The following is a 72089-nucleotide window of genomic DNA, read 5'->3' on the forward strand; positions in this document are numbered from 1 at the left end:
CAATCCAGTCCAGAGTGCTGACAGATGCGCAGTCATGCAGATCTCATTTGCACTACTGATGACAATCCAAATTAAATTTCTGAGTGTCTTCCTTGGGAAGTAAACTGTTGTCCACTGCTAGCAACCACTGGCAGTCCCTGACATGCAATGTCAACTGCTGTGCAAAGGATGAAGCAAAAAAAAAAAAAATGAAAAATGTCTCTGTGTGATGACTTCTCAACATTGTGGTTTTATACCATGAGCATATTGGACATTAAGGATCCCTGCTTTCACATTGACATTACCCTCCCTAGATTTAGACCTTAAAACCATGGCATTGACATGAAACACTGAAAATATTAACAGTATTTAGCACATGCACATGAATGTTACGAGGCAGAGAAAGTAGAAGACGTATATTCAATGCTTGAAATTCTAACTCTTTACATTTAGGGAGAGATATGCACATTTTCTCATACTTGTCCTATGTCATTTGACTGTGGATGTCTGAGTGAACTGGATATTTGCACCAATTAAGCTAGTGCATCATGTCACAACACAACCATATATATGCAATACAAGAGATTGTTTTCATTATCTTTCTGAGCAGTACTCACAGCTGATGCATGTGTAACATGATTGCATTATAATTTACAGTTATTTAGAACTTTTCTGTTTGTACATTAAAGTTTTATGTACATAATATAACTTACAGACACTTTTTACTTAGTGGCAAACATTAGCGGATCGGAGTTCCGCTGTGGCGACCCCTAACCGGGATAAGCCGAAAGACACAACAACAACACTTTTTACTTAGTGACACAGTTACCAACTAAGTATATATTTAAATGTGGTATAAAGGTATCTATTTAGTCAATGTGATCACAAACTTTGTTGTAAGTCTATTATCTTTAACATACCCTCAGTAAGTATACATCAAGGTGGCAGGAGTGTTAAACACATAATTAGTTGCACACTACTGCTATGAGTCACATTTGAAAGCCATTAGCTAGTCCCACTTCTCAGTACTCGCTCTTGCACAGCTAGGGCATGTGCACAACATCATGTAGGTCTCTACATCATATTTACCTGCCCAGCAGTTCAAGCAGATTGAGTGATCTATAAATGATAGTGAGCTGATACCTGATTTACATACCCTGTGTGTCCAGATGTATTCATCAAGACTAGATATAAGCACAACATGGGGTTAAGGAACTTGTAAATTTATCATAGTAGCGAGGACTGCATAGATTCACCAACTTCAGCTATTGCTGTTTTATTGCTGCATTTGCATTACTTTTGGCAAACTTTATTACAAATCCTGTATTATGCTATGTTCATTACAAGTAATTCTTTCACAGTTATGATATTATCATTGCTCTCTCAGAAAACTGAATAATGTCTGCACTTTGCTCATTTGCGTTGGTATAGAAGGTATAACAATTGCTATTGCAATGAACCTCATCTAATGTTATATGACTTTATAGCGACATTTCTTGGAAGATTTGAAAACATTAAAAAATATATAGTAAAATAGCAATATGAAAGTAACATTTCAGAAAATATTCTATATTAAGGCTGTTGTATATGGCTGACATAAACAACTGTCCTCTCATTAGAAGAGCTGTGTCTTTAGCCTTTGTGTTTGCTGGTGCAGGGTGGAAGAATGGTTATTTTACAGGAGCCTTTGATTTTCATTACATAACTAAATGCTGTCAACAATTTGCAAATTCATTTTTGTAAGGAAGATGTAATGGCTGCTATTAAAATGGATTGTTGACTTGAATTACATAAAAAAAAAATTTGTTCTGCCCACATCTCTTCAGCATTGTTAACAGATGTCTGAATATAGAAAGCAGATTTTTTTTTTGAAAGTGTCATTTCATGCACTTGATTCATTAATAATGCTGTTATTCATTCTGGACTAACACATTTATTTGTCCTTATTCAGTTCTGTTACTGCTAGAGTGGCATAGGGGAATTTCCAGTTATATCTTAGAAGTGTATATTCCCTTAGATCACTTATGTACATGTTTTTAATGATGTCTGCATAAATGCATATTTGTTTTCTGTCCAGACCCTGTAAATTTTTCTGATACATATATATTTATTTTACTCCCATGTGTCACCTAAAAATGTGTTCCATGTAAATCTACATCCTCAGATGCTTAGAATGAGGTTATAGTTCAGGTACTCAGCCATCATGCTTTATGCCTCTTATTGAAAGTTGTAGCTTACAAGCCCTTCTGTTATCATATCTGGCAGCAAGTGGTCAAATATATAAATGCTGTGTGTGGCACAATCATGACTACATGCCATCAGACATTAGGGCAGTGCCATGATCATTGACACCAAAAACAAAAACAGTGTTATAGCATGGGAACAGAGAGCTACTAGGTGTGGTCCTGCTACTGAGCCACCACTCACTGAGACAGAGTAATTCCTGTCAACTTTAAGGGATCCAGGCAGCTTAGTGGGTTTTCTAAGATTTGTTTTGGAAATTGGTGCAGAGATAAGAATACAAACAAAGCATATCTACTGCTGATGCTCCAAGTATGCCATACATATTTATAAACAGAGAGAGAGAGAGAACAGAGATACATTTTATATTTCTTTTTAGAGTTATAGGTCCATAGTTTCATAGGTAAGTACTAGGCTATCTGCCTGAGGGCATCTATAAGCCTAGCCAGAATGTGTTGGCTTTCACCACCCCCTTAGATTAGTTCCCTGTGCCTCTGTCCAGCAGAGCTATTAGTTCCCAGTGCCTCTGTCCAGCAGAGCCACTGCAGTGATCCCCAGGGTAATTTTTCTGTTTCCCATCCACTCATCAAGGTTTCTCTTGAAGAGTGTTAGTGAGGGGCTAAGCCTAATGTAGATTGGAATCCTGTTCCACAGTATGGGGAGTCTCTGGAACAGGAATCTATTCCTCCAGCACATCCTATTTATAGTTGTGGTGAGGTTTAGATCCCTAGAGCATGTTGCTCTCGGGGATTTGTTTTTATTAGGTGGAGCATGTCCTTCAGTTCTGGGTTGGACATGGCCTTGTTTGTCAGGCAGAGATCACCTCTGAGTAAGCGGTATGCAACCGAGTACAGCTGGAGTTTCTTCAGTTGGGCTGCATCACTCTGAGACCAGTAATCCTCTTGGTGAGGTACTTCTGTGGTCTTTCCAGCTGTTGCAGGTGTCTTGTAAGGTACATTCCAAATGGGGCATTGTATTCTATGATGAGTCTGATGAGTGATGAGTAGAGGGGCACAATAACCTCTTTTGTTCTAGATGCGAAACCTTTTTTGATTAGTTGGGCCACATAGAAGGATTTTCTAACCACCTTGGCAATATGATTATCAAAGGAGAGATTACTGTCTACTTGGGTCCCCAGATCCCTTATTACATTTTCTGTATTTATGGGACTACCACATATGTGGTAGTTTGCTGGTACTTTGTTTTTTCCAAAAGGGATGACTATGCACTTTTTGTCATTTTGCTTGAGGCCATGATTTTGACACCAGGTATCCGCCTCAGTGAGACCCTTCTGGGGGATGTCTGTATCAGCCAGAGAGTCAATTATGGCCCCCAGTTTGCAGTCATCTGCAAACTTCGTCAGCCATAGTCCTCCTGTGCTTGCCTGTACCTCTGAGAAGTACATACCGAACAGGAGGTGTCCCAGGACTGAGCCCTGGGGGATGCCACTTGTAACCGGTTTAGAGTCAGACCTAGAGCCTGCAACTCTCACTGTGTGGGTTCTATCCATGAGCCAATTGGCAACCCATCTCGTGACATAGGGGTTTATGTTCAGGCTGGTGAGCTTGTCTATAATACCAGAATAGGCAATGATGTCAAAAGCCTTTGCAAGGTCTAGGTAGGCTATGTGGACCTCCTTTCCCTCATCTAAAGTCTTGGTAACTGTCTCAAAGAAGTCCACCAGGTTTAGGAGGCATGATCTGCCCTTAACAAAGCCAAACTGGGTAGGGTCCAATGTTTGGAGGTTCCCAATGTCTCTGTTAATGAGTTCCATGATGATGCTCTCCATGGACTTGCAAACTAGGCTAGTCAGGCTTATAGGGTGATAGTTCCCGGGGTCCGTTGTGGCTCCACCTTTGTGGAGCAGGATAACTGTTGCTGTGCACCACTTTATGTGTACATAGCCTTTAGAGAGGCTGAGTTTGAACAGTGTGTTTAGGTGAGGGGTTAGTTCATTTTGGAGCTTGTGTAAGACACAGCCTGGGACACGGTGCGGTCCCATTGAAGCTGTGTTTTTGACTTTGGATAGGGCTGTTTTAACCTGTGTGTCAGTGATTGTCAGAGCTCTACATTCTTCTGGTATGGTTATGGGCCCTTTAGGGGGTGAGAGAGGGGTGAAGTTTGTACTAAACCTGTCTGCCAGAATGTTGGCAATATCAGTTGGTTTAGTGTATTTTATGTCATTCTGTACTAACTCAGAGCAGATCTGAGAGTTTCCACTTAGGTTCTTGACATAGCTAAAGAATGCTTTGTGGTTATCATTGGAGTCCTTGGCAATTTTTCTTTTGAAGCTAGCCTTGGATGATTTTATGAGGGATCATAGTTTCTTGCTGATACTGATCAGGGATGTCTTTCCTTCTTGGGATTTTACTATTTTCTGTACTAGTTTCCTCCTTCTATTGTATAGCTTGTTTATGGCAGGGGTCCAGCAGACTGGTTTCTTTTTCTTGGAGGAGTGAGTCTTGGTTTTGCTTGGGATAGCACAATCCATGCATTCTTGAAGGTGCTCATAGAGTGCCTTTGTAAGGGATTCAGCAGCTTGGACAGCATTGTCCTTTAGCTTGGGGGCTGTGAACCTTTCCACTTCGGTCTTAAGTAACGTGAAGTTTGCTTTGGAAAAGTTTTTCACAGTGGTTTCCTTGATTAGGGGTGGGGGTGGAATGTTTATATCCAGAGTGATTAGTCTATGGTCTGATCTAACCAGTGAGGGGTTGACCTCCGGTGTGGAACACTGGTCACCCATGTTGGTGATGACCAGATCCAATATGTTGTCATCTCTGGTGGGGGTGTTTACCAGTTGATCCAGGGTGTTCGAGTTTATAAATTCTAGGAAGCATTGGGCAAGGGAGTTAGTACTTGAGTGGTTCTCCCAGTTAATGTTTGGGCAATTGAAATCATCAAATATTAGGGCATTTGGTAGGACCTTCATATTTTCCAGTGTTTCCAGAACCATGGAATGGGAGTCCTGGGACACGGTGGGTGATCTATAGCAAGCTACAATTTGAATTGTAGTTTTGCTCATTGTTAGTTGCACATGGATGATCTCTGAGGCATCGTGCCGCACCACTAACCTGGAGCTGTGGGTATCCTTGATGAATATGGATACACCCCCGCCTTTTGTGTTTTGGTCCGGGTTCTGTGGCCGAAAAGTATGGAATGAGTTATAGCCTGGTAGTGCTGGGGTGCTCTCTGGAGCCTTAAACCAGGTTTCTGTTACTGCACAGATATCAATGTTCTCCATACTGAGGAGTGCCTCGAGTGTATGCATTTTGAGGTTAGAATTCTGGCAGTGAGTAGCATTACCCTCAGTTTTTGGTTACTTGTGCTATTTATGGTGGTGGGTTTGTCTTTTGAGCCTTTCCTAAAAAGGGCACTATGGGGGCGGCAAAAGCCTTGGCCAGTATTTGAAAGCCTAAGGTTGACAGGTGCAAGCCATCTCTTGTGAAGCAACGTGGCTTGTCGAGCATGTCATCCCAGGTGGACAGATACTGGATCCCCTATGAATGATACCAGAAACTTAGCCAATTGTTGAAATTGATCATTTTTTCTTAATACTGTGGCATCATTCTTGGTGAGGGCAGGATGCTACTCAAGGTCAGGGTCATACCGGCCTGGGCTATGTGATCAGAGAGCTCTTCCATGTTCTTTTCATGTAGTCCAGGGAGGTACGTCTCAGGTCATTCACACCAACATGGACAATGACAGTATCATATTTGTTCTTGTTCTGGAGTGACCTGTGTGCTTGTGTTATGTGCCAGATCCTGGTACCTGACAGGCAGCTAACTGTAATCGTTTCCTTGTCCAGTCTAGTTAGTGGGACATCAGTGTGCCTGACTACAGAGGTGCCTATTACTAGTGTGTTGGGTGTGTTATTTTGCCTTAAGGGCTGTGATTGCGTGGCACACTGATTATGTGAAGTATGTGTTTCAAGGTTTGTGATGTGGTGTGGAGGTTGCTTGGGTGTCTGCTTTGGAGGTCTCTGTTGCTTTTGCAAATTTTTATTTAGAGCCTCCGAGTATTTTTTCATGTATTTATGTGTGTTATTTGCCGGTGTTAGTTTAGTAGGTCTATGTGAGACTGGTGGTGTGTTGCAAGTATTTCCCTTCTCCTCTTGACTGCCAGTTTCAGTCTTGGGTTGAGAGAGCTTTGCCTCCAGTTTGGCTGTATAATTGCATCTGTCGCATATTTAGTGTTTGGTGGTAGGAGGAGAGAGTTGTCTGTGTACATGAGGCAGTTGTAACATTGCCTCAAAATGCACAGATTCACCAGTTGGACTGGAGAGTACACCTGAAACTGCCCTTTGGACATGCCTGAATAGGTAAAGGGAGCTGTTTTACTGATTGACTGGTAGGGACGAATAGAGAGCCTTGTCCTTCTGGACAGTATAGGGGGGTCTAGTGCTAGGGTTAATTAGTGCTTGCTATGAGTTTTGAGCAAGTGCTGGACTGTGAAATGAATGGTTTGAGTGCTTAAGTTGAAAGATTGTCTAGTTCCAAGGGAAAAATTGAAAAGTAGACTTCATGGAGCCGGGAATAATTTAACCTTAGCTAACTGGTGCTGCCCGGCATGCAGAACCACACAAATGTGGGTTTTAATAGCAGGGAAATGAAAGGGATAGAAATTATCTCAAAATGGCCAATAAACTACTAACTTCTGGGCTGAAACTGCTCCTCCAGGGACAGGTAGGTTCTCAAAGCTCCCCTCTCTCACAGGTGAACAGAGAAACTTCCTTCTATCCAAGTAAGGCATGGGTAACTCATAAACTTGTAACACAGCCCTGAATTCAGCAATAACCTGAAAACTGGACTATACTAGTTCAGAAAGGTGGGAAACAAGTATATTTTTGTGGGGGTTGTTTTGTTTCAGAAAATAAAGCAGGTACAATAAAAAAAACACTTTAAATGCACATAAATGGCTATCGCACTTTAGTGTGTAGCCTACAACAGTTAAACAGATTATTTACACACAAAAATGACTTAGTTCAAGTGCAGGCTGCAAATAAGTACAATATGTAGCAGAAACATGCTTTTTAAATCACAGAAATGCTAAAAAATTGGAGTGTTAGGCGGAATTAGTTAAAGACAGCAAGAAAATGCAGAAAAATTATACTTAATCACTCCAAAGTCTCTCTTTTGTCTCTCTGCTGCTGTAGAACTCTGTAGGACACCTGGCAGGCACTTGCTGAGCTGAATACAAGCGCAAAAAAAATATGCAAATGCAGTTTTTATTGCAGGGAAATAAAAGAGAGAGAAATTAGCCCAAAATGGCCAATAAACTACTAACTTCTGGGCTACAGCAAACAAGGCGCACAAATTTCAGAAAGAAACAATTCAAATAAGCACGCACAATAAGCCTTTAACCAGAAATTCCCAACTCAGAAGGGCAGAATCTAGTCTCTCCCCTACACAAGAGTGCATACCACAAACCTTAATTTAAAATAGCTGGCCTGAAGCCCAAGTGCTTAAACCAAAACTAATGAGCTTTTCGAATAACAGACACTGAGCCTTCAATCAGCAATTCCCAACTTAGAAGGATGTAAGCTAACTGTCCTGCCAAAACAATGCAGTCCACAAACTTTCCTAATGTAAAACAACTGGTCTGAAGCCCAAGTGCTTAAACCAAATGGCTTAGAATAACAGTTACAATTTAATTAGGCTACTACCAAGCAGTAATAACTGCAGCAGAATAATACAACTGAGTACTTTTAAGAAGAAACACAAACAAAATAAGGTAATAAAGTGGGAAGAAACACAATTACAGTAAAAGCAGATGAATAAAGTGCAATTTTTATATATAACAATAGAAAGCGAGCAAACTGATTTAAACAAATTACCCAATTAACCAGTAAAAAAACTCAAACCTGAGCCCTGCTCCAGCAGTCTTCAATCAGACAAGGTCTAACTGCACACTCCTGCCACTAGGGTGGAGGGGAACCTTCTCCAAAAAAGATGGCCTGGATTAGTGCTCAAGTTATACAAACAAAGCTAGATTCAGCAGGCCTGAATCTAGTGTATACTACAGCAGACAAGGCGCACCAATATCAGAAAAACAGTTCAAATAAGCAGGCACAATAAGCCTTTAACCAGAAATTCCTAGCTCCGAAGTGCAGAATATAGCCTCTCCTCCCACAAGAGTGCAGACCACAAACCTTCTTAATGTAAAATAACTGGCCTGGAGCCCAAGTGCTTAAACCAGAACTAATACAGTTTTAGAATAACAGACACTGAGCCTTCAATTAGCAATTCCCAACTTAGAAGGATGTAAGCTACCTGTCCTGCCACAACAGTGCAGACCACAAACCTTCTTAATGTAAAACAACTGGTCTGAAGCCCAAGTGCTTTAACCAAAAAACTTAGAATAACAGTTACAATTTAATAAGGCTACTACCAAGCAGTAATAAATGCAGCAGAATAAACACAATTGAGTACTTTTAAGAAGAGGCAAAAGCAAAATAAGGTAATAAAGTAGGAAGAAACACAAATACAGTAAAAGCAGATAAAGTGCATTTTTATATATATATATATATATATATATATATATATATATATATATATATATATATATATATAAAAACAATAGAAAACGAGCAGACTGATTTAAACAGATTGCCCAATTAACCAGTAAAAAAAACTCAGAACTGAGCCCTGTTCCAGTAGTCTTCAATCAGACAAGTTCAGGGCCTAAGTGGGTATGCCTACTCAAATGTTCTCTCTGTATTATGCAGGATGAGATAATGAGACTAGACTAGGATAGAGCTGGGACAGGGCTGAACAGATGGGAATGGTAGGAGTGTCTGAAATCAAAATATGATCTCACTGTACTCGGTTGAGTGAGAAAATGAGATGGGCCCAGGAGGAGTGTTCAAACACAAATTTACAGGATTAATTTACTGTTGTCTTTCATGTGTCATCTTCTCTTTAATATTTATCATACCTCTGTCCATTTCCATTTTGTCTGTGTAGGCACATCTAGTATTGATGTTCCATGACCACCTACAAATGGTATGGGCTTAAGGTTTTAGTTTTGTATTCATTTATATAATTGATCTTTAAGTCTACCTTAGTGTTTCACTTGCATCTAATATTATTTAATAAAAAATTATGCAGCATAAGTTTAATCATTTATACTTGTATTTCTCTTTCTGTTGTGTTTTATTATTAAAATAACAGGTAAGCCTGCCACTGGCACTGTGGAGCTCCAACCACCTGATGTCCAAGTATTAGTAGCCTCTGATGATGATGATGATGATGATGATGATGATGATGATGGCAGTGATGAAGACGCACAGTCTGGGGTTGCAGATGGTCAATCTGACACTGATGTTGGGGCTCCCTCATCATCTCCCTAAATACACTGTCAATAAGCCTAATCATAACAATGACACAGAGACATCTGAGATAGGACATCTCAATGGTCACAAGGTTGATCACAGTAGTCTGGTTACACCAGCTGCAAAGCTCACAGAGTTTCTGGCTAGTCATTGTGAGGATGAAGTACCACACTAGGGTGTTAGTAGAGGTGCTCAAAGAAGGCATGCTTTCCTCCCTCCCTCCCCCTAATGTTGATGTGTCAATAGGTGTTACCCACTGCATGAACAAGGCCACCTTAGTGATAAAGGCAAGTTCCAACAGTTTCTTGGAAGAGATAGTCAGAGTACTGCATGTCTTGCATTCTGATGTGTGTGACTGCCTGAACTGTGTGGATGAGTCCTTGAACTGGATGAATGACACACTGGATCATACAGTCTCTTTAATAAATGTCTGCTGGGGGAGGATCAGCATCCACATGGCTGAAGAGCTGCTACATTGTCAGGTGTTATCTGACATAGCCATGACTGATATCACTTCGGCAGTGGCACTACTTCCACTGCTCAGTCTGTAATTCTGCTGTCCACAACCAGACATAGTAGACTGCATAACTATGATTAGACATAATTCACATTCAGGTAGCACTCCGACTTCCTATCAGGGTCATGGAACTAGCAGTGCAACTCCTGACAGAGGTAGTTCTCAAGTTTGGGGATAGTGGCAGTGAACTGAATCTCCTACCATGCATGGATCTCATCTATCCATGATTCCATGGCATAGTGCTAGCACAAGTGCTTTGATTTAGCTCCTACAGACCCACACACTGTACACCTTACCTTGGCTATACCACCTCAGAGACACAGACATGTATATAACTTATTAATACTGACTTCTTTAAATCTGTTAGTTCTGGCCTTGACGATACATACTTGCTGTTAAGCTAATTTCTCACTCACTCAAATGCACTTCTTTGGTCTCAGGCTTACAGTCCTTTGACCCCCACCACCCACACCCCACCCTGTACGAGCGATGACTGTGCCCTGCACTTTGCACATTCCTTTTTAACTTAGGGTTGCCTATGTCCGATGAACAGAGGGGGATAGTTAATGCTTGCTTTGCCAGATGCTTGCTTTCATCAAAAGTATTGTACTAAATGTACTTTTCTGTTATTCTGCTCAAGTTCAAGAGATTGTTATTCGGGTTGTCATCATCAATGTATTTGCAGTAATTCTAATAGTAATATAATCCTTATTACTTATTAATTACTGCTTGTTTGGCACCTTGTGCGGTGCAGATGATGCTGAAATTGCCCTAGTCACTGTTGGAGTGTCTAAGTTGGGCAAATTTTATGCATGATGCACAGTACTGGGCAGGCAAAGCATATGTTTGATAATGCGTATTTGTTTTATTACTCTTTTAGATGGCATAGTCTTAATTTGTTCCTTGCATATTAATGCTATATTTTCTACTTCTTAGGATTGTGCAAGTATGCTTGCTCATTTACCTGTGTGGATGATTGTGAAATTTGAGTTAACATTGTGGGTCTTGTTTTGACATGGGCCTGCTTTTGTTTAATATACAGACTGTATGCCACATGTGGTAAAAGGCCACTTTTATTTACCCTTAAATTGAATAGTATTTATGTTGCATGTATCAGTCATGAGTTATTACTGACATTCCTCTAAAGTTGAGAAATGTGTAATTGCAATGAAGTCTAATACTTGAAAATGAGGGTAATCATTTTTATTTCTTCTTTATAGGTTCATCACTTACCTTGATTAATTCTGCTGATACCAGTTGTCTCTTCTGGGGTGACTGGTGCTCACAGAACACAGCCATTACACTGGTAAGTAAAGGCTGATAATTTTGCATGCATCACTGTTACTATTTGCATGTTATTAAATTCTTAAGCCATACTTAGTGAATGTTTTTGATATTCTCTGGATCTTGGTCAGGGTCATAGCATGTTGTGCATGCCTCCATCTGCAAGGATCATTTCCAGCTGCTGGTTCTTTATCAGACTCCTCAGCTGTGTCTCCTGGCCTTACCTGTGGTACTGGGAACTGCAGTTCTTGCCGTTTTTGCCCTATTTCCTAACTATAATATTATATAACATGGCACAGACTGTCAGAATTTTGGCTGAGGTGGCTAGGTCATACTGCAGGGCACCTCCAAAAGTATCTAGAGATAAGAAACATGATTTATGCAAGCCAAAAACATGCTCTATAATATTTCTAGTTTGAGTGTATGCATCATTGTAAACTTGTTCAGTGGAGCTGTGTGGGTTTATCATGGGTGTCATGCATAATCAGCTTCTCCCACTAGATGCCCTTGTGGAATGTCATCTCTGCTAAAACCATAGACACACGTCACAGATGTGCCATATGAGGAAGTCATAAAAATTGCCAGGGCTGCCTGCACACATTATAGATGATCCCTCGGGGCATTAATCCACCTGACAGTTGAAAGAGTGATATCCTTTTCTGTTGATGTACCTCCTTCCATGTTCACCAGGTGGGACTTTTATTTCAACATTTGTGTGCAGTGTGTTCCTCCAAGATCCTCAGTGGAATGTGTTATGGTATAGAAATGTTGCATGGTACTCGGTCTCTCCTCTGGGAAATACAGAAACCAAATATGCTGCTTTACATGTTGCAGTACTGCATTGAAAAATTTGGAGTAATATTCTTGAGGCAGAGCCCTGTGACACCCCAAATATTTCCTCTGTAAGTCTTTGAAAAGTATGTCTGCATCTGATATACATGATGCTACACATACCTTGGTTTCCACTGAGATGGGATCTCCAAGATTTCTCTGGGCTTCAGCTGAGTGCAGCAAATGTGATTATTTACTGTAAAGTATCCCTGCCCATCCTGTGGTGGTCCAATATTTCAGTGTTATGAAGTCCATGTCAACCGTGGTCTGAACACTGTTCTCCTTCTAGGCCAAGGTCTGGCAGCAGCAGCAGCTGCACCTTGTATCAAAGCCTGTTGCACATGCAGATTAATGGCACCAGCAGCAACCCCTAACATTTTTTTCGAAGTGTGTTTTTGGCTGTTTTCCAAAGAGCATTGGAAATGAGGCCAAAAGGGAGTGAGGTGTGTATGCATGGGTTTTATACATCCTGGAATTATTCCACCATGTTGAATTGCTTCATTAGTTTGTAATTCACTATATTCTCCTTCATTAGCATATTCTTCCACTTACCTTTGCTCTGCAGATAGGTACAATGAGCAGACTGTTTAATGAATAGCAAAGCACACATTAAAGTATAAACATTATATGGTGGTATTCTATTTTAATGTCCTATAAGGAAGTGAAAAGGTGGATATGGTGCTAAATATCTTGTATTTATTGGCCTTATATACTATACTCTGTGTCCATCCTGTATTGCAAATAGAATTGATTGTACATATTGGACAGCTCTGAAGATATGAAGATGTGGACATTACAGCCCTTGAAGAACTGATGTAGAAAGTTGGGAGGGGGGCTGTTGGTAATGGCTTTTTTCAGTCACCGCTAAGGTAGAGTGATCTTCAAAATAAAGACAGCTAGTGGTATTTGGAGTTGCTGTGCATGGTCTGTCAGACTTGATTAGTCTTACTTTACATGAAACATCATTCATAGATAATCTGATAAATGGGGCACTCAAAAAAGGGGGGCAGTTAAAGGCATTTTATCCCTTCCTTCTATAATTTGTGGAAAAGTGATATGGGTTGGACAGAAAACCTAGAGAGGATGTGGTCCAAAACATTAACAGGTAGTTCTAGGGCTGAACTCTTAAGAGCCACTGTTTCAAACTATTTTACCTGATTAAGCCTTGTACTTATTATTAGGAAAATATGTCCTTCTTTATCAAGGTTATTGAAGATCTAAAATAATTCCCAAGAAGGAGGACTATGCTCAAGATGATCTTAGTAGCAAAACCATGGATAGCATGAGGCAAAGGGGCACCCAGGCATAGGTTGTCACAGGACATGTTTGGAACCCCAGAATAAATGCTGTTTGGTTGCGATTACAATACTGGAATTCTTTATTAAGCATGCCTGTGTACATACTATTTGATATTGCAAATTTATAAACATGTATGGATGTGCGTCCTTGTTTGCAGTGAGAGTAAATGTCCTTAACTACAGAAGTCTTTTTTGGTATTCAACCTTAATTTAAGTGTGCCACCACTCTGAGGTTTGCCTAGGGCATCAAGTGTCCTAGCTATAACTCTGAAGAGAAGGGGCTTTGGTTCAATATATAGTAATGTCATGTATGTTAGAAAGTGGCGCTAAATCTACTGTATAAGATCAGGAAATGGTGAACGTGTACTCATTATTCGAGTGGGCTATTAAGCCAACTGGGTTCTCCGTCTGCCTCTGTAGTTACCAATAGCTGTATGTCTTATACAAACCAATATACTTATGTTGACATTGCTTCTGGGTAAGACAGTATGCCTCATACAAATAGCAGTCATTGTTAGACAATAATTTCTAATAAGAGGAAAGACCTTACTTTCTGCGGTTATCCAATCTTCAAAGGCATTTATACATTTTTTATTAAAGCAGTAGAATTGCATAGGTCTTTGAGTGGGGCTTGATAAATTTGTAGAACTGCTTCATTAGCCTAGCTATGGGAAAAATATTTCGTGGTTGTGGAGATCTTCTCAAACCATTTCTTTTCAATTTTTATTTACAGAGCTACTGACAAAGCAAATAAATAAGAATAATTAGGAAAATGGCCCCAAATTAACGAGACATTTTAGATGCCGGTACTATTACTTTATAACTTTTCAAAACAATTTTCAATTTTAGAAGAAATGTAGCAAAAGTCTGATGACAAACTAGGAGAATACAACCAAAATCTAGACAGATGAGTGTACTATCTTCATATATCTTTCCTTGTAGCCTTTTATACTGCTTTGTCTATAGTGGCTGCTCAGAACAACTTTGTATGTATCCCAAACTGGTAAGACTTGGAAAAGGATATTTTTTTACTACATTTCAGTCTTCTACACTTTCCAGACTTTAAGAAATAATGGTAATCCTCCTACATTTTAGTAACATCTGTTTCACTTGCTTTTCTAATTGAGAAAATAAGCTGAACTGTATGCTATTAGCACAATTAAATCTGTCAGTAAAGGCTGCTATCTCCATATCTATCTTTCCACATTGTGGTGGGAAAATAAAGAGAGAATGCTGTATTAACACAAAGACTTGCCTTATTTGTGAAAATATGTGTTAAGAATAAGCATACAAACTTTCAAAAATGTTCTACTATGCCAAGCTTTTTTTGTTAAGTGTTTATTTGATAGGTGAAATGGAGAGAAAATATATCTCATTCTCTCAATAAAATGAACTTTCCTTCATAAAATGTATTTAATATCACTGTTCAGTTTAGTGTCTGCCACTAACCTTTTTTGGTAAGTGTGTTGACAGTAATTAATATTTTAAACTTGAAATGAAAAACTTTTATAGCTATTATTTTTGTAAAATTAATTTAGAAAATGATTCCTATAATAGTGTTTCAATTTCAATAGAAACAGGCATACCTTCTCAGTTATGTTGTTGTTAAGAAGAAGTCCTAGAAGAGGTAGCTCTGCAATGTGTTGCATTCAGATAAACAAAGATTACTTACTCATGCAGATTATTGACTGGATTGCAAGACAATTTCATCTCCAGTGCATGTGCTGCTGTCAGCTTGTGATAGAAATAGACATATTAGAGGTTTGGGATGTGCTTGCTGCATGTCGTATGCAAATAAAGCCAGATGCAGGCATTCATGCAATGGCAGTGTACCTACAGGTGACCACATAAAACTTAATTTGGCTATGGCCAGATATCAGCAAAGTAAAAGCTGGCATAGTACACAACAAGTAATGTATGTTGTAGTATATGTGCTTGTGTTGTTGTTTATCTTGAGAAAAAGAAATGACAACAAGCCTCAGTTTTATTGGTATGGGATTCTGAAGTCTTAGAGTGCAAATATATGAAATGCATGCTGAGTGTGGCACTATGCATACTGCATGGTGTCCTTTTGTATGCAGGGCATGTAGTGCCTAAATAACTTATATAAGTTACTGCCCCCCCCCCCCACACACTAGATAGTGTCATTTTCTCATCTGTGATTGTTCAGTTCATACATAAGAAGTGCAGTACTGACCACATCAGTACAGAGGCTGTGCTTTAAAAGACGTCACTATATTGTTCTGCCACAGCAGTGCTGTATTTCAGACCATACTTACTAGCCAGCATCTCTGTAAAACTTTTCCCTAACAGAGTGTCTGCTTCTAGATCATCCCCCAGTCATTGCCTTGCTTTGCTTCCACCCCACCATCTTTATTAAATTTTACTTATCTGACCATGTTAACATGTTTTACCATTGTGGCGCATTGGTACGGATCATGCACCATCAAACAATATTTCTTTAAAGAGAAGAAATGGGAAAGACAGGAAGGTGATGAAATGGGGAGGAAGCAGGAGGAAGAGCAAAGTGAAAACAAGGCAGGAATGATCAGGGAGGATTTAGGAAAGAACCATAACTATCCATTTGTTCCAGAATAAAACATACAAATTTGGTTGCATTTGGACTGTCACCACCAGAGATAGGGGTGACCACAACACAATCTGTTGTATAGAGAATTAAAAAAAAGTCATATGTGTCATGAACACACATGTGCTTAATGGAGAGCTATGTATGGGGCAAGTTTTTTTAGGTACTTAAGTATTATTGCAACCACATTTCAAACCCCTCAATAATAAGGAAGCAGTGATAGTTTTTCACAATTGTCCAGTTTCTGAGAAAGTTTTCTAATTAATTTTGACTGAAACATTAACTACTGACTGTTTTGGGTGATTTCAATAATAAAGGATGTGACTTTGAGTATGACCAAGACCAAGCAGCCCCAACTGTCAGAATTTCAGTACAAATGACTCAACCCATGTTGTGTTGACGTGCAGTGTGTGTGCGGTTGTAAGTGTTGAGATCCATCTTCCTTTAAATATTGTCAAAAGAAATATACATTTGCAGGCTGAATCTGCTTTGGGTGTTATATGGACTAATTACTGCTGTGCTGTACCTAGGTAAAGAAGTAAAATGAAAGACACACAAGACAAATACCACCGTCAGCAAGCAAGGCACCATAACAACTGCAGTCACTGATGTAACAGCACTGCAGCTGGTTTTTGCTATTCTTCTCATACCTCTCCGTTTGTTACTAGATGAAATCAATGGAAATTGTACAATAATTGTGGGTCAAAGTCCCCAGAAATAGGGACAGATGTTAATACAGTGCCGTTACAAACTGTCTTACAAATTGGACGACTGTCCAGAGCTACCAGTAATTACTTATTATCAAGTGGGTTGAAAGCGGTAAAATATGTGGTCTTTCATTTCCCCATACAGCTAAATGTGTTGAAATAAAAGTCACTGTAATAACAGACACTTCAGTAACACACTTGCCAAGTAATTTGCCAACATATGTCGGCAGAAGAAGGGCTTGGAAATGAGCCGCTTCTCATGCAACAAATGTGGTTGTGATAACACGTAAGTGCCTTGTTTTTTTTTTGTGGGACAGGTGCCCATTTTATTTATTTATTTAATTTATTTATTTACTTATTTATTTAGAGAAAGAGAGGAATGTTGGGGAAGGAATGTAGGAATGTCTGGGTGAGGTAAGTTGGCAGGTGAGGAAGCAATTGCAGACAGACAAACAAGACAAGAGACAGGGAGGGTGAATGGTACATGAGGTTAGTAAATACCATGGATGGGTTGAGGGTGGGGATATCACAAAACCACAAATGACAAGTTGTTTGAGAGTGAGAATCAAATCCTCACCCACTGGACTGTCATCACTGTAACCTCACTGCACCGATGGCTGCAGTGTCTGATGTCTGTCTTCTTGTGTTATTTAATACAAAGATGGAGAGCAGTGTCTCCAGCTAGCAAAGGTGTGCACCAACAGTGTTTTGCACAATCCTACACACCATCCCTAGAAGTGCATCACGGATGATAAACTCACCCCATCTACTACTGTTCCTGCAGGCAGCCACAGGTCTGTCCACTGGGGCAACTCTACCTGAGGGGCTGGGTAGTGCAGGGGCAGCAGAAGGGGTGCTACCAAGTACTGCACCAGATGTGCTGGGCAGCAGTGCTGTAGCCAATGGAGTGGGGACAGGTGGATTCCATGGAACAGTTTTACCACTGCGCTGTGAGAAAAACAAAAAAATAAAAAAAGTAAACACAAAAAAAAGAGCATAATAAACCCCAAAAAAGATAGAAAGGGGTTGGGGTGAGAGATAAAAGAGAGAATATTAGTAACTTCATATGTGACATAAAAAGCATTGATACAATTATTTTACTCTATTCTGTCGGGTCTATATAACGAGATCAAAGCACACAACATCCTGTGCAAGTGATGTGAACTATGCTATGATAAAAATTGAACACTAAATATCAAAATTTTAAAATTGTAAATGTCTGTTTCCACACAGGGAAACAATGCCATCGGCCAAACTAAAAAAAAAGCTTTAAACAGAAATCAGTTGGGGAGCTTCACCCCACACACCCCCTATAGTGGGAGGCTGTACCCCCCAGAATCTCCTAACTAAATATACCAACTCTGAGATTGCTCTACATTGTAAAAAGGGCAAAATTCGCATAACAATGAAATTACTTGTTTCCCTGTGTGGAAATGGCCGTTCGCGATTTTTACATTTCGATATTTAGAGAGCGACCTTTAGGTATTCAACTACTTAAGGTTTCAGTCTCATGATATAGACCCTATTCTGTCACCTTTACTTTTAACACTACAAACACCTAACAAATACCTCTGTTTATTGTTCAACCTACCCAGCTTCTAACAGATGCAGAATATACTACAGATTATTGTCAGCAATTTTTGATGTTTAGCTAGACACACAACCCACCGGGCAAAGACTTGGAAGTAAAACAATAAATCCCAACAGCTGGTCAAGTCACTACAACTTTATTGGAACAAAAAATCCAATCCAGTGACTAAGTGCTTTCGCCATCAATATGGCTTCTTCAGAGTCTCAAAAGTGCTTAGTCATTGAATTGGATCTCTTTGTTCCAATAAAGTTGTAGTGACCTGACCGGCTGTTGGGATTTATTGTTTTACTTCCAATTTTTGATGCTTGCATACATTGCACATATGCATGGTCCAAATGTACTGATTACGGTTTACAGCAAGCCAGTGGTGACACTGCTTTACATCTCTGATATTACATTGCAATATTGATGAAACCTTAACATATTTAATATATTATATATATTTATCATATTTGGGAAGTGTGGATTTTGAAAGCACAACCTATGACTACTTTGTAATAATGAATTGTTGTTTGGCCCTCCAGAGTAATGCATGCATACTTCCCTATTACAGTTATGAAATTAATGCTCAATTTGATACAACTGGATAAATAACAAATGAATGCGTTGTAACTTTTTAACGCTAAAATAACCCCACTGTTGGGATGGATACGTACCACATCCATGCCAATCTAGCGTCATGGGTTTGCACATTCAGTACCCGATCTGTGATGGCTGCAGAAAAAAACAGAACACAACAGAATACCATTAAGCATATCAATCCTGACTATATCCAGCTTTTAACTCTAATAAGTAGTCTCTGTAAGTGACACTCACATATCTGTGGGGTGCTCCTAGTCCCACATTCCTTGATCCAATGGTTGGGGGTATCCCACTTCCTCATCCTGAGGTCTGTGTAATGGTTCCTACATTATTCACCAGTATGGGGGATACCAGTAGCACTGGTCAGAGCCTGGGCCAGACTATCCCATGCCTTTGCCTTATATTTTGAGCTATGATAGTCCCTCTGCAACTGCCAGGGCCCATGTTCATTGACTAGGAATCTAACAAATACTTTGGATTCCTGGACACCCCATCTTTGAGCATGGACTGTCAAAAACTCTCCAGAAATGACAGTAATGCCTATCACAGTTTGAGACTGATGTCAAATAATGTTTTCCCACAAATTGCAAGTACCTGTCTTACTGGGATTGCTCACGTTCTGGATCTGCAACATTTGAAAAAGTTGCACATCTGTTTTCATCAAGTTAACACATTGCATGAGAGTGCATGATAATGGGAAATGTGTTTACATGATAGCCAATACTATTAATTTAATACATCTGGTGTATGTGCGTAACTATCTGGGTACTACCTGCTACATGGATGACCCATTTGTCCTGGTTTTGTGCTGCCACTTTACATGCAAATGAAATGCGCATAGCTTTCCACATTCAGCAAATATGAAATAAATCATAAAATAAAAATGCACAATATTAAACTGCAAACAAGGGAAAATACACAAACCTTACATCAGATTATTAAGGCATGGCCTTTGAGGTGCATTATAGTTGTTGGCTTGAAAATCCTGTGAGACCTATGTTATAAAGTAGAGGATATTGCACAGTTCACATCACTTGCACAGGATGTTGTGTGTTGGTCATTACAGAGAGGAGTCACAAACTAACAATATACCCCTCAGTTTCTCAATTCCTAAGCCTTACAACATCAGCCAGTAGTAGTGACCATTTATGTATCCAATCACAATATATGTCACAGGTAAAATAAACATTTCTGGAACAGAAATGCAGATATAGTAAGCAATAACCTAGTTGTGTACCCTCAGCATCAGACACAGATTTTGTAACCCTGAATCTCAAAGGTGGACCATAGGATCTGGCACAGTTATCACCACTTGGACAGGGTGATGTGGGTGGGGCAGGAAGCCTTGGCTGACCCAAAAGGTTAGTGAGTGTGTGTATGTGTGTGTATGTGTGTGCATGTGTGTGTGTGTGTGTGTGTGTGTGTGTGTGTGTGTGTGTGTAAGTAATAAAGCACACATTTCGGCCAAAATAAAAAGGGAAGAAAGAGAAAGTGCATACCTGCTGTGTGTGTGTGTGTGTGTGTGGGTGTCCTCCATGTGAAAGGGGTGTGTGAATCTATGCAGGGACACAGCCAAGTAGACAGCTAGCTCTCTAAGCCTTGTTCTGTTGGACTGCTGCAGTACATGGTAGAGGTTGCAGTTCATCGTTGTCATCCTCAACTGCAAGACCTGGCTCAGCCAGGAGCGGCACTGGCATGTTGCCATCCAGAACCATGCTCAGATGCACTGCTGCTATTTGATCACTACCTGCTGACTGAGCTTCGCTCCTGGGAATGCCCAACTCCATGAACCCATGGCCTTCCATGACTGCATGTGAACAGTACACTCACTGAGAAGCCAGGGGGAAGTACAGCCACTATGGGAGCATGTTCTGGAAGTGTCACATTAGATGACAGTTGGTGATGTTGCTGTCCTATGCCCATGGTGATGCTGTTCCCCTCTCTGCTGATGTTCCATCACAGACATTGCTCATTCCAACTTGTCATGTATGCGCTCCATGGCATCAGCAACACGGTGTAGGCATTCATGCATATCAAGCTGTGCCATATCCATCCTCCTGAACATTTGTCTGGACAAACAATGAGAACATGCCCGTGCCTCCATAACAGCCCTAAACATTTGCTGAGTGTTACAGGATATGACACCTGCACCAGATGGTGGAAGTACAGCAGCCCTCCTCTGAGCACCACTATCACTCCCCCTGTGTACACCTCACCCACACTTTGGCTACAGTCAAATTCAACAGGCACTGAAGCTACAGTAGCCACACTCCCTTGATCAATGTCCTCTCCCTGAACCTGTCCAAAATCTGTGGGACCAGTAGACTGCATAGGCAGAGGCCTACTGGTTGTATCAAATGTCAATGTAGGGGATGGCTGAATAAGAACCTCTGTGTCAGATTCAACTTCTGCCCACCCAGATTGTGCCTCACTTTGGTCACCATCATTGTCAGACTCCAGTGACGTGATGACATCAGGTGGCACAGTGTCCGCAGTTCCATTATCAGAAATGTCTCCAAGAAAAATACAGAAACACAGGAAAAGCTTAGTAATGGAAATAAGTAAACATTAAACTTGGTGCCTGTGTATTGTTTTTCTCTGAAGAAGTCCAGTGATCCGCCGGACGTAAAGCACTTTACATTTATTGTTTCAAGTACATTAAATTCTGTTGTGGATTTTGAACCTCTTGGCATCTTTGTTTGTAGTTTAGTAATGGAAATACTGCACTGCAATATATACTAATAAAGTAACAATGCTGCCAGTATTACTGAAAGCTGAGTAATATGTAAAACATGACTTAAATGCAAATTACATTTTACAATATTGCTTTATATTGATCAGCACTACTGAAGTTACAGTATTTCACTAACCAACTGCAGACGTCAAGCATGCCTGTAGGCTGGATGGACCTGGAAGAAGTGAAGCAAGAGGTAAGACCAACAACACCACAATCAACAGTAACACAGGGTCTACTACACTGTCCCCTGAATAGCAGAAATCAACAGTTACCCAAGAACATGGTTTACTATCACAAACTAAGCTTACATCTGTACCAATCTTCTAACCACCAAAACAAAAAACATATGCGTCACAAATAACTGCTTCATTTAAATGCCTTGACCTGTACAACACTATTCCACTGTTCAGATAATTAGGTTTACCTGGAAGATCCTCCTGTGATGTGGTTGGTAGAGACAGGTCCTGCTGCATTAATGGTCGACCTGGAAGAAGTCAAGAAAGAGGTAAGGCCAATAAAAACACATTCAGCACTAACAGAGGTAGTAATATATTTGCACATTTTAAGCTGCAAACAACACAGATGTACACAATAATGTAGCTGCCAACTACAGGCTTAGCTTATAATAGTAACAATCTGAAATCCCACAGACAAACAACTACATGTGACACACACTTAACATTCATTTCTCTTCTAGCAACATACAACACTATTCAACAGTACACATGGCAAGGCCTTCCTGTAAGCTCCTCCTGGGATGCTGACACACTGGCACCCACATCAAGGAAATGCTGCACATCAAAGTCTTGGAAACTCTGACTGCTCATTTGGGTCAGTAGTTGTTGCATAGGGTACGTGTCAAATCTTCGAACGCTCAAAATTTTGAACGTTACATGGTCGAGACCAAACGTTTGAAATTTTGAGTGCTTGAAGATAGAATTTCAATGGCACTGTATGGTGCAGATAGGGAGAATTTCCTTTTTCTGCAATGAAGTGTGATCTTGTAGTTGGTATATTTAAGTAGGTTGGTGTGGACAGTGAGCCCCCCTGCCTACACTGTTAAAGTGTTTTTTTCTGTCTTTTCTTGTTTTTTTTTTTTTTTCACTATTAAAGTGTTTTTTGCTATGTTCGAACATCCAAATGTCGAACATTTGGTCTCGACCATGTAATATTTGACATTTTGGATGTTCGAACATTTAACATAGCTGCATAGTAGAGCCTCCACTTGTACTCATGAAGTCATGGCATACTGCAGCAGCTCTTCATCTGGCAGCTATTATCATGTCACTAGCCCTGTGGCACACCTGGTCATATGTTTGTCTGTGGCTACCTACAGCATTGACATTGACAACCACTTCTTGTCATAATGTCATTCGATAGGCACTATCCTGCATGCCACTTTGGAATAGAAACATACCATGGATGTGTAGGCTACAATGGCCTGGTTTTCCCCAGTGATGAATGGTGGGTGTTGGTGATTCACAAGACAGATGTAGAGTATACATAAGTATCACATAATTACAACATAACTGTTTATAGATGCAACATATAAGGTGGACAGTCAGTATTACTCAATGGTGAAACATACAGCAGTCAACATATGGGAACCGGTAACATGCAGGATGCAAAACAAGGCAACTGACTATTGAAATATATTCTTCTTAGTGCCATAACACTACCTCACCGCAATTGCCGTTGTTGTGTAACATTACATCTTCGAATTGCTACAAGTGCTGTCAATGTCCATATTTTGGATATTTCCCACACAGCAGTCTAACCCATGTATTTCCCTGTCTTGACGTTCATGAGTAACTGTACAATGTCTTGACAAACTGGACCATGCTAGCATTAGACTTGTAAGTCATACATAAAGATAACATTGGTGAACACTGTACTTCACAGAATTTTGAAATACAGTCAAATAAATGCTATATGTAGGTGACATACCTTGTGAGAATGATTTCATCTCTGTAGAGAAATCTTGGTAACAATGGTTGGGAATACATGCTGGTTCACAATGTTTGAAAGATTTAGAACTAACAAGAACTTGACTGCCTACAAAGCTGCCTTTTCATAGCTTGTAGATTAGTAATGGATTGCAGTTGTGAGTGATTACTCTTTTGGAAGGGAGAATCACAACTGCACTGCAGTCTGCCTTACATCCACTGGGTGTCATCTTCAATCTACACAGTTGTTACATCTTAGCTTATAAATGTAAACCAGCAGCAGATTACTCTCAGAGGGATAAGAACATCATTTTAGGTTGTGTGCGTCAGAGCATCCTTGTTAGCCTTTCATAGACATGCATATGTAGTTCTTATTATGTGAAGTTATGTCTGTCTGAGTGCAGCAGTGTTCAAACAGGACAACTGCAACCTACCCGTTGTTCCACTTCACATTGTAGGCCCTATCACTTACAGCAGTTGACATGGGGGAGCAGTTATTGGCTTTATGTCTGTATGAAGTATGATACAATAATATGTTGGAACTATGTTAGGTATATATGTATTTATGGCACAATTTTTCACGTCAGTGTCTTAACTGTGTATTATAGTCCTGTAAGTATTCTACTATCTCGACTGCCATTGTCCCAATAATTTGATAACAGACATACATAAAGGCCTACATATACAATGCTAGATACTGACACTGGAGTTGTGATTACAAACCGAAATAGTATTCATCTATGTTCACTTTTACATTGTAAATGCCATGGATAGGTATTTTGTTTGATTATGCTCCCCCTGCACATTCATGGCCTACTGTAAAACATGACACCCAATAGCAGGTGTCAGAGTGTAACAATCCAAATTTGTATGTCAACATATTGACTGTGTACACAGCTATACCTCTAAATAACAAAGCCCCTTCTCATCAGGTCTATACTATGTGATCAAAAAATGTGTTCATCAAACACATTTTCATTGATACATAAACAGAGAACACACTACTCTCCGAATGGCCACTTCAGCAACTTTTTTCCAGGGAAAAAACATTTGGCCGTTATTGGGGATTTATCCTTTTCCCCACAGTAGTACAAACTCAGAGTTGGTATACTTAGTTAGGGGAGGGTGGGGGGCACAGCCCCCACATTGGGAAGTGGGGTGGGAAAGTCCCCAACTTTGTAGGGTTTGAACGTTTGGTTTGTTTTTCTTTGGCCAAGCAATTTTTTCCCCTGGGAAAAAATTTGCTGACGTGGCAGTTTGATGATTAGTGGTTTTGCTGTTTATATGTTGATGAAAATGTCTTTGATGAACATGTTTTTCAATCTCATAATACAGACACTTTCTTATTAACATAAATTACAGATTATAAAACATATCATAAGGTATGTGAATAGATTAAAACTCAGGTCAGTGTAATATGTGTAGGACAGAAAGAGGTCATGGATAGATGGATGGTCTCCAGCACATTGTCTGAACATGCAGTTGTGTGATTAATACATATGCAAAAGTATCATGTAACTGATGACTTCAGCAGACTGTATAACTGTATATAGGACCAAATACATTGTTACTAAACAACTCTGTTACACACACACAGTTGACAGTAATGGGAATAGCACTCCTACCTATCTAAGTGCAGAGACTGCAGAGCACAGCAAACTATGCAAGTGCCATAGCTCAGGTCCATTTTGGAGTGTGTCCAACAACACTTTATAGGCAATGACATTAGCAATGTCTCTTAATGAAAGGACATAGATAAACCATAAAAAATACCCAAGGTAATTCTAAGTAGCAGCTCACAGTCTCTCTCTCTATCTCTCACACACACGCACAGACACACACGCACACACACACACACACACACACACACACACACACACACACACACACACACACACACGCGCGCACACACACACACACACACACACACACACACACACACACACACACACACTTGACTGCAGTGGGAATAGAACTCCTACCTTTCTAGGTGCATGGACTACAGGACAGAGTACTTAATGCAAGCCCCCCAGCACACGTTAGATTTTTGCAGGAGTGCAAGTGAACTTATATTAGGTGACATCATCAGGCCATGTCGGGGACAACAGGGTGGAAGGTCTCCATGAACTGGATGTGTTAGCTTGTGCAAGTATCAAAATATTGGGAAACCATGGCCTTGTGGAAGTAACTGTAGGATACCAGGTGTACTCCATGGACTAAGCACACATACAGTTGACAGCAGAGGAATAGCACTCTTAGCTATCTAAATGCACAGACTACAGAACACAGTACTTAATGCAAGCACTATGGCACAAGTATTATTTGTACCAGACTGCAGGTGTACTTATAGTAGATTACATCAGCAACCCATGTAATGAACAACAGCATGTGGATCCTGTCTAGGCACATGGTTTCATAGCATTACATGAGGCTATTAAACTAATAGCAGTATTCTGTTAATAACGCTAATAGTGTAGCAACAGGAGTACCCTTATTGACCATATTTGGATGTTTATTGTTAGCAGAGCATTGTTGTAAGCACCAAAAAGCTGACCTGTCCATGTGGGAGCACAGTACAGTAAATATTACAGTTGATAGCATGATTGTTACATGTTTGGAAAAAGGAATGAGTTCCCAGTGATGCATTCATTTGTGTTTAGGGGACGTGGGAGGTGAGCAACATATTGATGTATTGTAAAAATATGAGACATGCTTACATCTGGACCTTATTGTGTAATGTTTCCAATGTAATATCCAATAAAGATCAACAATGAAGCATCATATATATAGTCCTATAGTGCAGTATGCAGCAGATTTGTGCAATGGTGAGCAAAGTGTACACTCATGCTAATTACACCTCTTTGCATGTAGGTAAGCATTGTGCAAATGCGAGCCACAGTGCTAACATCTACTAGATGAGTCTGTACTCCATGCCTGGTTTTGACAGTGACCAAGGGCAATAACTAAATATATACAGTTTTTGTTTTAGGCAGTCTGCTTCCCAGATGGTCTTGTTTGTCCAGTTTTAGCGATGTGGCACTCCACGCAAAACAGATGTGTACAGTCAAACATGGCACCTTTTGTTTACTGCTACAAGCAAGGCAATGGGCTATTTCTTATGATAAAACAATACATGTCATATTTGAGTATGCGCAGACAATTTACCCCAGAACTGACATGCACTAGTAATCGACATGAACATCTCCTACATTCCTTATCCCATAAGTAAAGAAAAGTGAAACAAAGAAAAGAAGTTAAATGTGCAAAAGCTAGGTATGTTAACCACAGTAGAAAATGAAACAGTGCACATTACAATTCTCTACATAGTGTGGGATTTGAACCCACACACCAATAGATCTTTAGGACAGAGGATGGATGCCTTACTCCTCATTTCCACAGGAACAGCTATGCAATGATCTAGTACAAACAGTATTCACACAATAAAGTGCAATACAATGTACACTGCTATCACAGATGACTTACTGGTATAGGTCAAACAAGGGAACCATGGCGTTTTGTGAAGGAGGTCAAACCTCACTTACTGTTATGTGTCAAAGAAGCTTAGCCTGCTGTTAGTTTGGTGATCATAGCTGATGTCCTGGCATAGCACAATGAAATATATGTTATTCTCTCTGTATTACTTGTTACTCTCCTTGTTCTGCATCCTGCCTGTAGTTTGATCTTGGGACCGTTTTTGAAGTCAGAGATTTCAGTGTGTTTCATTAATTGCTTTACCATTGCAAATGTATGGTGCTACACTGGGGGCATGCAGTGTTCCCCATTACCTTTGAGAGGGGTGACTGTATGAATCTGAGCCATACTACTTAGTAATGGAAACATGTAAGTGAACACATTTGCTCTGCTGTGACATGTTACAATTACTTCTGTGGGTATTCAACAATATTTACCTGATAACTTTAGCTGCTACTTTAGCAAGGTAAACAAATCAGTAATATGCCATAATATCATTAAACAATCAGCCCAGGTTCAGGAGCATAGGAGCAGTTGCTAAATATTGCTCTTACAAACTAAAAAAGTTGATAGAACAGGTTTTGCATTATCATTACATTTCTGAAGGATATGAAGTCTGAAACTTATATGCCTGTCATTATTTTCTGACTTCAATCTGTAATGATTTGCCAGTAATCTTCCATAACACCACACTTCTTTATGAAAAGCAGATCAGAAATTGGGTCTATATTATATATTCGAAGTTTCAAAACTTCAAACTGCATATGTTCGACAACATATGAGCGGTCTGAAACATCAAAAATATAACAAAAAATTAAAAAAAAAAAACTTACCTCAATGCTCTGAGCAGGGGAGCAAGCCCCACTGCACCCCCAACACACCCCCTACATAAATATACCAACTCTGAGATTGTACTTCAGTGTATAAAAGGGACATTTTCCCATTCTGTTCCATATGAAGTCATTGCTTTTCACCTTCGAACTTTTTAACGTTCCATCATATGGTGTCGACCATATGACATACGAACTTTAAAATATTTAAATAATTAATAGGCACCCAAAAATATAAGGCCAAATTCTGGACATTGTGCAACACTCTGTCCATTTGAGAGGAATGTTCGTGAGGTACCTTGCAAATGGCAGCAGTTAATAACAGTTTTGTTCAGGGCTGACTCTGTGTGATGCAGGCAGCACACAGGCAATACATGTGTATGCAAAGGTTGTGTGAGCTGTTTGGCATAAGTTGGACTACATATGTATGTGAGTAGGAGAAAGAGATTAGACCCCTGGGTGCTCAGTGACTGTGCTCTGCATTGTCTCTTTGACAAATCATGGCCTTAGTGGGCACAGTTAGGTCTTTTACATACAAGTAAAGTAATTGCTCTGCTGCAACATATAGTACTTTCTGGACAAATATACCTGCATTTACTTGATTACTGTACCAAGATAAGAAAGTCACATAAATGGCATATTATTATTACAGGATACAGTGTAGGGTCAGCACTTAGCTTGCAATTGCACCAGTTGACACAGTGTTAGTCCAGGGCTGACTCTGTCTGATACAAGCAGCACATAGCCATTACACAGGGAGGTAAAGGTTCTGTGATTCACCTGGCATTGATTTTAATCTATGCATGTGAGTCAGAGAATAATATTATGCACCTAGGTTGTCAGTGAATGTGTTATGTGCTGTCTCTTAGCCAAAACAAGGGCATACTATGCATGCCTCATTCTTCCCCTGTTCATAGCAGCTAATAGTTCCCCCACTGAGTCCTCCTGTGACTGTGGCTGTGGTGACCTAGGCATTGATGGGGGATGTGTGTCCCTTCCCTTTTCTGATCCTGCTTCAGCTGTTTCCAGAGGATCAGATTGTGTAGCACTGCACATACTGTGAAGATTTTTTACATGTACATGGATCATTCTGCAAGGCTCCACCAGATGTATCTAGGCACCTGAAACATGACTTCAGCAGCCCAAACACATGCTCTGTGATAGTTCTAGTTTGAGAATGTGCCTCATTATAGTTTTCCTCTGTGGGTATGGGTGCACTTCTGAGGTGTGTCATCAGCCACGGCTCTAGTGCATAGACAGTATCTCCCAGTAAATGTCCCTGTGGGAAGTCCCCCTTAGCAAACATTTGGTACAGTTGTGATGGGTGCCAGATATGGAAGGCATGATAACTGCTAGGGTTGCCAGCATGCACATTCAAGATAATTCTCTGGGCAGCGCACACAAATTGGAAGTTGATGGAGGCGAACCCCTTGCAGTTAGAGTTGATTCTACCCCGCTCACCAGATGGTGCCTTGATGTGTACATGAGTGCGGTCTACAGCACACAGTATTTAGGGTACTGCGCTACCTGGTAGAAGTGGACCATATTGCTGGCCCTCTCCTCAGATGTACAAGAGAAGCATGTGTGCTCACTGCATGCATTAATATGGCCTCCAGGAATTTGTGTAGGATCTTGGATGCTGATGGCTGTATAAATCCAGAACCAAATAAGAATGATACACATAAAGCAGTCCATGCCACAAAGAAGAAAGACAGTCTTCACCACTTCTTAAGAAACTTGAATCCACTTGGCAAAAACACAGTGTATAAGCACTTTAATTTTAAATCACTTAAAACTTCTTCGGAAGAAGTTTCAAAAGAAGTTTGAAGTGATTTAAAACAAAAGTGCTTATACACTGTTTGTTTTACCAAGTGGATTAAAGTTTCTAAAGGAGTGATGAAGACTGTCTTTCTTCTTTGTGGCATGGACTGGTTTATATGCTGATGCCTGTAAAACAACCATTATTTCCCCCAGTTGGTCTTTGAAAGGTACCTGTAGCTAATATCCTAAGAGTTACACATACCTTAGTTTCCACTGGGATGGGTTCCCTTGGTTGGCTCTGGGTCTGAGTTGATGGTGGCATAGCTCACAGAGTTCTTGTAATGTGTCCCTGTACACCCTGTAGCACTCTACTATCTCCACAACATGTAGCATGTGGAACATTAGCCTGGGCTTGAACACTCTTCTTCTCCTCAGCCTAGGCCTATTGTCATCAGCACCAGCAACCTCAGCTTCAGCCTGTATCACATACACATGGATTAAAGTGGCAGCAGCCTTTAGCATTCTCTCAGGTTAAAACTTCCTTGACACTACTATAATGGTATTGCAGTACGCACGAGAAAACAGAATTGAGTCTACCTGCCTGTTTTATAACCTGTGGAATAGCACGGTGCTGAAAATCACCTGCTTCTGCTGTGATTTGTACCTATGAGACACGCCTGCTACTTACTTGCAAGTATTAAGTGTAGTTTCAATCATTGCTGGGGGTCACTGCATTACGTGCCCCTGCACGCACCAATGGCAAAAAAATAAATAAATACGAAGGTCACAGGGCCTGTACTCAAACCCTGCACCATCTGTACTCCAGCCCAATCATATACACATGGGGCTATAGAACTAGTTACATATCAGTTAGACAGACACCTTCTATGTATTTGCATCTCGCCACTACATGCCACTGAACACCCCTGTGTGCCCCTGCTCACACCAATGGCAAAAAAAAAAAAAAAAAAAAAAAAAAACACACACACACAAAAAAAGTAAACAAGAAGGTTATAGGGCCTGTACGCAAACCCTCACCTTCTGTCCTCTAGCAAAACATATACACATGGGTCTATAGACCTACTTACATAGCAGTTAGACAGACACCAGTTATGAATTCATTATTTTCCTGCAATTCCTCTAAGCGCTACAGTGTAAAAACACTGTTGGAGTCCCTACACAAAGTGGTCTGCCTACACAGTTACACTTTTTAGTGCTTCAATAAATCAAAGGTGTGTGGAACTCATTTGCATAGTAACCATGTAGAGATGCCCGCTTGTACACAGTAATCATTTAGACAGGAGATTCCACGGTGGTGCAGCGGTAGTGTTGTTGCCTCACAGCAAGAGGTTCTCCCGTTCAATTCTCGGCTGGAGTGCAGGGAGTGCCTTCCATGTGGAGTCTGCATGTCCTCCCCGCGGTTGGGTGGGCGTTCGAAAGACTGGCGTAAATGGGCGTGCCTTCGTTGAAGGTTGAACGTCGAGCTGACATCTCGGCGTTTGTGAACATCTACTGCCAATCATTAGCAGACCAGAGTTCCACTGTGGTGAACTCCTAACCGGGAAAAGCCAAAAGACAACAACAACTGCAAGGGAGAGGTATGCATAACACAAAAGGGGCAACCATTTTTCCTTATACTTTACTGTATTCCACAACCTACATACTGAATATGCCTGTGTTACTGTATCAATGATGTTTTTCATGCCATTATATATTTAGGCTGTATACATTACTTATGGGTATAATAGTATGGAAGGGTGAGGCTTCCATTTATTTAATAATTATTGTTAAAGCTGCTATTCATACTTTTTTAGAACAAGAATGTCTTAATATAATAAGGTGTGTATTTTAACTTAAGGTCAGTTGTGTGCTGATGTGATCACTTTTACTGAGTTTGGTTTCTGTTTAGTCTCCTTTTTGCGACTGTATTCGAAAAGTTTTTGAATACATGGCCAGGAGCTACACTGAGTCTACATGGTTGCTTTGCAGTTTATTGAATTGCTGAGGACTGCTTTGCAGAGATGATCTGCATGCCATGGAAGCTACACAGACTAGCAGTGTGCACGTGATTGTGTGTGATTGTACACCGCTATATGGAGTTTACTGAATAGTAAACTTTTCACGCCTGTATGCACATCATGCTGTGATGCACACACAGAAATAAATAACCATGTAGGGTTTATTGAATCCCAGGGATTGTTAATACTGTAAGCTTTTTTTGTGAGATTATTCACAGTTTGAAATTTCCTTTTGACTTAACCATTAGACTATGGAGAGTTTGGACAAGAGGCCACATTGAAATTTGCAAGCCTTAAATTCCTTAGCTGCATAATGTGATCACTATCAGATGAAACTATATCAGATATGCCATGCCTCTAAAACACAGCTTTAAATGGACTGGTAACACTATCACTTGTTTCCTGCAATGTTACCACCTCTGAATACTTTTATAGTCACCACATACTAGAAAAAGTTTAAAATTAAATATATATGTACCAGTCTTAGTTCAATTTCTTTCAAAATTGCATAACAAATAACTGCTTAAACAGAATTATTGTTATAATGCCTACTGAATGCAGCAGTCTCTTAATTCTCACTCAGACTGTATTTACATGCCCGACCATAATCTAAATTCATAGTTCTAAAATGTGACTCGTATTCTTGCAAACATTTATTTCCTCAGTCAATTAAACCGTATTGCTTTACATGCTTTAAACACTGGACATTAAATATATATATATATATATATATATATATATATATATATATATATATATATATATATGTGTGTGTGTGTGTGTGTGTATTTGTTCTGACCAAACTTTTATTGTTGTATCTTAAAGCATTAGCAAATCCAGATCAATAAATATACATTTCAAACAGTGTTGTCTAGTCTTTGGTCATTGGCAAACATGAAATTACTAAATTGCTTCATTCTTAACAAACAAAACTCATGGAATCCACACGTGGAGCTTAGAGTCAGTGTGTTGCAGCAAAGATTACCGTAAGCATGCATAAGATGCCTTGACTGACTGACTGACTGCAGTATATACACATCATTGCTGCAGTACTGCATAATTATTTAAGGTGTCACATGGTGTTTGTCAGCATGGTGTCATTACTGTGGGCTATGGCTGTGGCTTAATGTGATCAGTAGCAGGTACTTGTGACCTGCAGATCAACAACTAAACTGTGAAGGGTAAGTGGGAGTGCATGGTATACAGAGTGAGTGTAGAAGGTTGCAGCTACTTTAAGAAGCCCATTATTAAATGGTGATGAGCTGTTATTGCAGACATTCTCTGATGAATGTGGTAATAGGGTTGTGGAATGGACAATTGTTCTCACAACCACATGCAATGTAGCATATACTTTTTGATGCACTTCAGAGCATACATTCATAGATTGCATGACTAGTTAGCAGTGAAAAATCAGGACATTTGATGAGTACCTATCAGTTACTGTGGATTTTCAAATTTTGCAGGTATTCACACAGCAAGATTGTAAATGTTACTTTTGTTCTAGTGAATAAACAATACTCTGTTTATATGCTATATTCATTGCCTTAATTGATTTAACCATCAAACAATGTTTCCACATTCATAGCAAAATTATTTGCAATCTTGGATATATGTTTTGTGTAGCGTTCCTAAATATGTTAGAATGATTTAGGATCTGTTTGCACCAATATACTTCTTCCATAAATATACCCATAGAACTTCAAATTTTTTGCATACATACACAATGGCAAGTATGGCAAGTATCTCTTTTTCAATCTGAACTTATCTCCTATGACTTTCCGTTAAAGCTTTTGACGCATAAGCAACTGTCTATAAGCAACTGTCTTAAGTTGTTACAGACTGTTAAGCTTTTGCCATTCTTGTTGGCCTCTCCTTGTAATGCAGCCTTAATTTATTTCAATGTGTGTATTACACTTACAAACAATATAAGCATTATAAATATCCTTTCTCTCTCCACATTCTACTACCATATGAAATGCATCCATGTTTGCAAGTCAGACTTGATTGACTCCTATGGCCAGATAAAGTTCAAGTATTTTCCTCAACAGAAAATTCCCCTCTGCCATGTCTGGAAAATTACTGTATCTCTTCTAAAATCTCATGTGAACTTGTTTGTCTTCAATCTCATCTACTGGTGCTATGGCTTTTATTTTCTCAGTATCCCATTTCACACTTTAGATGAAAAAAAGACAGATAAAGCTGAACTATGTATGTCTGACTTTACAGCTGCTCTTGTTCAATTTAAATGATCTTTTCTAACCCTTTTAATTAACTCAGTCTCATATTACAACGTTATTAGGTCTGCTCCATAGAGTACTTCATCATTTATTTTAACACTGCTATCAGGACCTTTGTTTCTCTGTGCAACAGCTTTTAGAAACACTTTAAGTACTGTCAAAATACAAAATGTAATACTCAGTTCCATGGTGTAGAGAAAATGGACCCTGACTGTGACACATCATTCAAGTTTAACTAGAGGAGCTGTGTAGAGAAAGGGAGGATTGAACAATCAGTGTCATCTGTTGTTACTGGGGTGGGGGGGGGGAGGTTGCATGCAGTAATGACATTCCCTATTGAAAACTGATAATTATTTCCATGGCTAATCGCATGTTACCAAATATTATGCATCAGGGTGGGTGTATAGAGTTGGTATCCCATGGAATGATGCACAAGATCTCTTTATATGCTGTCTCACAATTAAATGTTTCCCTAGCATTACAAAAACTCCTCCCCCTGGCTGCATATACCGTGTCTTTCCTCTCAACATAGGTGGGATCTAGGCTAATGTACCTGAGGCCTTTACAAGCCTAGTCATAGGATTATAATGGCATAGGGCCACCCAACCTTAGTTCCCAGTGCTTCTGTCGAGTAGAGCCACTGGAGATATCCCCGGGTGAATTTCTCCCTTTTTAAGAGGGGACTGTAAGATCTCTAGGATTTGCTGAAGGTGCAATTTTTTTCCTTTTGCGTGGGTGTGTGAAAACTACAAAAAGGGATATGTCAGAATCTTAGTGTGCCCCATAAGAAGCATGAACAGGTCCACTGGGGATTAATCAATGATGCCAGAGGGGAGCTAGGGGCAAAGAAGTAGAAGTCTTATAAATATGTACCTAACTACTTAGATTTTAAAGTACACTGCCTGGAATTTCCACATTGACCTTATTTTCTAAAATGCCTAAATTCCATCAAACACAAAAAAATACTTTGTTTCTGGCATGGCAGATGTTGTTGTTGTTTGTCTTTTCGGCTTTTCCCGGTTAGGGATCGCCGCAGTGGAACTCTGGTCCACTAATGATTGGCAGTAAATTTTTGTGGTACCAAGTTGCCAGCCCAACACCCAACCTTCAGCAAAGGCACGTTCATTCACACATGTCTTTTGGAGGCCACTCGACCGCGGGGAGGACATGCAGACTCCACACAGAAAGCATTCCAACCGAGAATCAAACAGGAGAAGCTCTTGCTGTGAGGCAACAATGCTACCGCTGTAAATTTGCAGCTTTATTGTTTCTGGCATGGCAGATACAGTTTACTTAGTTATATGAAATGGATACTGATTGCTTTATTTAAATTTTGAACACACACATGCACACACACACACACACACACACACACACACACACACACACACACACACACACACACACGCATATGCACACACACACACACACACACACACACACACACACACACACACACACATATGCACACACATATGCACACACACACACACACACACACACACACACACACACACGCATATGCACACACACACACACGCATATGCACACACACACACACACACACACACACACATATGCACACACACACACACACACACACACACACACACACACACACACACACACACACATATGCACACACACACACACACACACACACACACACACACACACACACACACACACACACACACATACACACTCACATATACACATACACACTCACACACTTTGTCTGTCGCTGTCTTTTTTGGTTTATTCAGATACTGTGGAATTATACCAATGCACATTTTGTATTGCTCCACTGCAATATTCATTCTATAGTTCAGCATTTCTTTTTAATTATTCCCTGGCAATCAGTCACAACCCATTAATGGAACTCTGAACTTCTTAAGTAAATCATTTTGTCATCTTCACTTTAACTTTGCATTCTTCTCAACACACCAGCATTCTGATAATCAACCCATACTGATGGGGCTTTTTCAATACCATCTATCTGATTAGAATCTTGCATTTCTTATTTTTATAGCCACTCATGAGCACTATCTTGTTCTTCAGTTTTATACAGAGCCATGAGTATGTAAGCAATTTGCACAATGACTGTTTGGGTTTTGTTATTCTTATAAATATATATATATATGTGTGTATGTATGTGTATATACACAAAAGAAGATATGTTGCCAGCAGTAATCCTCCAAATTACCTGTAGATGGGTATTTCATGTCTGAGTACATATGTGTGTGTGTGTGAGTGTGTGCTTGTGTTTATGTGTGTTTGTGTTTGTCTGTGTGTTTGTGACAGAGTTCTGTAATAGAATGGCTCCCTCTCTAAAGTTAGCTTCATTGCATTCCTCCCACTGACTATTATGATGGGATTCAGCTCCTGCTTCAGCCTAAATCAGATTAAGCAGATAACTGCTGTACTGAAAGCATTAATGAAGGATTCAGACTGCATACTTTCTGATTCACCAGTTTTAGTCTCAACAGACACCACATTGGATTCTGTGCCACCGTGTAATCTAAACTTCAAGCATCAATTATTAATCCAGAGATTTTCCTACCAGATTTGTAACTCAATGTCTGTTTGCTGCTTTTTTGTGTTTTTTTTTTTATTTTTTTATATCCCCTTGGGACTATCTCTGCGACTCTATTTCCTGTGCCGCATTGACTTGTTCTTTGGTTCTAGTTGTAAAGGTATGACTTCCTGCACTGGATGTGAAGTGTGCAGAAGACTTCATTGTACTTTATGTGGCCCTACAATCCCATTTAGCAACTGGAAAGTGGAAAGTCAGGCATTAGGAAGCAAGAAGGTTGCTGGTGCCATAGTAATTCCTGCCCTGACCCTCCTAATCTCTCCCAAGTGTGTGGCTTGCATTCTCACAATGGCTGCCTGGTTGGGAAGAGACGTGTGCTCCCCCACAAGTTTACTTCTCCACTGGCACTCCCTTTGTATTAACTGCATGAACCTCCTTAAATTCTTATACTGGTATTCTTACACCCACTAGTAGGAGTGTAAAGTATTGGCTAAGACACCTTCCAACCTCAGAATATGTAAGGTGACTTCACCCATTCAGTCTAGCCTACCTAATACAGCTCCTCCAGAGCCAATGAAACTAGTTGCCTACTGGTGATCTGGTTAGCATTTGTGGTTTCAACTCTGTATGATATGGAGCTTGGCCTGTATTTTTATATTGTGCATGGTTTTCACTGTGTGTAGTCACAGCATATATCATGCCTAAAAAACAGATTTTTTTTATTCTTTTGTAATACTTGCAGATGCTTTGACATAAAATATACTACTTTCATTTCATGCATTTTAGCAAAAAAGTTCCTTCAAATGCAACCTCTAAAGATTTGAGTAACAGCAGAACATTACTTGCTATCATGTTTATTACTCACCTTTTGCAACAGACTTCCTCTGTACTATATTCCATTTACTTTTACTTTCTAGAGACTCTGCATCTCATTTTTATACATTTTTACATGCGTGTCATGAGTGCTTCTATATGAATGCAGCTATTCAATGGGGTATTTTAATTGTTGTGTTGTAATTTCACTTTCTGTTCATGTGTCATTTACTTTATTTCAATAATAGGTGAATCATCCATCAATATACTACAGAAGAATGATGCTGTCCAGGAAAAATCAAGTCTGGCACTTCATGTCAGCATATAAAGCACAGAATGAAAAGAAAATGACTGCCTTTACTTTGCCATGTAGTGGGAGGAAAATAAAAGTACATTTTAAAAGGTGGTATGTGTTTATGTATGCATGTATGTACACATGTGAAAATGTGTGTGTGTGTTTATGTATGCATGTATGTACACGTGAAAATGTGTCTGTGTGTGTTTATGTATGCATGTATGTACATGTGAAAATGTGTGTGTGTGTTTATGTATGCATGTATGTACACATGTGAAAATGTGTGTGTGTGTTTATGTATGCATGTATGTACACGTGAAAATGTGTGTGTGTGTTTATGTATGCATGTATGTACACGTGAAAATGTGTGTGTGTGTGTGTGTGTGTGTGTGTGTGTGTGTGTGTGTGTGTGTGTGTGTGTGTTTATGTAGGCATGTATGTACACGTGAAAATGTGTGTGTGTGTGTGTGTGTGTGTGTGTGTGTGTGTGTGTGTGTGTGTGTGTGTGTGTGTGTGTGTGTGTGTGTGTGTGTTAGTGAGTAAGCAAAAATTAGAGAAAGAGAGACTAAGACAGAAAGAGATGGAGAAAGTCAGAGAGATAGAGAGACAGAGTAAGAGAGAGAGACCCCTTATATACCTTTCAGTTTCTTTGATCAAGAAGTTTGGTACAAAAAACAAATTGAGGAAGAACATATAAAATCAGTAACACTTTTTAAACATTATCCTAACTTTACATCAGCATGCATTTTCGTAACAAAAGAGGTATGAAACTATTATATCTTGCTTCTTTGGCTGACTGCAGTCTAAAATGACTTACCAGAAAATCATTTTTCAGAACAGGTTAAAATAAGCGGCGTTTGTGATCCAAGAGAGGAAGTATTCCAATGCTTTGCACTGTATTTTTTTTAAATTAATTTAGTCACAATGAGACATGTAAAGTGTACTCATTCAAATAAGTATCTGTGACTACTTGGCACATGGAAGTGTGTGCATGTATGTGTGTGTGTGTTTCTGTCTATAGGTTCATGATTCTGTCTGAGCTTATGCATCCTTATGTGTCTGAATATCTTCTGTATGCTAACTTAGATAACTTATATTTTAAATGTAAAATAATTCCTTAGTAGTAGATATGTGCCAAGGAAGATGCTTTAGAAGTATTACATGCACACATGCACACACACACACACACACACACACACACACACACACACACACACACACACACACACACACACACACACACACACATAATTTATCTATACATTCATATATACAGTATATCTATGTCAATATTTATATATATATATATATATATATATATATATATATATATATATACACACACACACACACACACACACACACATACACACACACACACACACGTATACTGAGAAACAGAGAAAGAGAAATGATGGTTGCAAATTTAGAATTCATCAGCCATCATCCTTTATGGGAAGTCATAAAGATGTGATTAAATACAAAGTGTATCAACAGCTGTAACACTGAAAGCAAAGAACAATTAAACAATATTTATTGTCTACATTTTATTGCAACCCAACATACTACTCCTTGCCCTACCAGGAACATAAACTTTACTGATGCAAAAGGAAACTTTTTTTAGCCTTAGAAGTTACTAACAAATAGCTGCAGTAAAGTCTAATCATTGAATTAATGTTTGTTCTAGTTAATTTATTCATTTATTGTCTTTTATTTACCAGAAAAGTCCAACCTAGCATAGCTGCCATTTTCATCAGAGGCCCTGGGATAAAAGCTCCATGTAAAATATATATTTACAATGAGTAACAATAAAAATCAAATATTTGAAGTATTACTTTGCAGATCATATTAAGACAGATATTAAAGACAGTTATTATATCCTTTAGGAGTTTTATTACTTTACATAAGTCAAAGGCATGTTAGCATGTAATAGCTTCAGATACAAGAGCAATGATAATGCACATAGGTTCAGCATATGTATATTGCCATTAATAAGGTAGGATGGCACTAGAGCAGGAATAGAAAATAGAAGAGGAAGGGTATACACAGAAATACTTAAGGAAATCATAAGTAGCAAAAGTTCTGATAGTGGAGAGGCTGAGATAACTGTAGATAGGTACGATGATGAGGTGTGTAAGGAGAGGGTATTAGTAGGAGTAGATATATAGGTAAGTTGGAGATGAACGAGAAAGAGACATGGATAAGAAAAATGAAAGTGTCAGGGTGATTGACAGACTGACAATGGAAGAAAAATAGAATGAAATATGAGTTTAGTCAAGATGGGAGTATGAGCATAGCCATGTGGAAGTTAAATGTTGTTGTACGTTGTGTTTGAAACAAGGTGTAATGTTGTCATGTTTTAGGGTAGATGGAATGATGTTCTAGTGCTTAGCAACATAGGTTGATTAACATGAGTCACGTGCACTGTTATGAGACTTGGCTCTGGTCAGGAGTTATTTGTTCCGTGAGGAGAGATTCAGAGGCAGGAAGCAGTGTTTGAGTATATTTTGTAGTACAGGTGTTGAGTTTGTGTATTATTTTGTGAGCACTAAGCAGTTTGGAGTAAGTAAGATAATTAGATAGTTCAAGCCAGTGCAGGTGCTTCAGAGCTAGGCAGTGGTGTCAACGGTTTGGTAAGCTGGATGCAGACTTCGTTATTTTATTGTAGTGAACCTGTAGTTCATTTCTTAAAGTGGAGTGAAGGTTAGTCAGTGTGGCTGCTGCATATTGAAGTGAAAGGAGAAGATAAGGTATTGCTAAAGAATTCCTAGAGTATTCAATGAGAAAGGGTTTATTTCTGAACAGGAAACCTAACTTATGGAGAATTTTCTTAATGGCTTGATTGATGTGTTGATCAAAGTTTATGTCACCATCAGTCAGCATGCCAATAAGCTTTGTGTTGGAAACTGTTTCAGTTGAGATATTATTTGCTGATGTGATGTTGAAGGATTGTTTCTGAGCTGACAGAAATTTAGATAAAAATGACATTAATTTATTTTTTAGCATTTAAAAGTAGTCAGTAGTTATCTAGCCAGGCCTCATGTGAGAAAAAGGAGTCCTTGTTCATCTTGTGGAGTAGTTATTTACTTGGTGCAGAAAATATGAGCACGGTATCATCTGTGTATTGTTAGTGTTTCTTTTGTAGTTTTGTGAATATTATTACTGAATATGTTGCATAGTAAAAGTCCTAGAATAGATTCCTGAGGTACACCAACAGAGACAGACGGACAGAAAGGGGGAAACATTTTGTTTATCACAATGACAGTAAAATACTGAACTACCATTCTTGCAAACACAAATGTAGAGCTCCAAATACACACAGCGCATCACAATGGGATGTACAAATGTAGAGTTGAGATTCCATATAATTAATTTTATATATATTTGACTCAGTATTAATCAAAACTAGAAATTTTTATTTAAGTCCTTCAGGAGGTATATTCTCAAAACAAGAGTGCTCCTGTGATGGAAAAATATGCAGAGGTATATTTTATGGCTGTTGTAAATTCACTTGTATCCCCATTATGGGAAAAATTCACCATACATATGCTGTTTCCAAATATATTTACTTTGAAGCTGTACAAATTCAGGAAAAAAAGAGAATGTAGGAAAAGAAAGTAAAACTCACCTTCTCCCTTTGTCTGTTTCCATAACAATGGCAGTATATATCCAAATTGGTCTCAATGCGAAAAAAAAAAATGTTTACATGACCTTTCTATTATAACATATCAAGACTTTTCTATTCTGTGGTATAATAAAGTTTGTTTCCTATACAGTTGAACTTTCAAACAATTGATAATCCATTGATTTCTAAGACAGCTGCTGGTAACATACATAGTGAAATTTGGCAAGATCAGATTCTAATATATTTCTCTTGTGAAAAAAAAATGTAATTCTAGTCTAAAATTGAGTTTGGTCAATACTAAGCTGTGTGAGAAGGGTATTTACCTTCTTTGGGTAGTACAGCCACCATAGTTTTCTTTCAAGATGGTGACGTCCTCTTTTTGAAGTATTTTTAAAAATGGTGATTTAGGAGTATGGGACTTGAAGCAATACTTTAGAGCAAAGCAGTTACGGCTCATAAACAAAGCAAACAACATACCTCAAAAGAGATGTTTATAAATCAAACAGGAAAGGAATGATGAAACAAGTGGAGTTTATGAAAAAAGGAGAGAGCAGCATTTTGGATTCAGGCCTGTGCGAATAACACATGACACGACAATCATCTGGAAATTATATTCATAGGTTAACAGAAATAATTTATTTATTTATTTATTTTATTTTATTTTACATTTGTTGACCGGGCTAGTCTAAATGGATATATGTCCATTTTCAGTAGAGGCCCGGGGAGAAAAGCTCCAACAGTACTATGCAATGTTATACAAGTGTCAAAGATTACAAGGCATATGCAATAGAAAAACACATCTTGATTGATTACACATATAAAACCCTTATAGATATGTTTTTGCTACACATAAAAATCAAAAAGGAATTACATATAAGCATTTAGCCAAAATTCCATATAGGCAGATTGTCAGAGAGAGAGAATAAAGAGACTTGTACACTGGTATCTTATAAGCATTATGTATACAGAAATGTGGACAGTAAAGAGATATCAGAAATGGCTAGCAATTATTATATTGTAGTATTTAGAGAACTGGAATAATTATTTTTTTTCTTATATCACTTCCCTTAAAAAATAATGGCAAATAAGGCATCAGAAAAAGTGTTATAGGCATTTAATGATATTAAGGCTAGTGGAGAAAGTAAAACTAAGCCAAGACAGGAATGGGGGAAAGAGATTTTATCATCGGGGATGACTACAAGTAATGGTATCAAAAATATGCACGAGGAAGCTGGAATTTATTGAAAGAAACAATGGTACTGGCAGCAAATAACTAAAGAGGGAAAGGTAACAGGGTGGAATGAGGCCATTTGCAGGCCTGAGACTTCTTTCTCCACCAGGAATTGATAACAAAGTACATGCAAAGAAAAAAAGTTAGGGGAGTGCTTATTAAAAGACCAGTTGTAGTTGACTTAAATTCAGTCTAGAACAGGAACTGTCCTTACAAAAGGCTACTTACTACGACATATAAAATATTACAAGGTAACTATAAAAATTAAGCAGTAAATGTTAGAATGGAAAGAATGAGTGTAAAGTCAGATTACAATGGAATTGTTGGAAAATATATATATATATATATATTATACTCATAGGTATGCAGCAAAGTCCAGAAGGTTTAGGATGTTTGCATGGTGGCGTTTTAGGATGGGTATTTTTATACCCTGAACAGACTTCGCAGAATTTCTCCACAAATGCTGGAGGCATGATCAAAAAGAGAGATGTAATTCTGGTCATGTTTTCTTGGAATGTAATCACTTGGCAGATTTTAAAATAGCACTACAGAGTAATTTCAGAAATGTTGTGAAAGCATGTCATTGTAACTAACCAAATCATGTTTTTGAGCTTGTATATAGGAAGTGAATTGTCAAGACATGAGAGGTTTAATGCTTATGGCTGCCAAAACAAAAAAAAAGTGACCAGAAAATGGAAACCATAATGAAGATCAGCAGTAAGTGAAATGATCAATATTGTAATGGAGTGAAAGAACTGGAGGAAGGATTCTTAGAGAAGGGAAGGAACAAAACATACTGATATAAAAGAAATTTGTTTGAACAACAAAAGCAAAATAAAGTTTAGAAAGAGAAATGAAATTTAAGGAAAGACAGGAATTCTGCAATGTGTGTAATGCTGAAATGAATGAAAGCTGTTAAAAATAAATCTGTGTGTGTGTGTGTGTGTGTGTGTGTGTGTGTGTGTGTGTGTGTGTTTATACATGTATACATTTATATATATATATATATGTGTGTGTGTGTGTGTGTGTGTGTGTGTTTATACATGTATACATTTATATATATGTGTGTGTGTGTGTGTGTGTGTGTGTGTGTGTGTGCATTGCATGAAAATAATGGAAATATTACGGTGATTTATTTTCTTTTCTATTACTTTATGAGTACTCATGCCACCTTTAAAAAAATGTCATAGTTAATAAAAATGTTATTATACCATGACCCCCCCATTAATATTCCAAAACGTGCACACTGATTGGTCAGCCTGCACGTTGTAAATCGACTTATACTAATGGAAAAAGGTCCGGTCGCCCGGACTTTTTTCATTAGTATAAGTCTTTTTTAAAACACTGTCTCGCTATGTTAAAGGAGATTAACATAGCGAGACAGGTTTAAAAAAAGCAACGGAGATCTCCGTTGCTTTTTAAAAGCTGTCTCGCTATGTTAAACTCCTTTAACATAGCGAGACAGTGTGTAAAAAGCAACGGAGATCTTGCTTTCTCCGTTGCTTTTTTCAAAACTGTCTCGCTATGTTAAATGGGTTTAACATAACGAGACAGCTTTAAAATAAGCAATGGAGATTCTCAGTTTCTTTTTTTAAAGCTGTCTCGCTATGTTAAACCCATTTAACATAACGAAACAGTAAAAAGCAATGGAGATCTTGCTTTCTCCGTTGCTTTTGCCCACAGGTCTGATGCACTGCATAGGCATATGCATGTGCAGTACATCAGAACTGCCGCAGAATACCAGACAGCTGCGGAAGGGCAGCAAGGAGGCATTATACAATGCCATTATTTAAGAAATGTAGTTATTTTTTTTTCTTAAATAATGTCATTGTATAATAGCAATAACCCACACCTGGGTGAGGGTAATGCTGGATTTACCCATGGTTGGCTTTGTTTGGCCACTTGGGCTTCGCCCTCGTGACCAAACCACACCATCCGTGGGTAAATCCAGCATTACCCACACCCAGGCGTGGGTTATTGATATAATAACCATTTAAAACATAGGATAATTCAATAAAACTTACACAATAGTTTATACCATGTGCACATTGCAGTGTGATGCACACACGGGGATAGAAATTTTTAGATTCAGTAAACGCTGCATAGCAGTGCTCAAGCAGCATGCATGCATGTCCAAAAATAGAAACTTTTGTGACATGCAAATTACAACATAAGTAGCTGAATTTTATGCTAATGAAGCAAATCAACACAGTGGAGCAATTCAACAACCTATAAAGCAACCATGTACCATGTGTTGGCCGTGTATTCCAAAACGTTCCAAATACAGCTACGGAAAAGAATTATCATGGAAATGATCGATCTTGGTATAGTAAATCTCCAGACACTGGACCCAACCCAGTTTAGTTTCATCAATGGCAGATCATGAATACGTAACCTGGTGGACTTCTTTGAGAAGGTCACCAAAGCAATGGACGAGGACAAAATGGTTCACACTACCTTCCTTGACCTGGCCATGGCATTTGGCACAATACCCCACTTGGGCATTGTTGACAAACTCAAGAGGTTAGGTATAAACTCATATGTCACCCGGTATATAGCCAACTGGCTCACACACAGGACTCAAGAAGTTAGAATTGGGGAGTCAAATTCTACAAATAGGCCAGTCACAAGTGGAGTCCCTCAGGGATCAGTCCTTGGACCATTCCTTTTTGGTATTTACTTCTCTGAAGTCAAGGCCAATGTCAGTGGTCTCTGGATGACTACATTTCCAGATGATTGCAAATTAGGAGCTGTCATTGAATCCCACACTGACACAAATGTTCTCCAAGAGGGGCTGACACAGACAAACAACTGGTGTCAGAGCCATGGACTAAAACTAAATGCCAATAATTGCATAATAGTATCCTTTGTGAAGTCATCCACCCCTAGTGACTATCATATTGACAACACACCCCTTAGAAATGACCCAGTAGTCAGGGACTTAGGGACACACATAGATAGTAAGTTGGCCTTTGACCATCATGTGTCTACAGTAGTGAGGAAATGATTATATGTTGTGCAACTTATAAACAAAGGTGTGACATATAAGTCCAAAGAAGTCATTGTTTCACTGCATTCGGCATTCATTAGACCTATGTTTGAGTACAATGCCCCCTTTAGTATGTATCTAACCAGGTATATCCAACACTTGGAATGTCCACAGAGGTTCCTTACTAAAAGAATACAGATCTTAAGTAAAATGTCCTATGCAGACCACCTCAAGGCTCTATCCCTGTATTCTGTCTCCTACAGCAGAGTTCCTCCCTAATGCAATTCAACTGCACCCTTGACAATTGGATGGGGAACAAGAAATTCATCCCTGTTTTGGCACCTAGTTCTCTAATGGACACAGACAACCTGTAAACAGCTCATCTCCCAGGGCCTAGCTTGTAAATGTTTCATCTCCCAAGCCCCTGCTTACACGAATGTATCAGAACTTGTCAGAGATATGTGATGCGTGGCTAGGCTTAAAAAAGGCCATTGTGGTTGTTAGCCTAGTAAACAGCTATGAATAGTAATGCTCCTGTTTGGCATATACTTCTCAGAAGTACAGGCAAGCACAGAAGGGCTGTGGCTGACTAAGTTTGGGGACGACTGCAAACTGGGTGCTATAATAGAGTCTCCGGCTGACATGGAGATCCTCCAGAAGGGCCTAAATGAGACTGATGCATGGTGTCAAAGCCATGGTCTCAAGCTAAATGCAAAAAATGCATAGTAATCCCCTTTGGAAAAAACAGAGTACCCACAAACTACAACATAGGAGGTAATCACCTGAAATCTGAAGAAGAAATAAGGGATCTAGGGACCCAAGTAGATAGTCAGCTTTCCTTTGATAACCATGTTGCCAAAGTGGTTAGAAAATCCTTCTATGTGACCCATCTGATCATGAAAGGGTTCGCATCAAGATTTAAGGATGTAATGGTGCCCCTCTACTCTTCCCTCATCAGACCTATTATTGAGTAAATGCACCAATTGGAATGCACCTGACTAGACATCTCCAGCAGCTGGAGAGACCACAAAGGTACCTAACCAAGAGGATTACTGGCCTCAAACAGTTGCCCTAGGCAGCACGATTGAAAAAGCTAAGACTGTTCTCTGTTGCGTACCGCTTTCTCAGAGGAGATCTCTGTCTAACATACAGAGCCATGTCCAAACCAGAATTGTTGAACATGCTCCATCTTAGCAAAACCAAATCTACTCGAGCTACACGCTCTAGGGATATAAACCTCAACACAACAATGAATAGAACATGCTGGAGGGATAGATTCCCTTCGCAGAGACTTCCCTTACTATGGAACAGGGTCCTGATCTACATAAGACAGAGCCTCTCACTATCACTCTTCAAGAGGAACCTTGATGAGTGGATGGGTAACAGAAAATTCACACCGGGGATTATACCAACAGCACTACTAGGTAGGGGCCAAGGGTACTAACTGCTAGTACAAGAGTCTAGGGAACTACTAAAGGGGTGGTGAATACTGCACAACGTGGCTGGGCTAATATATGCCTTCGGGCAGATAGCCCAGTACCAACCTATGAACCTATGAACCTATGAAGCTATGAAGCTATGAGTCTACATGGAAATAAGACCAAGTAAAAGCTCTTACATTTATACAGAACTGCCCTTAACATGTAACACCAGACATATTTTGACCTAATTACACAGGATGAATGCTAGAAAATCAGTGCAACAATCATAATAATGTTATTTTAAGTGCCATGACATAAATGCAGCTTTGTTTCCCCACCACCAAATGAAGAATATATTTGTAAGTAATGCAGACTGCTAAAATGCATAAACCTCCATGAAACAGAGTACTATACTGTAATGTAAGCATATGCAGGATGTAGCTGATGGATTACAGTATTCCTCTATTACAACATTCGACTCCAGTGCAGTTTCCCTGCCTACATGTTTACTAACCTTGTAGATTCCGGACTGTCAGCATGGAGAAGATGTAAATGAGGCCAAAACAAATTAGAATTGTTGAATCACAAAAAAGATTAACTGTGTAGGGATGTTCACTTCATGTAGGCACTTCCTGTGTTTGTGTTGAGTGTGTGGCAACAGTGAATGCTGACATCTGGGGGTGTGTCAAGTTACTCTTGCAGAGTTGAACATGTAGGGCTGTGATGGGTGAAAGTGCATGTAAGCAGTGCACAATTCCTAAGTTCTATGTCAACCTCTTTATTGTTTGCTAAAATGTATAGGATCTGTCCTTGTTAATTTAAAATTTATTTTTTAATTTTTGTCCTTGTTTGTGTGATGCAGCACTTAGCACAACCATGAGAAACAAAGGAATGAATGACACTTTCTCTTTGTTGTTATGTAACTATTCCTTTGACAGCACATGTATGTGTTAGGGCTAGAATATAGATGGTCTCTGGTTCAACTCCAGGGTGTGCAACCTTTTTTTCACTTTTTATGGTCCATGTTTGCCTGATATCTCGAGAACGGAGGAAATATCAATTTTGCCTTTGTTTACCTTATTTATGCGAATGCACACAGTGATGGGTGGAGGTTTGCATTGCTGCACATAGCACTCTAATGAGCAAGTAACAGGTGTATTTAATAGATGCAAATTATAGCATAAACAGGTGACTTGCATGTTAATGAACCAATCCAACATGGTGGAGCTATTCAACAATGTGTAACGTATCCATGTAGCCTTCATATTGTTTTTTTTTCTTTTTCCTTCAATACCTTTGGAGTAGAGACAAGGGCATTTAACTGGCACAATACTAGGGCATGCTGCAGATATTCTACATCTGCATTTGCTAGAGGCTGAAGGCAATGCTGATGGTGCTGCTGACAAAAGGTCTAGGCTGAGAAGGAGAAGAGTGTTCAGGCCCAGGATAACCTTCCAGGTGCTACATGAGGTGCAGATTGTAGAGCACTACAAGGTGGATAGGGACACATTACAAGAAGTCTGTGAACTCTGCCACCCTCAACTCTGAGCTGGAGCCAACCGAGGGGAGCTCATCCAGGTGGAAACTAAGGTATGTGTGATCCTTAGAATATTCTCTACTGGTACAATTCAAAGATGAGCTGGGACATGATGGGTGTGTCACAAGCATCAGCCTCCAGGATCCTCCACTAATTTCTGGATGCTATGCTACTGCATGCCAGTGAACACATATTTTGCCCCATATTTCTTAGGAAAGGGCCAGCAACATGGAACTGTTTTACCATGTACTGAATGCCATAGATTGCACTTGTGTACACATTAAGGCACCACCTGCTGAGAAGGGCAGAATCTACATTAACTGCAAGGGATACCACTCCATCAACTGCCAAGTCATGTGCAATGCCCATGGGATTATCTTGAATGTGTGTGCTGGCAGCCCAGGCAGTTATCATGACTCCCATATCTGGCACACATCACAGCTGTACTAGATGTTTGCTAGGGGGGACATACCACAAGGCCATTTATTGGGGATACTGGCTATGCCTTGGAACCATGGCTGATGACACCCATCAGAAGTGCACCCACACCCATGGAAGAACAGCATAATGAGGCACACACTCAAACTAGAAACATCATAGAGTGTGTGTTTGGGCTTCTAAAGTCACAGTTCCAGTACCTAGCTATATCCAGTGGAGCCCTGCAGTATAATCCATGCACATGTACACAGATATTCACAGTATATGCTCTTTTCCACAATCTGATCCTGTGGAAACAGCTACAGCAGGATCAGCAAGGGGAAGGGGCACACATTCCCCCAGCCAATGCCTAGGTCACCACTGCCAGAGTCAGAGGAGGTCTCGGAGGAGGAACCCCCAGCTGCTTTCCCTGTAGGCAGACATAGGTGTGTTTAGCATACCCTTGCTTTGGCTAAGAGACAAAGCACAGCACATTCATTGACCACCTAGGGACCTAAAACATCTGTCCTACTCACATACATGCATATAGTAAAACTGATGCCAGGTACTCACACAATCTTTAACTCCCCATATATTGGTTGTGTACTGATTACATCAGACAGAGTCAGCAATGAACAAAAGGTGTGTCAACTGCTGCATATGCAAGGTACATCCTGAACCTAGAGTCTATTCTTAAATAATATTATGGCACATCCTTATAGTTCCTAACTTGTGCAGTAAGCAAGTAAATAGTGATGTATTTGTACAGAAAGTACCTTATCATGTGGTATCAGACACTTATATTACTTATATTTGTCCATTAGTAATTAGTTGGCCTCAGACATTAAAGATTCACATAGTCATAACTCTGAAGAATTCTGATGCCTGTATGGACTCAGTTTAGCACCATGCCTTTGCACTGGTAAAGCACTGAAGACAGGACTTACAAACTGATGATACACATTGCAGTTTCAGACTTCACACTTGTTTGTGTCATAACAGTAACTGAGCTTTGCCTCCCCCCAAAAAAAAGAGTGTACCCTTGTTCCTGTCATAACAGTAACTCAGTTATGCTCCCCCCCAAAAAAGAACAGTGCTATGCTATCCAACCTGGACTTCATTTGTTGACAACTGCATGTCATATTAGTTCAGGTTAATATCATCTCACATGACTAATGAATTATCAAAAAACACAGAAAGGTAACACAGAGCTGTATATTTGTAAGCATAATTATGATAGGATGTGTGATCACTAACTGCTCTATGTCCAAATGTAGTAAAGAGAATTAAATGTACAAATCACAGCTGATGGCTTGATAGCAGTGTACCTTCTGATGCAGTTGGTTGTGTGAAGAATGATTTTCCATTTCATTGATGCAAAGATGTTTGTGTGGAGAAGAGGACTAAGGCATCCCTTCTCTTTTCTGAAGCTGTATGGGTGTGAGGGTTTGAATCTTGACAAAGGGAAAAAAAATTGTGATGTGTACTATCAAGTTTACTGTGCTTGTGCAGATTTTGTTTACATGTTCCCTAATTTTATTATTTTTTCCTATTTGTCTTCATTAAATTCCAGTTTTTGCATGATGCGCCAGTTCCCTCAAAATCTTTTGGCTAAGCTTATCGTTTCTGTGCAATGCGCAATATTGTGGAAACAGTGGAACACAGATTTCCGAGAAAGCAGCACCCTAAAAGAGAACACAGATACATTCAATTAATGCTCTTAGCCATTGTGAAAAGCTAGCTTGGAGTACAGATAGGACCAGTTTATAGTGGCAAGCATTAGCAATGCACCTTGCATTTGTGAACTGCTTCCCTGCACAGAAAAATGCTTATCTTGCATGTGTGTACCCTTTAACCATCTCACAAATGAAATGCTCATTGTGCTATCAAATTGTAAATAAGTTTCATATATTAGTACTAAGCTAACTGCCCTTGTGAGCCATTTTAAGCCTAACTAATTATTCTTTGTGAGACTCAAACCCTGCACCTTGTGTTTGTAAGACACCTTAACCATTAGGCCACCCTCCCAACATTTTACTAAAGTTGTTATTGTTCATTTCCTTTGTATGAAATAAAACTACATATGAAAACATTGCAAACTAAGGGCACAATATAATATAATATAATATAATATAATATAATATAATATAATATAATATAATATAATACAATATAATATAATACAATATAATATTCTTCTTTTGGCTTTTCCCGGTTAGGGGTCGCCACAGCGGATCACCTTGTCTGCTCATGATTGGCAGTGGAGTTTTACGGTGTCGAGTTGCCAGCCCAGTGCCCAACCTTCCACAGAAGGCACACACACGTACACACTCACACCTAGGGCCAATTTAGAGTATCCAATCCACCTGCAACATGTCTTTGGGATGTGGGAGGAAACCGGAGCACCCGGAGGAAGCCCACGTGACCACAGGGAGGACATGCAGACTCCGCAAAGAAGGCACCCCAGCCAAGGATCGAAACGGAGAACCTCTTGCTGTGAGGCAGCAATGCTAACCACTGCACCACTGTGGCCGCCCCATAATATAACATAATATAATATAATATAATATAACATAATTTAATTTAATGTAATATAATATAATATAATATAATATATCATATCATATCATATGTAATATCATATATTATTATATATAATGGTAATATATGTTATGACAATAATAATAATAATAATAATAATAATATATGTTATTTGCAAGACATCCATTTGTCCCCCCAAAGTCACTCTAACAAGCACTACAACCCTAGGGTCTCATTACTTTTTCCACACATTTATCAACCACAATACAAAGTGTTATACATAATGTTGTTCACTCACTCATGGACAGTGCCTCTTGGTGCTCACAGCCTTGCTCTGCAAAATTCAATCAGCCCGGTAGGCTCATTAATTATACTTGTGCTCTTACACAGCTATGCTTCCATACAGCCTACTGGTATTAGGCTACTAGCCTCATATTACACTATGAAGCAATGCACCTATGCAAGCCTCCCAACCTCTTGTCTCCCATATGGCCTGTCAATGTCATCTACTATAAGCTCACCTGCAGTCCTGACAAAAATCAGACTTGTGCTGTGATGCATGCAGTAAGTACTGGATTCTATGGTATGTGCACTTAGGTTGGGTTTCTATTCTCACTGTAGTCAGATTGGGGGGGTTTGGTGTGTGTGTGTGTGGGGGGGGGTGTATGTGTGAGGAGTTGCTGGACAAAAGAGTGATCCTTTTACAGCAGCCCATGGGATGCTATTATCTTGTCCTCAACAGACACTGCTGATGTCTCCATCTATAAAGTATTGTCTGACACTCTCTAAATCAGGCTTGAGCCACGGATTATGTTATGTACTGTGTTCTGTATTGTGTGTACTTAAATAACTAAGGGTTCTAGTCTTACTCCAGTCAAATTGGGGCAGTGGTTGATTTGTGGATATGTGAGCTGTTGCTAGACTTTACAGTGCGTCTTTTACAGCAGCCTGTGGGAAACTGTTATGCTGTCCTGGACAGACACATGTCTGTCATTACTAGGTTATATGATAAGCAAAAGAATCTGCTCTATACAAATACAAAACTGAGAACTCAGAAATGGAAGACCACTGTCCTCAGCCTAAACAAGCAAATAAGACAACCTTGTTCAATCTCTAACCCTGACCCGTATTTTCTCTTTTTTTCTTGACCCCACAGCAGAGCAGGGTAGGCCTAGCCCAGAGGATCTACCTGCTCCCACTTCACTGGCTATGGCACCAAGGTCCAGCACATCTGAGCCACAACCTGGTAGTACCTTTTGTGCTGCTCCTGCACTAACTCACCCCTCAGGTATTTCTGCCCCAGATGACAGACCTGTGGTTCCCTCTAGGTGCAGTGGCAGAGGGGATGACTGTACCCCTGAGAAGAACTGCTGGGGATGGTGCATAGAATTGTGTGCTGCACTGTGGCCACACACCTATACCAGATACAGACACTCCATCATTGTACTGAATACAAGGAGATGCAGATGTCAGACACTGCAGCCATTGGTGCAGTGAGGCAACAGTGATGACAGTCCAGAGGATGAGGACTCAGTTCTCACTGTCACCCAGCTTGACATCCATGGGTTTGCAAAGTCCATAACCTTACCCCAACCATGGTGTTCACCCTCCTCTTGTGTTCTTCACCATCTCTGTCCAATGTCTTATATTCCCTGTTTGTCAGAAATTGCTTCCTCACCTTGCCAAATTACCTGCCTCAGATATACCTGTGTCCCTTCCCCAACCTCCCTCTCTCTCGTCAAAAAATAAAAATAAAAAAAAATAAGGTACCTGTCCCAAAAAAAAAATTTCCCACACATAGCTCTCCATGTCACACACGTCTACTTGACACCCTTGATTCAGTCTAACTGGCTATACAATATGATTACATTATTGTTAACTTTCTGTCTGGAGGTGACAGTCCAAATTCATCTAATCTTCTGTACATATGATCAGTTTTTCAGGGCACATTCTTAGTACACATTAAATATTCACAATACATCAATTCATACATATATTGTCCACACCCCCAAACAATAAAACCCTGGGGGGCTCAGTATTTTTTACACGCATATACCAACCACACTACAAAGTGCAATATATAACGTTGTGTCCTCCCTCATGGACAGGGCCAGTGGCTGGTGCTGACAACCTTGCTCTGCTAAACTCAGACATCCAATTAGGATCAGTAAGGGTACTTGTGTTTTTACATAGCTAGGCTCCTACACACCTGTAACACACTTTACATTTAGGCTACTGGCCTCATATGAACCTATGAATCTATGTGCCTATGCAAGTCTCACAGCCTGTTGTCCTTCATATAGCCTGCTGATGTCATCTACCATAAGTTCACCTGCAACCATGTAAAGTCAGACTTGTGTCATAGTGCTAGTTTAACGTACTGAGTTATATAGTCTGTTTACTTAGATAGGTAGGGGTACTGTTTTCACTGCAGTCAAGTATGTGTGTGTGTGTGTGTGTGTGTGTGTGTGTGTGTGTGTGTGTGTGTGTGTGTGTGTGTGTGTGTGTGTGTGTCTACTCAGCAGAGTAGATGTGCTATCCTACAGCTACTTCTCCAATGGCATGACTTGCTATTCTTTTCATATTTGCAGAAGCCTAAACATCCATTTCATGCAGTCTTCCAAACCTTTTGTCTCCAATATGGCCTGCTGATCTCATCCACTATAAGTTGACCTGCAGACATGTAAAAGTCAGACATGTGCCATGCTGCTTACATATAGTACTGTGTTCTGTATTCTGTCTACTTAGATAGGAAGGAGTTCTGTTCTCACTGCAGTCAACTGTGTATGTGTGTGAAACAGATGTTACTTGACATTAGAGAGATCCTTTTACATCAGCATGTGGGAAACTGTTATCATCATATGCTCAACAGACAATGCTGATATAATCAGCTATATTAGATTATTGCATATACAACCATCCCACCAGGCAAGGAACCCACACTGGCCTGGAGCCCAGGCAAATGTCACCTTAGGCTCATAGAACGTTACTAGGTATAATGATAACAGGTATGCTTTGGGGTATGTCTGGTGGGGACAGGGGTGGGGTGAAGTTTGCCCCAAACTGTCTGTTAGCAGGTTGGCGATGTCCTCAGTGTCAGTGTGCTATCTGCTACTATTTGGGCTCAAAGCTGGGCCTTCACTTTTAGATGTCTGAAGTAGCTGAAGAATGTCTCCTGATTATTTTTAGCTAGAGATGCTACTTTAGGTTTGCCTGTGGCTTTAGAGGACTATTTATGATAGCTAATATCCTCTTTCAAGCTGTGGATGGTGTCCTTTCTCTGCTGAGTCAGTTCCCTCTTGTTCTTAGACATTACTTTCTTCTATGTGTTGTATAACCTATGTATACTTGATGCCCACTGGGATGGCTTGTTTTCTGTGAGAAACTTATTTTGATTTGATCACGTACAGCTGACTCTATACATTTGTGTAGCTATTTGTACATGCCATTTGTGTACATCTCTGTATATCAGTCATTGTTGACAGCAGTAGCAGGGGTTTTGCAACTCTTTATGGCATTACTTGAAAGCCTGTAATTTGCTTTGGAGAAATGTTTCATCCTTTCTGCTCTTCAGGGGATGTTGGGTATGATTGTGAATGTGAATGAGATTGAATTGTGATCTGAACTGACCATGGGGGCCAACACACAGGAGTTAGTACAGAGAACCACTATGTTGGTCAGTACTACATGTAGGACATTCAAGTCCCTTTTGGGGGTGCAGACTATCTGTTATACAGTATGTGTATTAACAAAGTCCAGGAACCTTAGGATGAGTGTGTTTGTGCACATATATGACTCCAAATTTATGGAAGAATAGTTGAAATCACACATGACCAAGGTGTTTGGCTGTCTAGTGAGTGACTCAATTAGATCCAAGTAGGCAGAGTTGTCCTTGTGGTTCAGGGTGGGTGACCTGTAGCTATCAATGATATGGAAAGGGGTTTTACATACAGTTAGTTGGACTTGGAGTAGTGCTACAGAGTCATTCTCTTTGACCAGTCTTGTGGTGTATTTGTCTTTAATAAAAATGTATATACCTCCACCTTTGGTTCTTTCACACTCATTTTGATGTGTAAATGTGTAGAAGGCATTGTATCCCTGCATGGCCAGAGTGCCGTATGTGGTCTTGAACCATGTATCTGTGACTGCTCAGACATGGGTATCTTCCAAGGTAAGAAGCTCTTTCAGTGAGTGCAGTTTCGGATTTACACTCCTTGCATTAAGCAGCATGATCTTCACTTTGTCTGTTGTGGATTCTTCTATGTTGGGACTTTACTTCTGACATTGTCTACAAAGGCCACAATGGGGGATGCGAGTACCTTCATATAGTATAGTGAGGTATGTTTCAAGTCATTCATTGCAACATGGACTATGACAGAGTTATAACAGTGCTTGTTGTTGAGAGACTTGAGTACATGCATTATCTGGCAAACCCTGGCACCTGTCAGGCAGCTGACTGTAGCCTTCTCCTTGTCCAGCTTGGTGAGGAGGGCATCGTTGTGTCTCACTATGGATCAAGACATTTGGTTTTGAGGTATTTTGTCTGAGGGACTTGTTGGTTGAGACACAGGTGTGTGTATTTTTATGTGTAATCAATTCTGATCAGTCTGCACTATGCACAGTAGGTCTGCACCTGGAAGGTCTCCAATATTTAGTTTGGTTTCTAGCGAGAACCACCAAGTATGTGGGTTTATGTGTTGTGAGCTTATCTGCAAAAGATGAATTGTGTGTGCTGACAACATGTTTTTTGATATCTGGTTTTGTTGTTATATGAGTGAACTGATTCCAAATTCATAGTATACTTACAGCTCTCACATGTTGCATTAATTTTAGTAGTAACTGGTTGGCAGTATGCAAGAGGCAATTGCTCTGTTGCCTCAGGATGCCCATGTTCATCAGGCTACCTGGATATATGGTGGGAAACTGTCCATCCATTATGGAAGATATCTACTGAAGTGACTACTGGAGAGTGGATAGATGGGCTAGGTTTTGGTGTAAGACTAACAAAATGTGTCTATTCTATGGAGGAAGAGGGTTACAAAAATATCAATGTTTCACAATGCACACCTGAGTGGCTTGCAGGGTAGCAGCACAACCTCTGAGCAGTTGAGGTAAACTGGGTGCAAATACCGCAAAACACAACGCTGGAATATAAGCAAAGTTAAACTATTTCAAACAAGTAAAACAAGAGAAAGACCAAGAGTGACCCTTATTTCAGAAATCCCCAAGTCAGGTGGGTTCTTGGCTGCACAGTCTAGACCAAACAGTCTAGATTCAGCAAGCATGAATCGAGCCTATTTTATAAAATGCAGAAGTCCTAGAAATCCCAAGTGCAGAAAAATCGCAATCACAACAGAAGACCAAACATTTTAAATCAAGCAACCATTCAGTAGAATACTCCAACAAGAATGTAGACAACATACCTTCCTAGTTTGAAATAAGTGGTCTTGAACACAAGTTCTTAAATCAGAACTAAGACACTTTCAGACACAATAAGCCTTCAACCAGCAATTTCCAACTTCAAAGTGTATATGCTATCCTCCCCTTCCACAGGAGTCTACACCACAAACCTTCCTAATGTAAAATAACTGGTTTGGAGGCCAAGTGCTTAAACCATAACAAAGAGACTTAGAACAACAATTACAGTAAGCATTCAACTAGCAATTCCCAGCTCAAAAGGGCAGAGGCTACACTCTCATCCCACCAGAGTATAGACTACAATCCTTGTAATGTAAGACAACTAACCTGAAACCCGCGCACTTAAACCAAAAGTAATAGGATTAGAATCACGGTTTCAATGTAATGTAGGACCAGCCACATGACAGTGACATGTCTGTTAATCTCCCTACATACAACATATCATGGTTTGTACTCCCTGTGTTATTTTGATGAGAAAGCCCTGTGGTCTGTCCAGCTGCTGCATGTGTCTGGTCAGGTTCCTGCAAAAGAGAGAAATATACTGTATTACTGTTCTGATGAGTTTGACTACAGTACTGTCATAGAATCCTAAAGTCTGCATGAAATAGCATGTCTCATGATGGGTGCCGTACATATATTCTGGAAAAGATTAAAGAAAAGGGTTATAAAGTAATAACACACATTGCAATTCGTGACTTAACAACCCTTACACTAGAAAGTACTATCATTATGATGCTTTCCATTGTGTCATTTAGGAAGGCAAATTTAACTGACACATACAATTATTAGTTCAACAACACAAATGCAGATATATTATGCACTAATATAGTTATGCACCCTGTGCATCAGAAACAAAGCTTTTGTATCCCTGAATCCAAAAGAGAGGAAAAACAGAGATATGGCACAGTTATCATCACTTGCATAGGGTGCTGGGGGGTCAGGGTCAGGTGGCCTATGCTGACGCATAAAGTTGGTGAGTGTGTGTGAGTAAGAAAGTGAAGCAGGCAGGATGTGTGTGTATCTGTTGGGGCCTCCATGTGAAAGTGGTGTGTGAGAGTCTGCATGAACACAGCCATGCTCTGTGCTAGCTCTACATCTAAGTATGTTGAACACATGAGTCATGCATGGTAGAGGTGGCAGTTCATCTTTTTCACTCCTGACCATGAGAACTGGCTCTGCCAGGAGTTGCACTGACACCTCCACAGCCAAGCTCAGATGGAGTTCTGCTACCTAAGCATGACTGGTGTCTGCCTGGCATGCTTCCTTCCTAGGAAAATCCCTGAACCATGACCCTATGGCCTTCCATATCTGGGTGTAGACAGCACACTTCCTGATGAACCAGCAAAAGTACTACCAGTACAGGAGCATAATCGGGAATTGCTACATTGTCTCTCAGCAGATTTTGTGGCTGACCTACACTCATGAGGATGCAATTCCCCTATCAGCAGACATTATATTACAGACACTGCTCTTTCCATGACAGGCACCTCTGGGTCCATCATAGACACCCCTCCATCCAAAACGTCATTCATCCTATCCAGGGAATAGCTGACACAGTGGAGGCAGTCACACATGTCAAATTATGTCATATCCACAACCCTGAGCATTTGTATAGTGTGCCTTTTTGAACATGGCTATGCTTCCATGACATCCCTAAACAATCTTTGAGTGACAGGGAAGAGACACCTGCAACAGGTAGAGGAGGACAGCAGGCCCTCTCTGAGCTCACCTACCAACCATCCTGCATGGCACCTCACCAACACTTTTGCTATGGCCAGACTCAACAAGCACTGAAGTCACAGTAGCCACACGTCCCTGCCCAATGTCATCACCCTCCTTCACCTGTCCTATATCTGTGGGCTCAGGGGACTAGGTAGGCATAGTCCTACTTGCTGTGTCCAGGGGAAAAAAGGGGGCTGGCTAAATGTCAATCTCTGTGTCAGATTCAACCTGAGCACCCTCTGACTGTGCCTCAGTTTTGCCACCATCATCATCAGTGTCTGATGTGATACTGACATCAGATGGTGCAGGGCTGACACTCCCACTGTCATGATTAACTGTGATAACAAGTGAGAATTACATGAATACATTCATTCCTGCACTACTATGGTGCAATATATGCTAAACAACTAACAGTGCTATCACTATTACAGACATTACAGCAATACACACAACATGCCTAAAATGACACATTAGATTACTAGAAATTGATCTGCAATTCTGCAATAACTTGATTTGACTTACCACCTGCAGGAGGCCTACAGTGCTGGATTCCTGATGGTCCTTAAAGAAGTTAAGCAATATTTAAGACCAGCATCATCACATTTAACAGTAAGACATGAGGTACCATATGTACTCCTCTCAATCAGCATGATGTTTTACTGTAACAAGAATGTGGCTGACAAATCCAAACTGAGCTTATCACTGTAGTAATATTCAATCTCACCTCCTACCCTCCAAAAAACACAAGTTACAAATAAGTAACTTTTATTTCAATTGTTTTACTATGCAACAGTATTGAACTGGTCATATAACAAAACCTACTTGGAATCTCTTCCTGGGACTGAGAATGAGTTACACCCATATCAAGGACATATTGTGGATCACTATGCTATGAGTTGACGTGTGTCAGAAGATTTACTACAAATTTGTCATTGGGGTGAGAGGTGGTTCTGCAGCAGGTCCATCCCCAGTGGCCCTCTGATCTTGGGCAACAGTAGCTGCATGACTCTGTGCAGATATGAGCATGCTGGTGGCCCTGTGGCACACCTGTTCATAAGTACAGCCATGGCCACCCACAGCATTTATGCTATCAATTATTTGCTGCCATATCCTCAGCCTCTCTGACATATTGGGACTACCCCTTCCAAGAAGGAAAGTGCCACAGAAACATCAGTCCACTCACTATTATCATGTTTTCTGCCTCACTGAAGGGGCTCTATGCCTCAATGACATATTTGGTCCTAAAATACAAAAAAATGATAATACAGATAACTATCACATAACTACAAAGTAACTGTTACCAGATAAAACAGTTAAGGTAGGCAGTCAGTGGTACACACTGGAAACAAATAACACATACAACATATGTGAAATACTAACAGGCAGGATGCAAAACAAGGAGTGTAGCAAGGGAAACATATCCTTGTATGTGCCATAGCAGTAATTCAATTGTGCCACTCCCCAAACGAACAGTTAATTCTAGTTTATGACATAACAGTAACTTCTCTTTGCTTCTCAACCCACTAAAAAAACAGGCACATGAACTATTTTGCTAATAAAATACATTGGAAATGATGTACACACATTCAAAGGACTTGTCTGAAACATTTGTGCATATGTATCACACAGCTTACTATTTTCTTGCATTGTCAAACATTTGTACCTATGAAATGGTTTGACAAACATGGGCATGCCATCAGTATGCTTCTAAATAATGTATACAGATAATAGTGTAAAAGGCTTTGCTTCACATTATTCATTTATATATTCCAGCATATGCATTTTGTAGGTAAGAAAAAAATGACAACATACCTGCTGGAGTTCAGTACTCCTATGTAAAGATAGCTTGGAAAATAATTTGATTTGCTGAACATGTAGCAAGTATCCCCACCATCAGTTTGGCTAGCAATACAGTTGCATTTTTATAATGGAGAAGATTAATGGACTGCATCTGTCTAGGCTGTGTCTCAGAGATACTAATTACAGCATAGGCAGCTGAATTGCATTCTAATCAACCAATCTGGTGGATATATTCACAAAGCTATAAAGCAACCATTTAGACTCCATGCTGTTTTTTTTCTGGGGATTTCAAAAGTAGTGGAGTACAGATACAGAAAGTCTATACAGACAGACATTTAGCAGCAGCTGCTGCTGCTTAACTCCATTTGTATGTGCTACAGGCTGCAGGCAATGCTGCTGCTGCAGCAAATAGGCCTAGGCTGAGACAGAGAAGAGTTTTCAGGCCACATTTAACTTATCACAACATACATGACATGGACATTGTAGAATGCTGCAGGGTGGATGGGGACACAATACAGGAACCCTGCAAACTCTGCTGGCCTCAACTCAGAGCCACAGCCTTTACCTCCCCATGTATTGGTTGTACAATCCTTGCATTACGGTCAGCCCTGAACAAACACTGTGTCAACTGCTGCATTTACAAGGTAAGTCCTGAACATGTACTATATTATATAATAATATTATAACATGTCCTTGTATTTCATCACTTGGTAGAGTAAGCAACTATACTGTGGGAAGTTTGTACATAAATCAATGTCACATATCACAGCAGAGACTTATTTGACTAGTATGTGTCCATTAGCAAGTAGTAGGCCTCACGGCTCAAGATTCACACATTGATACTTCCCCAAAGTAATGGTGATCACTACAGGCAGTTTAGCAACATATGTTTGAAATGGGAAATCATAACAGAGAAGTTTGAAATGAATGAGATACTTATCAGTCTTGTCTGTGCCATAACAGTAGGTCAGCCTGGGTCTGCCCACCTTGAAAGAACATTATACCCTTTGCATGTTCCATGACAGGAGCCCACCTTTGCTCCCCACCACCAAAATAGCAGTCTGTGTTTGTTTGTAGCATTCAACCTTTCATTAATGTGATGGCAACTGCATATCATATTGTCCCCAGTGAATATCCCCACACATTTTAATGAAAATTATATAGACTGGCTTACACACTATATGTTTCTCAGTACTGATCAGATAACTGATGAATGACTAAGAAACACAGAAAGGTAGGATACAGCTGTATATTTGCAAGGAATAATCATAGCAAATCATGTGATCAGTAAGTGTACTACATCCAAATATATTATATTGAATAAATTTACAAATATCAGGTCATGCCTTGATATCAGTGTAGATTCAGCTGCACGTAGTCATGTGTGGAATTGTATCATGTATTTGCTGCAAAGGTTTTTGTGGGTCAAAGATGGATAAGTCCCACCTTCTGTTTTGTGACAGTGCATTGCAGTGAGACTCAGGATCCAGACATATGTAGTCATATCACATGTGTACTAACAGTTTCTACTCTGTATGTTATAGATTGATTTTCCACATTTCAACTTTTTCTCCATTTTTTTAATACTTTTTTTTGGGGGGGAGGGTCACTGTTTGCACAATGTGCCACTTAGCACAAACTGCTTTGGCTATGCAAATTTCATTTACATGTAGAGCAGCAGTGCACAAACCAGATGAATGGGCCACCCATGTAGCAGACAGGAACCAGACAGCCACACACATACTGGATGCATTCAATTAATAGTATTGGCCATCATGAAAACACATTTCCTGACAGCCCCTGCTGTCATACAGCATGTTTGCATGATGGTAAGTGATGCACAACACTTTCAAATGTTGCAAATCCAGAAAGTGTACACTCTGTGAAAGTGCGATACCTGTAATTGGCAGGAAAACATCATTCTACATTGGTCTTAATCTGTCATAGGGATGGGTGGCATTCCTGGTGATTTTTTGAGATTCCATGTTCAAAGTAGGGTGTCCAGGAGTCCAAAGTGTTTGGTGGACTCTTAGTCAATGAACATGGTCACAGGTTGTTGCAGTGGGACTATCATGGCTTGTATTACAAGGTAGAGGCATGGAATAGTCTGCCCTGGGCTCTGACCAGTGCTACTGGTATGCCCCACACTGGTGAACAATGTAGGAACCACTACAGAGACCTCAGGTTGAGGAACAGGGATACTCTTGACCATTGGATCGAGGAATGTAGGATGGGGGTACCCTACAGATGTGTGAGTATCACTTACAGAGACTACTTGTCAGAGTTAAAAGCTGGCTATAGACTGCATTGGTATGCTTAATGGTATTCTGTTGTGTTCTGCCTTTTTCCACAGCTGTCACAGACCAGGCACTGAATGTGCAAACTCATGTAGCTAGATTGGTACAAATGCGAAATATATATGGTATGTATGTATCCCAACAGTGGGGTTATTTTAGCATTAAAAGTTATGACACATTTATTTATTGCTTATACAGTTTTATCAAACTGAGAATTTCTTAACTGTAATAAAGAAGTAGGCAGGCATTACTCTGGAGGGCAAAACAACACTTCATTATTACAAAATAGTCATAGGTTGTGCCTTCAAAATCCACACTTCCCAAATATATTAAATGTATATAATATATTAAATATGTTAAGGTTTCATCAGTATTGCAATGTAACATCAGAGCTGTAAAGCAGTGTCATCACTGTCTTGCTGTAAACTGTAATTAGTATATTTGGATCACACGTATATTCAAAGTATGCACACATCAAGAAATGGTTACTACAATCTGTAGTAAATTGTGTATCAGTTAGAAGCTGTGTAGTTTGAACAGTAAACAAAGGTATTTGTTAGGACTTTAGCTTCTCTCTCTCTAACCTGTATATCACTTTTTTATGTTTATTTATTTTTTTTTGTGCTTATTATTTTCTATTCTGTGTTTACTTTTTCACTGTTTGTTTTTCCCACAGCACAGCATGGTTGGACTGTCTCATATGATCCATCTGCTCCCACTCCACTGTCTACAGCACAGCTGCCTAGAACATCTGGTGCAGTACCTGGTAGCACCCACTCTGCCATCCCTGCATTACCTGGCCCTTCAGGTAGTTCTCCCCCAGAGGACAGGCCTGTGGCTGCCTTCTGATGCAGTGGTGGAGGGGGTGAGTTTATTACCCATGATGAACTGCCAGGGATGGTGCATAGGATTGTGCACCACACTATTCACACATCTCTATGCTGGACGGCGCACCTGCTCTCCATCCTAACTCAGAGTACCCATAGGGGGTGCAGACATCAGGCATAGCAGCCAACGGTGCAGTGAGGTGACAGTGATGACAGTCCACTGGGTGAAGACTAGATTCTCACTGTCAACTGCCTCAATATGCATGCAACCGAGATTTCCCATCCCTCTTCCCATCCGTGGTGTTCACCCACCTCATGTGTCCTTCATCATCCCTGTCTCTTCTCTTGTTTGTCTTATCTGTCTGTAATTGATTCCTCACCTGCCCAACTTACCTCACCCAGACATTCCAACAACCCTTACCCAACATTCCCCTCTCTCTCACTGAAAAAAAATAGGCATCTGTCAAACAAAAAAAAAAAAGGAAAGAAAATTGTGCCATGCATAGCTATCCATTTCAAACACGTGTGTTCATGACACACATGATTCTTTCAAATTCTCTACGCAATTTTCTATACAACAGATTGTGTTGTGGCCACCCCTGTCTCTGGGTGTGACCATCCAAATTCAGCAAATTTGTATGTTTTATTCTGGAAGAAATGGATTGCTCTGGTTCTTTCCTAAATCCTCCTTGCACATTCCTGCCTTGTTTTCACTTTGTTGTCTCCTCCTGCTTGCGCCCCATTTCACCACTTTCCTATCTTCCCCATTTCTTTTCCTTAAAGAAATATTGTGCAGTGGTGTGAGGTGTGCACCAATGGTAAAAGGAAACAATATAAATAAATATATTTAAAGTGCCATACGAGCTTGTAAAATTATTACTTCCACCTGCCATTGAGCCCAGTACCATCTGTCTCTAAAAACAATGCATTAACACTTGCTGTCACAGTCAGTTAAATATCAGATGTATTTAATATATTCAATAGTAAGCAACACAGTTTAGGAAAGATTTACCTTTGTACATCCTCATGCTTGCTCCCCATATCACTAATGTTGTATAGTCTTCATTAAAATTCTATGACACAGCATTGCGCAATCCCCTGTAATGTTTTATAAAGCATTATTGTGCAATACTCATTTACAGCAGTAGTGAGCAATGTTGCTCAATGCTGCGCATCACACAGCATCAATAAGCAATGCTACTGCCAAAATACTTTAATGTATTACTTATAGCTAAACCATTTTCCCCAAAAAGGAACGTATCACTGCATTAAGTGCATTAATTCTTGCAGCCAGAGATTCAGTTAACTAGCAGGTGTATGCAACAGCAGTTGTCTGCTATTTGCTATCCAGTCTCTAAAATACACCTGCTAATCAACTGCATCTGTAATACCACCTGTTAATACAGTGATACATGTTATTTTTGTTCAGATGTACTTGGTTAGAATCCAGGTGTATATTAACAGGGTCAAGTAATTTTACATGTAAATCCAAATTCTGAAGTATAATAGTTGTTATGGAGTGTCTAAAATATGGTTAGATGTTACTGTTTTCCAATCCAACTATACAATACTTAGAAATGGTTTTGCCATTGCTGCATATTGTTCCACACTGCTCACTATCATGCAATAACTCTTTAATGAAAAGATATGGAAAAGGCAGGAAAGTGGTGAAATGGGGAGAAAGCAGGGCAGGAATGTGTATAAAAGAAGACACATATCCATTTCTTTCAGAATAAAAGATACACATTTTGTTGAATTTGAACTGTCACCTCCAGAGGGACGGGTGACCACAACACAACCTCTTGTATAGAGAATTGGACAAAATCATGTGAGTCGTGGAGACATGTATGTGAAATGGAGAGCTATTTATGGAATGATAATTTTTTGTGGGATGGGTGTCCATTTTCTTTTGAGAGAGAGAAATGTTGGGGAAGGCCTGTAGGAATGTCTGGATGAGGTAAGCAATTGCAGAAAGACAAGACAAAGAAGACAAGAGACAGGGATGGTGAAGGACACATGAGGTGTATGAACACCATGTTTGATGATACTTCTAACCCATGGACATCAGGTTGGGTGACAGTGAGAACTGAGTCATCACCCACAGGACTGTCATCACTGTCACCTCACTGTGCCAATGGCTGCAGTGTCTGGTGTTTGTGTCTGCTTGTGTTATGTAATACAATGATGGAGAGTAGCATGTCCAGCCGGTGTACGTGTACACCAACAGTGCAGTGTACTATCCTAAACACCATCCCTGGCAGTTTGTCATGAGTGATAAACTCATCCCCTCTGCCACTGTACCTGGAGGTAGCCAAAGGCCTATCCTTGGGGCAGAACCACCTCAGTGGCTGGGTAGTGCAGGGGCATCATGGGGGTGCTAGCAGGTTTTGTATCAGATGTGCTGGGCAGCAGTGCTGTAACCAGTGGAATGGGAGCAGGTGGATGGCATGGGACAGTCCTACCCCATTGTGTTGTGGGAAAAACAAAAAATAAAAAAAGTAAACACAAAATAAATAAATAATAATAATAATACCCCCCCCCCCCAAATAAAGTGAAAATGATTGGGGTGAGAGAAAAAAGGAAGAACATTAGTAACTTCATATGTGGTATACACAGCATCAAGGCAATTATTTTACTCTATTCTGTTACCTTTCATTTTATCACTACAAACTCCTAACACATATCTTCCTTATTTTTTAAGACAACCTAGTTTACAACAGATGCACACTATAGTACAGATTATTTTATTTATGTATTATTTATTATTTATTCGTTTAACATTTGTTAAACAGGAAAGTTCGACTGGATCAGGAACCCATTTTCAGCAGAGGTCTGGGGAGAAAAGCTCCACACATTAAAACACTGGCCAAATGAAAAGTACAGAGATACTTCATTATACATGAGAAAGTGTAGCTCACCATACGTTAAAGATAAACCTACACTGACATACAGACAGTTGGTATACATTTACAACAGTAATCCTTGCAAACAAGAAATACAGATATATAATTTGAAACAGTTAACTATAACAATCTTTTCAGTTCGTCTGTTGGTGTATATTATGAAAGTTTATATAGTTTGATGTCACTGCAAAGATTTTTAGATAGACTATAGGTATACTTTTAGAAAAACAGAGGTTTAATAAAATAAAAAAGTTAGCTAATAAATGACAGTGAAAACTAGAAGCTAATTTACTGGGAGGAATGGGTGAGTTTGGTATTTGTAGTTATGTATCAAGTTCTTAGTCATGTTTCAATAAATCTAGATGCTGTGTCCTTTGAAGGGGGAAGAAAGCATGGTGGGTAAAGTAGAGTAAAAAACGATGGGAAGGCAAAGGTGGGGGAAGGAAGAAAGTCTAGAAAAGTAAAGGAGGAGTAGGTAGGGAGGGGATAAGAAATGCATAGTTAGGTTTTTTGAAACAGAGGCAGATGCTTGCATCTAGGAGGTGTCTTTAGCATGTGCATATACTGCACATATGCATTTTTCAGTTATACTGATTACAGAATACAGAAAGTCATTTGTGTCACTGGTATAGAGGTATGACTATTACAGTCCAATAATCATGAAAACCTAAACAATACTGTATATTTGGGAAGTATTGTTTTTGAACCAACAATGGATGTCTACGCTAAAATACTGTACTGTTCTTTTGTCCTGCAAACTACTGCATACATTTTTTTCCTTTTACAATTTAGAGATCATTGACCACTGTTATTTGAGAATATGGCACCACTGTTTTGTGCTAGAGAATAAGGCATGCATAGTTTCTTTTACAATTGAGATATGCATGCTCAATTTGATACATATCAATGTTCCAATTATACTGATTACAGATTATGGAAAGTAATTTATGCCAGTTTTATACAGGTATGAAGTTACATTTCAATAATAATGCAAACCTAACAGTATTGTATATTAGGGAAGTGTGGTTTTTGAACCTACACCTAATGACTATGCTAAAATACAGTACTGTTCTTTTGTCCTTCAGACTACTGCATGCATAATTTTCCTTTTAGAGTTTACAGATGCATGCCTATTGCTTTTGAGAATATGGCACCATTGCTTTGTGCTACAGACTATGACATGAGCAGTTTATTTTAAAGTTGGGATATGTGTGCTCAGTTTGATACAACTCTATTACATACCAACTAAGCATTCCTTAGCTTTTAATGCTACAAAATTACTACACAAATTATTATTATTTTTATTATTATTATTATTACAGTGCTTATTAGGCAGTACTGTTCTGATGCATACATACCACATGCTTCTTGCATCTTTACTAGACAGACAGCATGGGATGAAACATTCAAAACTCTCTCCTCTGCAGCTGTGGAAAAACAACAGAACAGAACACTATTATGAATACCAGTCTTAACTCTTACAATTACTCACTGAAACTGATACTTACACATCTGCGGGGTGTCCCCTGTCTTACATTCCCCAAACCAAAGGTTCAACAATCAGAAAAGAATGCTTATTACCTCCATGTCTTGGGACACTAAATTTCCTTGAAAGTAGCAGCAACAAAAAGTTAAAAACACTGCAGCGGAACAAAATACAGTGTATAAAACTAATTTATTGTGACAGAACCAACGGTTAATCAAACCAAAGGTTGAGAGTGTGACACCAAGGAAATACTGCCAGTCCAGCTATCTGGAAGCTAGTAAATAATTAAATGTCACTTGAAAAAAAATATGATTTATATAGGATTGTGATGCTGCCAGGCATGCTATTTGGAATTTTGTAAATAATTCTGTCATTTGAGAATATTAATATGATTCATATGCTTGTCTTACAAATGTCAGAGAACTATATGTTATGTGTATATTAAAATACTGGTGCAGAAGTGTGTGTAAGCTACTGAGCTAAAATGTAACCACAGTGTACCCTACTGGAAAAGAACAGAAATGTATATAAACTATATACCTTTACAAATGTATGTTTTAATATGAGAAGCTGGAACATACCGAGTTAACTTGCAAAACTTCAAGAAAATAAATTGAAGTTAAAAGTATTTTACGATGTGCTATAAAAATTACTGCAGTAAGGAGACCGGATGTCTAGAGCAAGAAGTTTCTTTCTATTCTCTTGAAACAGAAATAATTACTAGGTTTTAAATGTAAAAGTGTTAATTGTTTTACGACTTCCAGTTCTAGGCAAACATCTGGGAGATATGTATTTTTTACAGCAAAATGTTAAATTTTAAGTTTCTGTTAGCCTGGGAACTGAAGACAGGTGACAAAGAGTGATGTAATCTAGGCTAACCCAACAGTAATATGTGATATTAATTTAAGAACTCTCTCAGAGAGGAAGAGTGGGCATTTTGTACCTTGTCTTTGACCTAGAAACTTTCACCCAGCACCTCTGCCTGCGTCTTGCTCTGTAAGTGTTATTTAGGGCATAGTATATTTTAGACACATATAGGAATATAGTAAAGATTAGTTTAAAGGTTTTCTGTATTTATTTGAGACTGTCCTGCAATGTTCTTTTAAAATATTTCCTGTGATTCTGAACTCTGCAGTTACTGTGTTGATTGAGTATTATCTTGTTCTTTTATTATTTATTATTAATTATATTTAAACCTTTTAATTGTGACTGGTTTGTTTAGAGATATTTAAGCTCCTAGAGTACTTGCATATGTATTTGGTGACACTGTATAGGCCACTCCTAAATAGCCTTAGTCTTGGTCACACTTACCATTTGGATAATAGTAACATTACACAGTAGGACTGGCCACCCTTTGGTAAGGGCCTTATAGTAGCTGATAAGTGATGGTGGCTGGTGGCATCCACTACTACCTTATAGTATGGGCAGAAGGAGGCATAGTTAGTAAACCTGTGCTAGCCTTTCTCATGTGCGTTGCATGTTTGTATATTAATCAAATCTCAAAGTGTGTGCTTGTCAGCTACATCCAGTTTGGTGCTGGTGATGTGCAGCCTGCTGAGACGGGGCAGTCCGTATTTTCTTCAGAGGAGCTTTTGAATCTGTCTGGAGTTAAGGAGATTGGACCTGGAGGCTGAGGAGTGAATACAATGTCTGGATGCTGAGGAGAGCATGCAACATCTTAAACTGGAATCAGCAGAGAGACTGAGGCCTTTAGAAGTTGAGGACAATAAGAGACAGCACCAGCATGAACTGGAGCTTCAAACCTTTTGAGACTGTCATGGAGATAATAGGGAAGGGAATAACTGGGCCACAGAAGCTGTAAAGGTCAGTAAACATTTTCCTCAGTACAGGGACGGGGATGGCTTTGATAGTTTTATTCATATTTTTGAGATGGTATGTAGACAACATGATGTTGAGTGTGAGCTCTGGGTTTGGCTCCTGACTCCCTTACTCCATGGTAAAGCTGTTCAGGCTGTAGCAAAGTTAAAAGATGTAGATTGTTTGAATTATAACAAAATGAAATGTTGCTTGCTTTACAGTTTCAAAGTTACACCTGAGACATACAGAAAAAGTTTTGTGAACATAAAACACAAAGTGTACGTATACGTAAAGTATACATGATTATATTGCTGACTTAAGTACTTACTTTCACAGATGGGTGAGTGAGTGTCAGCTCACCACTTTTGAGGGACTGGCAGACCTTTTGGTGAGGAAACAAGCTCTCAGTACTTTTCCTGATGACATGACAGTCTGGTTAGCAGACCATAAGTGTAACTCTGCAGAAGAGTTGGGGAGAAAAGGGGATCTCTACTTGGCAAGCAGGTTACCACTGCATAAGAAAGGGATACGTAGTGCTGCACACAGATATAGAGGAACCCATTGGGGGCACTGTAAACCACTCCTACAGAATACACCAGTAATGAGGGAACTACTAATCCAAGTGCATGGTTACAGATTAGATGTTTCAAGTGTAACCAGAGGGGACACATAGCAGCCAACTGTCTATCGAGGCAAGGTGAGAAACAGAAGGTGAGGGAGCTAGTAAGTGTGGATGTGTGGATGACAAACTGCCAGTGGTAAGTTGTTTAGGAACAACTGTGGTGCCAATTACCACCAATATTTACATCCTATCTTAATAGATGATAAACAGGTAACTGCTAAGAGGGACACAGCTTCTGATATAACCATTATGGGGTCTGCAGTGGTTAGAGAACACCAATACTTGCTTGGGTAGTCCACTCCAGTCAGAGCATTGGCAGGGACCCCATTCTAAATACCTTTGGCTAGGGTTCACCTTGACTGGGAGGGTGGAAGAGAGAGCAAGCAGGTAGGTGTATTTGAAGATATTCCTGTAGATGTCCTGATAAGAAATGGCTTGATGATGCAGTACCTTGTTTACATGGATTGACAACACAGTCAGGCTTGGAGAAAGGCATGTAGGTCCAGTAGTCTAGGAGAGACCCAGAAAGATCTCATACCTGAAACTGTGACTGGCATGGTAGCTGTTTCAGAGAAGGTGATATCTGGTAGCAGTAAGTTTGAAAGTGAGCCACAGCTGCTGGTGGGTACTGATGTTCCCTTGGATGCAGTGACTGTGAGGATGAATGTGAGTGGTGGTACTCAGACTGACAGTGAGGCACAGCTGTCAGAAGTGACTAGGCTTCCTGTGGAAGGGGAGCAGGGGAAAGTCACAAAGGTAGAGTTGAGACAGGCTCAACTTATGGATCCTATGTTACAAAGCTTGAGGGAGATGGCTAAGGAGGCATCTGAGGCTTAAGGAAGAGGGGGTCTGTATACTGGAACAAAGATTTATTGTATAAAGAGTGGACTCCTGGAAGTGGGGTAGAAGGTGAAGTAATACGGTAGTTGGTATTGCCTAGAAAGTACTGTCTACCACTTTTAACCATAACACATGACATTCCTTTCTCGGGTCATATGAGCATAAGACATACTATTTATTTCATTTATTTATTTTACATTTGTTGACCGGGCTAGTCTAGCTGGATGCATGTCCATTTTCAGTAGAGGCCCGGGGAGAAAAGCTCCATGTTGAGTACAACAAGCCATTAACAAATGATATACAAAATAACACTATAGAATAAAAAACACCAAAATTAGGTACAATCATGAAAGAGTATGCAGAGGAATACAGCAAAATAGAGTCAAGGAAGAAGTATCAATTAGTTGTATACAAAAACTGAGCATAAACATTTTTTTTTTGTATAAGGCATGGCCAGAGCAATAAACATAGATGAATTATTGATATCTATGTGAAGACTTCAGTAAAAAGTTACATCCTAAGCAGAGTTAGAAGAGAAGGCTATTTAAAGCAGGAGGTTGTAGGTGGAAGGAAGCAGCAGTTAGTCAGGGATAGAACAGGAGCATAACCAGTGAGTCATGAGATGAAGCTTAAGCTTCTTTTTGAAAAGAGTATGAGAGCAGAGAGTTGTAAGTTCAGAGGGAAGAGCATTCCAAAGTCTACCAATGGAATTGCAGAAGAGGGAGTCTCCTGCCAAATTGTTGGACCTGCAGGGGTTAATCAGAAGTTTGTTAGAAGAGCGTAGGTTTTTTGGATTTTGGTAGATGGTAAGGAGGCTTGCAAGAATAGGAGTATTGGAGGATTGGTGTAGGGATTTGTGGGCAATTGTAAGCTGAGAAAAGTGGAGATGGTGTAGAAACTCTAACCAATCAAGTTGTTTAAGATTTAGACAGTGATGAGTTCGAAAAGGAGAGGCAGCAGCAAATCTGGCAATATTATTATAGGATACAGTCAGCTTGTTAATG

Source organism: Protopterus annectens, chromosome 3.part0 (genome assembly GCF_019279795.1).
Source record: "Protopterus annectens isolate FY-2018-M chromosome 3.part0, PAN1.0, whole genome shotgun sequence".
NCBI classification, from domain to species: Eukaryota; Metazoa; Chordata; order Ceratodontiformes; family Protopteridae; genus Protopterus; species Protopterus annectens.